Source organism: Daucus carota, chromosome 2 (assembly GCF_001625215.2).
Source record: "Daucus carota subsp. sativus chromosome 2, DH1 v3.0, whole genome shotgun sequence".
In the NCBI taxonomy this organism is placed as follows: Eukaryota; Viridiplantae; Streptophyta; class Magnoliopsida; order Apiales; family Apiaceae; genus Daucus; species Daucus carota.
In genome coordinates, this window is record NC_030382.2 from 11,006,729 (window position 1) to 11,078,817 (window position 72,089).

Sequence of the window (72,089 nt, forward strand, 5' to 3'; positions counted from 1 at the left end):
CCTCTTCATCATGCTCCGATGCAGTTATCGACCAAAATTGCGTTTCCTTAAAAAAATTCACCACTAAATCAAGACCGCACTTACAATCCAAAAGCAAAAACAAACCTCTCATTGAGGAGAGATACAAGTCGAAAATGGAAATAAAAGCAAACTGAAAACAAATGAAAATCAAAAAAACTTATATTTGAAAGTCGAAACCACAAGATAGACGATTAACTTTCGAATCCGATAAGCTTGCTTAAATCGAAAAAAAAGAGAAGCAAACCTGGAAATTCCAATATAAATCTTGAAAAATAAAACAAACATAATCAAATGGATAGAAATCCTTCCTCCGAAGAGAAAGATTATTGAAGTAAAAAAATCTAATAAAATAAATAAAAGAGTTTGCGACTTTCCACCGGATAAATCTGATGGAAGCCTCATCAACTATGGAGTTTAAGACAGAGGCGGCTCTTAGAGAAAAAGGCCCTATCATATTCAGAAAAAATGGCCCTGAGTATTACTATAATGCGCTGCATCATATAGCGTTAGGTTACAAGGATAAAACGCTACACGATATAGCGTTCTGACAGTGATTTTACATGGGTTTGGATTAGAAACGCTAGATAAAATAACATTATAGCCTAACCTTACATTAAGGGATAAACGCTACAACGTGTAGCATTTTTAAAAAATATATATAAACATTACACGATGTAATGTTATAAAGTAAAATTTGAGACCATATTTTTTGGATCTGATATCTGTAGCTATTATTTTTTCAACTTTGATACATGTAGCTCTATAAATTTATGTGTTATTTTGAGGTCTTATTTGACACAAGTTTACATATTTTAGAACACACGTATATTTTTAATCGAGGGATCACTGACGCTGTTACAAGCACGAGCGGATCTAGTAAGAGACACGGAGGACACGTGCCCCTCCTAAAATTATTTTTTACATTTTTGACCATTCTAAATTTTTAAAAATTACAGAAGTGTCCCTCAAAAATTAAAAATATATAGGTGTTTTCTGAAAATTTGCTTGATGCCCCTCCAAGATTTCGTTTCTAGATTTGCCCCTCGCTACAAGTCAACTCCCTATATAAGAAATACCTGTATATTTTTTCTGAGGTAGCACTCAAGATATGGTGAAACATTTCAGTTATGCCTCCCCTACTTCACCTCTCTTCAAGTTCCGAATAACCTGTCGTGTCTTCCAAACCATTTCCACCATGCCCAAGCCTGTTCTGAGCAAGCCTACTCATTACAGCAAGACCTGAACAGAATGCCACAATCCAGTCATTACGAAGAAATTACGACATCTATTTTATTCCTTGACAGAACATTGTGATTACTCCATTCTGTTAGTACTTTTATTAGCATAAGTTTGCGCTAACACAAACCTCCATCCGAGTATTGTTTTACCAAAAATAAGATTTATCCATTTATAATATCAAAGAAAGCTCAAATAAGTCACATAATTTTCGGCTCAGTTGCTTAGTTTATTGTCTTTTCCTAGTTTGTCATGTCCTAAGAGTAATACCAAGGTTGTTAGTTGCTTTTATTTGTTCTGAGGTTGTTAAACAGTATTGTCTCAGTCATGTTTATGTACTAGCACTTTTGAGTTGTTATAATGTTAGTATGGAACCCAGTATGGGGAGGACAAGAGTAATACAATTTCATGTTCCTCAGTTTCATTCTCTAATCTCTCAAGCTCTCTTCCTTTTTTTTTCTAGAATATTGTGTTAAACAGAATGAATAATAGTTGTCAACATATAACTGTGCTGTTAATAAAGTTGATGTCAGCGAGGGTACTACGACGAAAAAATTAAAACCTCGAGCTCGAGAGCGTAGTTTTACGTTAAAAAGACCTCCTTGCCATACAGCTATTGTAGTGAAAGATACTCTCTCCGTCCCATCCATTATTTTATAGTTTTTTCACTTCACTTTAAAGTGTATATAAAATATAGTTGTATAACTTATTTTTAAAATTTTCTATTTTGGTATATAAATTTAAATATTAATCTTTTATTCAACAAAAAATAAAGTTTAAAATAATTTATGAAACTATATTTTATGAGAGCCTTAAAATGTGTGCCAAACTCTTTCCCCAAAAATCACAATATAAACAAACAACTGGAGAGGACGGAGGGAGTATATCATTATGAATATCAATATCTAGAAGTAGACGAGATAGACAAAACATAGATGATGATGTTCAATGGAAGCGAAGTCAAATTATGTGGAAACTCGGAATGTGAGAATTGCATATACTCAATGAGATGAATATTTTTTAAGAAAAATAAAACAACTTATGCATATGCGCATCCAAAAAAGAAGAATAAAACAATTTATACATATACGCATCCTTATTCACAATGATATTTTAAGCCAAAAGTTTGAATTATAATATTTGGTCACAAACATTTTCTGATAAAAATTCTTCATGGGAACAAATAGTAGATGTATTACTCAAATTTACTATTCTAAAATTGTTAAATGTTCACAGCTTACAGGATTGCCAAAATGAAAAGAAGAAAATTAGGTCATAATATAGTGGATAATTTAAGATTGTTACATATGAAATACTATCTGATTTCTTCATATAGCGACTAAATATAAAAATATACTGTACTCCCTCCGTCCCTTTTTAGTTGTCACATTTCTATTTTTATTGGTCAAATCGACTAATTTTTTACCAAAGATTATAAGTCACTCTTTCATTATTTTAAAAAACTGAAAATTACATCTTAAAGTAGATTAAAAGTTATTTCCGGTGACATATTTTTTTTATTTTTTCAACTGATAAAACATTAATAAATTTCAGTCAAACTTTGGTCAATTTGACCGGCACAAAACCAAATGTGACAACTAAAAAGGGACGGCGGGAGTACTGCTTTTTCCTGAATCAAGTAGCAAATAGAAAGTTCCTCGTATAAAGGATATGAGCCTTAGTGGACACATGTGTACGTGAGTATCTCGGTTTTCGTGTGACAGATTTGATGATAGCTATTATGTGGGAGATGTGTGCAATATGAAACAAATTTGGAAGTACCTTCAACTGCTCCGTAAAGTGCTGACCACCAGTTATCTGCAGGTACCTGGTATCTACTAAGTGCCTCATCAATGAGCTTGTCATGCGTTCCCTCCAAAATCACCTTTAAAGTTTCAACAGAATCCTTTGCTTTGTTCAGAATATTCTTCTCATCTTTAGATTCCAGTGGTTCAAGGTTGCTCTGCAGAGAACCGACATTATTAAGGACAGTGAACTGTGCCACAGCAGCCCAGTGAGAGAAGGCCAAAGTACGCTGCCTATCCAGGTGCTCAGTCTGCTTCCTCTTTGAATTCTCCACTCCGTCACTTCCAATTACTAAGCTGTATAAGTATTCAGCATTTGCGACTCCTGTACTCTGGATCATCTTAGAAAATGCACCAGTTTCACTTAATAAAAGTTTCTCTGGGGAATCATATTCTAGAACCTGAAAATTACCATTGATCAAATCATGTTATTAAGCCCTTTAAAACTTAATGCAGTTGAATTTATCCTTGAAACTTGAAGGCTTTGCATTGCATCTACTATTCTTGCTATCAAACATCAACTTACAGAGGACAAGTATGCAGTATCTAATATTGCATCAATAATCGTTACAATCTATAAGATTTTTAGGTTCACTTGGAGGCACCAGGGTCAGCAAGGATATCTAGTATTAATAAGTTACCTGACCAGCCTCAAGCACAAGAATTTTGTCACTGTCGATTATAGTGTTCAACCGATGGGCAACAGTGAGCATAGTGCATGATTTGAATTCTTCCCGAATGGTATTCTGTATAAGAGCATCAGTTGCAACATCAACAGCTGCTGTCGCTTCATCAAGAACCAGAATCTTTGATCTCCTTAGCAATGCTCGAGCAAGACTCAAAAGTTGCCTCTGTCCAACACTAAAATTCTCCCCTCCCTCTGTAACCTTAACCATAAACGCTAATATTCAGTAAAGATGTATTAAAATTATATTCTTCCTATTTAGATCAGAAACATAACTTGTAATTAGGAAGTGCTGCATCTTTTAGCTGAGTATTACAGTATATATCTTGAATTTCAATAATGTACATTTACATTATAATAAATTCGTATCACAGTTAAAAACAGTTCCTATAGGTGATTGGGAAAGAAGAAAGCGAATTTCATAACCAACAGATGAACAGTAATACAGTGTGTTGTAAAAGTATATTTAAATATGACATGGTTACAAGCTACAACGATATAAAACAGCTAAGGAGGTTAAGTTTGCAAAGACGAATTTAAACACAAGCCGAAGCTAAGATTTCGAATGACTTCTCTAACTCCCTATAAAAATGCACCTTTTCTTCTCTCCAATTTACTTTTTGCCTCGCATAATATCCTATATATGATAAGCTTATGAGGAATATCTAATCTAAACTTAAGAAAACCATGAAAATTCATAATGTAGGCATTGACATTGATACTTGGAAACTAAAATTAAACAAATCACATAAATGCTTTAGTTCAGGAGAAAGCTAAAATATAAACTGTGATAACCAAAGGTTGTGCTTAACAAAATTTGCAGAATCGTAATAGAAAAAAATATTGAACTGTGATCAAACCATTATAGTGATACCCATTAGGAAAACGCCTAAAACTATTAAAACTTCACCTAAAAAGAAGGTTTACACATGTAGCAAAATGCTTACTGTCATATTATATAATCTACTTTGAAATCAATTAAATTTTTCAAAAGAAGCATTTTAACTGTTGCCACGGATTTTTGAAGAGAGGGGGAAGGGATCACTGAAAGGTATTAAAAACATTTAATTTATATATTTTAATAATATATTTAAAAAATAATAATATGTTTATCAAAAAATATTTATGATCTGTGTGATCACGGGTTCAGGCTATCGTAAGAATGACTATAGAATTGGATTTATTATCTTTGCGTGAGTAGTTTTATTAGAAAATTTGATACAATAAGTGTTGGCTTGTCCAAGTTAGCGGTTATTTGAGATTAATTGATGTTTAACATTGGAACCAATAAAATTAAAATTCATAATATTAGGTAGCCTGAGGAATCCCAATATTCTTTAATTGTAACGGTGCAAATACTGTTCTTACCACTGAAGAAGGAAAAGACAAATGCAACAAGTCGAATCCTTTGAGAATACAGCTTAACTATGCACCAGCATTATACCTTTTTTCTTCTTATTACAAAAATTAAAATGAAAAAGTAAACGCAAATCATCAAAGTTGTTATTATACCTTGGCCTCTAACCCATGTGTATATGTTCTGACAACATCTTTCAAATGTGCCCGATCTAAAGCCTCCCAGATGTTAGCATCATTGTGTTCATTGAATGGATCAAGATTAAAACGAACAGTTCCTAGGACATTCATTCAAGACAACAGTAAGGTCATCAACGTACACCAAAAAATAGAATACATCTTCCTGTGCAAAAGTACCACACGAGGACTATTATTTTTCATTTTATCTGTAAAGCAGTAAGCCAATGTCTGAACTGTATAAAGAGATTACTTGATGTATCTAAAATATTGATTAGTAATTGTTCCTGTGCAAGATGGATCGACACTCGGTGCATTTTTCTCTCAAATCACCTAACTAGAAAATGTTTCATGTTGACTTTTGGTATAAGTACAACTTAATCTAATTTAAAGAAGGTAATTATGAGAGTAGCACGTTTTGAAAAGTTTTCATTTACCCTCCACCGCCCTGGCCAAGTATAGAAACAGCTTGAAGAGGAGGACAACACCCTACAAAGAGCCTTAACACTTTGACCGACAGACACCAACTCCCGTTTTCTCATAACATACCACTAATAGGCTAAAATAGCTGAAACGGAAAGAATTTATCAGAATACGCAAAAGTTACATTGCGGAAATTACTAAACGATTGCTACATACCTGAGAAAAGAACTGGTATCTGTGGTATGATACTCAGGACCTTGCGTAAATCTGCCAATCCAAACTTGGCAACATCACAATAATCGATTATGATTTTTCCTTGTTCCACTTCTACAATCCGAAATAAAGCATTGAGCATACTTGATTTCCCTGCACCAGTTCTTCCAACTATACCAACCTTTTCTTTGGGAGATACTGTAAAAGACAATCCATGCAGAACAGGAGGAAGTTCAGGCCTGTAGCGCAAAACAACATCCTCGAATCTGATTGACCCATGAGATGGCCATCCAGGTGGAGGGCGATTGGTCTCAATTACAGCAGAAGCCTCGGAGGGCAGATCTATATATGTGCACACTCTTTCAACAGAGTTTAAACTATTTTCAGCAGTACTAGCTAGTGTTAAAACATTACTTAACAAATTTGTGATATTTAGAGAGTAGCTAAGGAGCAGTCCCATAGCAGATGCGAATGCGACCTGGTTTCCTGCTCTTCCATATTGCATTACAGCAGATGTTGCTGTCAGCCAAATCATGAGTCCTCCTAAAGTTTGCAATTTTATGGCGAGCCAGCGTCTTGAACTTATGTTAACCAGGGTGAATCTAACATTGTTGTCCATAGATTTTCCATTCATGTTCACCATTCTTTCATAAGCTTTATATGCACGAATTGTGGACAAACCATTCAGAGCTTCTCCGAACTGTGCATAAACAGGTGACCTTGTAATCGAATCCAAACGTTTTATTTCACGAGCTGTGCTCTGAGGAAAAAAAACGGTTAATTGGAATCTCACTATTAATAGTGTATAAGATATTTTTATATCAGAAGTACCCAATTTTGTAACTGCACGAGAACAACTTTTTTGGCTAAATCAACTGTACGAGTACATTTACATGCAAGAAATATTGTAAGGATGAAAAACTATTGAATCTTGATTCAGCTTAGAGAATTTTGCTGTGACTGTGAAGAGCATCAGATGTCCCTACTCACTGGTTGAAGGTTATTTTCATTTTTACAAAAATGACTGATCACCTGGGAAAAGCAATGGAGCACAGAGAACAGTAAAGGGATAACTATGGACTGGACCTTACAATAACAAATCCAATAGACTATAGGATACAACCATTTCCCGGAGGAATTAGTATGTAGAAACCTGAAGTTTATTATCGTCTACGAGGTGCACATGCTAGCAGTTTAGAAAATACACATGTTAGAAGTTTAGAATCCAAAACTGTGTCTTCAAATGTAAAACATTGGATACACAAAATTTTAGTTTCTTGAGGAATAAGCCAAAGCCAAATACTTTGCACATTGGTTTCCCTAATTCCCTGGTATTATTACAGAATGTCATAAACAGGGTTCAATTTTCATTTCTACTCAAACTTCCAAGTTTTTAAATCAACCACTTCCTGATTTCGATCTATCTTTTAGAAACCTGCTAAGAATCCATGGGTTAAAAAGAGGAAATCACCTATTTAAGATTACTCCAAGAACAGTTCAAACCAACAAGGCATGACTACTTCTATATATATCTGTTGAAGTTCAGTGTCTTTTTATCACTATATCAAAACTTAAAAGAAAAAGTCAATGCAAATGTTGGATTAGTAAGAAGCATTGCAGGTGAAAGAAACATTTGAGGATGAGAGAACCTCCAAAGGTCATGAATTCAAATCCTCACTCACCACGTCCCTTGAAATATTTTCCGTATATAACTCATCAAAAATAAAATTAAAAATATCAATCATGATGCCAAGTGAGTGTAGAATTAACTAACCTGATAGTAGATGTAAGCTGCATAGAACAGTATCAGAAGTGGCATTAATGCCCACAGGGCAATTGTACTCACAATACCTATAAGCACAAATGTTGAAAGGAGCTGGCACACTTGGCTCAGAAACATATTACCATACGTAACAACTTCACGGTCTATATCACCCAGATCTTTTGAAAATCGATTAATCATCCTCCCAATTGGATTTGTGTGGAAGAATACCATAGGAGCTCTGAGTATGGAATACAGCATTGAATTATGAAGACATTTAGCCGCATAAAGACCCGATGTTATCAACCAAAAAGAGTTCGCTAGTGTCACCAACACCTACATATCAATAAACAGATTATGTTTAAATCTTGTTACTCTGAACCCACTCAAAAATGAGATAAAAATAATGCAACAATATATATCAACAGAAGACAATCAGAAATATATTAGGCTTTTATTCAGCATGTATTGGTATAACTATTACAGCATAGTTATATAAACAATCAACTTTAGCATACAGATAGAAAGCCATATATAGAACTTTTACAGAAGAGTATAGATAGATAAACTGACAAAAATATGTGAAACTTGGTGCAATCTGGTTAACAATTAATGTCTAACATACCTGACCAGATGATAATACCGCATATACAAAAATATAGAAACCAGGAGTGTAACTCGTTGAACTACTTTGTTCTGTCCAAATACTTAACCATGTACTACTCAAAATTCGAAGAACTTCAGTTGAGATGTAGCAGGAGAACAGTATCAAGACAACCCATAGGCCTCCCAAAGAATTTTTATACCTGACAAAAAGAACAGAATAAACACACCAAATCATTATTCATCGTAACAGGCCTGACCAGGGGTTTCTCAGGAACACTCTAATACAGTAACAAATAACCCAAAGAAGAGACCTACTCAAGGCAGAATTTGCCTGGAAGCATATTGACTATATCTCTAAACATATTTCAGTTTTACGCATTAAATAGAGGAATTAGCAAGTTATATTCTTCTAGAATCTGATTTTTTTCGCAGATATGTTTGGTTCTCTTAAAATGTTACACCTCCTGTCCAGCCACTTATGTTTTTAAACCTCATTGATTTGCTTTCCGTTTTACCTCCAATTGTCTGTTACAAACCTTCTAAATTCATGGCAAGTAGCAATTAAAGATCAAATCAAATAAACTGAATAGAGAATTAGAGTGTAACGTTACCTGATTAAAACATTCCAACTGACAACACCTGTCTCCCGCTCTTCCTTCTTGATAAGGACGGATTTGCCTTCTTTCTTTTCTTTTGCAGAGCTTGCACCATTCTGAAACTCAACATCTTCCCCACTTGTAGTCAGGATTGAGGTATTACAGACAACAGTTGGGCTCATTTCATTTTCATCTACATGATCTACCATCTTCCCAGCATTTACCATTAGTTTTTGGAAGAGAGGCCCACTTTTAGAAAGCTCTACAAAGGTACCCTCCTCTTTCACCATACCATCCGAAACTAATAAAATTTTATCAACTTGTGGAAGAAGATGTAGCTGATTGGTAACAAGCACTCTAGTCTTTCCTTGTAGCTCCTCCTTGATACAGTTGTTGAAAACCTAACAACAGTTGATTCTTAACACTTGAAGAAAATTAAAAGTAACTTGTGACATTTGATGTTGTATTAGTATTTTGAAAGAAGTAATGTGGAATTCACTGTGCTTAGTGTGATGATGACATTACCTCTTGACCAACATGAGCATCTAGAGCACTTAAAGGGTCATCAAATATATAAATATCAGAGTTGGAATACACAGCCCTGGCCATAGAGACTCTTTGCTTTTGTCCCCCACTAATATTCACCCCTCTTTCACCAATTTCCGTCAAATCATGCCCCTAAAAGTTGATATAGTTTTATTATATAATTTTAACTAACTCTTGGCATATGAATACTTGTATCAGCGAAACTGAGTACGCAATAATAAAACTGGCAGACTTAACCTGAAGCAAGTCAAGGTCATGCCGTAGTGCTGTTACATCTATTGCCCGCCAATATCGCGTGGATTCGAAGCTTGATCCGAATAATATGTTCTCACGTACCTAGGAATTCAGGATTCTGAGTTAGATAACCAGGCATTGTAGCCATTACTTGTAATTTAGAGCCATTAATGTAACAAATGCTGAAGAATATAACAGAAAGCTCACAGTAGCATTGAAAATCCAGGAGATTTGAGGAACATAGGAGACAGTTCCTCTGATGACAACACTTCCATCAACCATAGGTGGAAGCTTTCGAAGCATAGCTGCTAGAAGTGATGTCTTTCCTTCTCCAGTACCACCAACAATTGCTACTAGGCTTCCAACTTGTATATCCACATTTATATCTGACAATGTTTGCTTGCCAGCCTAAAAAGCATAGCAAGCAAATGTGGTTTTCAAAAAAACTTGTCTGTTTGAATAAACTGAATAACCAAAACTTACAAAATCAACATCAAGCACAGGTTTTAATAAGTAAAAGAAAAACTTGAAATGAGAATTACATGAGCATAGGCCGAATGGGAAAGCCTCGATAACAACTGTACTCATAATTAAATACTATAAAATTTACAAGTACATATATACAATGAAAGAATGTTGAATAGAAAGTTCTTGAAAGTTTCAAAGCCCGAAAGCCAAATATATATACCAGCTTATAAAAAATGCCCCATGAATCTATCATGAGTTTGTATAATAGGCTTTAAAAACTCATCCCACATCAATTACATGCATATCGGACCCAACAACCCACCACATGTTAGTGTAAAAGAGCTAGCAATTTGATATACATTAGTTGTTTTCTGATGCTTATAAAGGTATCAAATATTCTTTATCTAATCTAGTCAAAGTGGGATATTACAAACACTCCACCTTAGTCGAGCCTACGAACAAAGTTATTAAATTTGGGCAGTGCCGTGGCCAAAACCACTTCCGGCCGAGAGGTCAAGCTCTAGACCATTTTTATTATTGGGTTAATTATCGGATAGATTACTTTTTTCGTTCGAATATATCAAGTGGGTCATCGACAAATTTTTGATCCCATTGGCATCATTTGCATAAAATATAGTTATTTTATATAAATTTAAAATTTTCACAAATGAAAAAGTTGACTATTAAAGTTTTTCTATAAAAGCATATACCCATCATTCTGACTACTTCAGTTTTCTAACTAAACATGTAATTACCTTACTTTATAATTGAATTCAACCTCTTTTTTTCTCTAATATGCTCTTTGATTTTTTTAATTATTTTATCATCATGTTGCCTTGTGTACAAGTTCGCATCAAGTCCCAATCAAATTTATTTCATATAATTTAGGGGTTATTATCAAGCGAGCCACTTAAGTGGGCTTAATACATTAAGTTGGGCACTAATCTCAAAACAGTATCAAAGAGGTCATTAATGTCAATTAGAGTACACACCGTTAATTATTCTCAATATTTAACTGAGAAAAAAGCTAATGTGTTAAAAAATGTCTTCCTTTGATGATTGTTTCGGCTTTTTAGTTATATATATAAGCGTAAGACTAAATTTTGGGGCTGAATAATACCACATTCGTGCATGATTCAAGACAACATGACAAGGATAATTAACGGTCTGTATGTGTAATTGACTTTAATGACCATTTTGATACTTTTTTCAAATTAGTGACCAACTTGATACATTAAGCCCAGTTAAGTGACTTGTTTGATAATTAACCTTATATTTTTAATAATAAACGCTGATTTTAACCAAATTTTGCAAAAAAAATAATTCAAGATGCAACTTAATTTAAAATGAGTGGTGCAAGTGAGACCAAAAATTTGTCGGTTATACACTTAATACATTGAAACCAAGAAAGTGACCATATTGATAATTAATAATTAACCCTTATAGCATTTATCTAATCTAATCAAAGTGGGAGTCGAGCCCACCAAAAAACTTACAGAATGGGCAGTGCGTTTTGCATTTCCGGTAGGGTCAGGCTCTGATACCATTTATAACATTTATCTAAAATCGGTCCAAGATTCCAGCCCATAGACAAACTTGCTGAACCCGCCTCTACATTTTTGGTTGTCAGTCTTTGATGCCATTTATAACATTTATCTAATCAAATTGATATAAAAAAATTCAAATCTAATCAATGTCGGATGTTACAAACACCCCACCCTAGTCAAGCACGGAAACACATTTGGCCGTCAAGCTTTGATGCCATTTATAACATTTATCTGATCAGATCGATATCAAAATTTATCTAATCTAATCGATCGATGTGAGGTATTGCAAACACCACACCTTAGTCAAGTAAAGAAACAAACTTACCTTAATCAAGCACACAAACAAACTTATGTGGGGTGTTACAAACTATTTAACATAACATTTATAACATTTATCTAATTTAATCAATTCCAACATTTATCTAATCCAATGTCATTTATAACATTTATCTAATCTTATTGATTCCAACATTTATCTTATCCAATGTAGGGTGTTTTGGGGTTACAAACTGAGCCTGCAAACAAACTTACTGAATCGGATATCTACAAACAAACTTACTGAATCTGATACCAGTTATAACATTTATCTAAACTAATCGACTGAATTTGTTACCATTTATAACATTTCTCTAATCTAATCTAACTGACTGAATCTGGTACCATTTATAACATTTATCTAATCTATATTTGTAACATTATTTATTTCTCTAATCTAATCGGCTGAATCTAATACCATTTATAACATTAATCTAATCTAAATTTATAAAATTTATCTAATCTAATTGATGTGCGAGGTGTTAAACTATGCAGTATACCATTTATAACCTCTAATCTAATCAACTGAATTTATAAATATTTCCATTTATTCCATCTAATCTAATCAACTGAATTTATAAACATTTATTTAATTGATCGATGTGGAGTGTTATAAACTCTACATTTAATCGACCATTTATTTTTCTAATCTAACCTAATTGATTGAATCTAATGGCATTTATAACATTATCCAATCTAACCGATGCGGGGCGCTATAAACTATACATTATTTATTTCTCTAATCTAATCGGCTGAATCTAATACCATTTATAACATTAATCTAATCTAAATTTATAAAATTTATCTAATCTAATTGATGTGGGGTGTTATAAACTATACCTTTAATCAATGCGAGGTGTTAAACTATGCAGTATACCATTTATAACCTTTAACTAATCTAATCTAATCAACTGAATTTACAAATTTTTATTCCATTTATTCCATCTAATCTAATAAACTGAATTTATAAACATTTATTTAATTAATCGATGTGGAGTGTTATAAACTCTACATTTAATCGACCATTTATTTTTCTAACAAACTAACCTAATTGATTGAATCTTAAAAGGCACATGTTTAGCCTATTTGTATTTAAGAGTATTAACTCAACTCTGATAAGAAAGCAAGTAAATAGCAAGTACTGTTATCCGGAATCCGTACGAAGAACGTCAAATGATTTATTGAAGATTTTATGTCAGAAGAATTTCAAGATGCTGCTGCAAACCACTGGAAGAAGTTCATTAATATGATCAAGCCTCAATGTACAAATAATCTTTTGTAGCACGTCCAGAAGATCAGAAGGTATAAAGTTTAAATACTTTATTTATTCAGAAGATTCCATATTGTGTCAACAAATGAAGAAGAACTTAAAGAAGACGAAGAATCGACGAACAAGCCACCGCCTAATTGTTTAATTGACAAGAAATATTTGATTCAGCTAGTTACAGATGATCCAGACAGTACATTTGTTTATCAGCTCATTAGATTAAATATTCTAAGTCAAAAGAAGGTGGTCGTTCAATCAAGTCGAAGATCGTAATTGTTTAAAGAAGACTGAAGACTCTGCTGAAGAGGAAAAAGGATAACTGATTATCTAATTAATTATTTCACTTCTCAAAATAATTATATTGGATGTGTAATTTATTTATTAAATTAATTCTATCTCGAATTAATTTAATTTATGAATTTATGCATTTAAAATAATTAAGTGAATATTAATTGGTTAATTAATTAAAGGGAAATTGGATTGTCTACTTGAAAAACACAAGGAAAGACAATCTATTTGATTGTCTACTTGAAAAACCACAAGGAAAGACAATCTAGTTGATTGTCTAAGTGTTTAATCAAAAGGAAAGACAATCCAAGGCTTTGTCTTGTTGAAATCAACAAGGAAAGACAATCTAATTGATTGTCTTGTTGATTTAAGCAAGGTTCAGATTGTCTTACCGCTTCCTTCCCTTCCTTTCAAACGGCAAGACAATCTTCCAGATTGTCTTACCGCCTGTAGCAATTGTCTTGCCTTGGTAGCTTGCAAGACAATCCTTGTGATTGTCTTGCCGATTGTAGAACAGCAAGACAATCTCCCAGATTGTCTTACCGCACTTCTCAATTGTCTTACCGACCTCTAGATTGTCTTGCCCATCGATTTGATTGTCTTATTAGTTGTAGACAATCTATTTTATTGTCTTACAAGGCCTAAATCAGCAAGACAAAGTGCCAGATTGTCTTAGCAAGCTAGTGATTGTCTTTGCCACCATTGTCTTACTAGTTCAAGGGTTTTGCCTATAAATATGGCTCTCCCTCATTCATTTTCAAGTGTTCAAAGTATTGTAAAGCTTTCAAGTTGTGCTAAACTTGCTATTCGTTAAATCCACAGTTTACTGTGCTTTGATCATTCGGTTGTTTTGTTCCGCTAAGTTGGAATACTTTCTGTCAAATTTATTCTACGAACTAGTGGACATTAAAACGAACCATATTAATTATATAATGACTTACACATTGTTATATTAATTAATTAAAATCTGATTAACAAATTTATATTCAATCAGATTATTCCGCCGCGATTATTTTGTGACGATTATATTCAACCCTCCTTCTACAATCGTTCCAGGACCTAACAAATCTAATGCCATCTATAACATTATCCAATCTAACCGATGCGGGGTGTTATAAACTATACATTTAATCAATGCTAACATATGAATTTGATACTCTTATACCATTTATAATATTTATCAAATCTAGACTTATAACTTTTTTTCTAATCTAATCGATGTGGGGTGTTATAAACTATGCATTTAATCGATGCGAGGTGTTAAACTATGTAGTATTATATTTAAACGGTTTTTCTATGGTGTGCCCATGGGCACACACTAAGTACTAAAATTTATGAATTGGGATGGTTTTTATTGGCTTACCTTCTTTAATAATGGTGGACCCCCCTCCAGTTGCAACAACCACACCAATCAAAACCCTCCAATTTTCTAAATATTAGTGCTTAGCATGTGCCCATGGGCACACACTAGACAAACCCATATTTAAAACATTTATTTGTGAGGTGTTAAACTATGCAGTATATCATTTATAACATTTTTCTAATCTAATTGATTAGAATTTATAACGTTTATTTAATTAATCGAGGTGGGGTGTTATAAACTATTATAACCTTTATCTAATCTAATTGACTCAATTTATAACATTTATTTATTAATCAATTTAGGGTGTTATAAACTATACATTTAATCAGTGTGAGGTGTTAAACAATGCATTTATAACGTTTATCTAATTAATTGATGTGGGGTTTTATTTATACATTTAATCAATGTGAGGTGTTAAACTGTGCATTTATAGCGTTTGTTTAATTAATCGATGTGGGGGTGTTATAAACTATTTATTTAATTAATTTATAACATTTATGTGAGGTGTTAAACTATGCATTTATATAGTTTATTTAATTAATCGATGCGGGGTGTTATAAGATATTATGTTATAAACTATTATAACATTGGCGGTTTTAAACTATGCCTATACACCGGACTAGTTTGGACTCTGCTATTAGTCCAAAGGAGCTAGCAATTTGATATACACTAGTTGTTTTTTCGGCTTATAAAAGCCTCAAATATTCTTTCTCTAATCGATTTGGGATGTTACATTAGTGATTATTAAAAAAGATGCTTGTGGAATCCTATATCCCTTAAATACAAGAAAATTGCAACGACCTAACTATAACAAACCAAGAAAACAGAAAATCTCAACTAACATTGGTCCCTATATTCTACTATATTTTAATTAAAAGTGGTTGCCTGGACTAACACACGTGCATAGATGTGTGCGTGTGTATATGTATATATATAGATACATACATACATACATACATATATATATATATAGAGTTAAGTTCTATGGAGTACAAAAAAAATTGGAGTACAAAGTTTGATAAAATGTAATCTAGTCATCTAAATTTCAATTTTTTTTGTTCAATAATATTTGTAAATATTTGACAACCTGCCCATTATGTTCTGCAACATAAACATCGTGATCAAATGGTAGAATAATTACTTTTATAAATCATAGGACTTTATGTTCTGCAATATAACTAATAAGCAGGACAATAATCTTAATACTTGTTAAAGTTGAAAGATATTAATGATTAATTGACAATTATGTGCAAGACAACTTATAAATGATAGATTATATCAAAATTTGGATAATCAAAGATATTATATAGGATCAAACTAATAAATTATGATTTGTACTCCAATACTCCAATGTTTTTATGTACTCCATAGAACTTAACACATATTATATATATATATATATATGTATATATATATATAGAGAGAGAGAGAGTAGACCTTCGGCTCCCAGGAAAACGTTCCTTTTTTTATCGAAATAGCTGGAAGCCCTGGTTCAAGTGGCGGATTAGGTAAGAGAATCATCTCATCACTTAAAAACAGTTTCTCTAGCCTTTGTAGGGAGACATTGGCATTGACAGCCTGCAACATATAGCACCATTAAGACCAAAAACAACTTCAAGAATGGCTGCACAAAATTTGAAAAACAGTGAATGGTGATATCATGTGCATAATTGCTTATATTAATTAGCTAGAAATAATAATACTACAAGTGGCAGAAAGCATATTTCAAATTGAAAAATCTATATCCCATAGAAAAAGCTTAGGACTAAAGGTGGAAAATGGAAAACTTGCAATAACAAGATAAGGGTGTTGGCCCCATATGTCACTTTCTAGGGGGAAAGGACCTGAATGTCATGATTTTGAAATATGGCCCCAAATGTCATTTCAAAACATGACTTCATATGACGTTTACCGAAACGCAACTTCGTTTTGCGTTTATATTTTTTTAAAAAAATAATCAAAACGCAACTTCAAGTTGTGTTTTAAGATGCCAAAAGGCAACTTCAAGTTGGGTTTGTGTTTTAAGATGTTAAAACCCAACTTCGTCTTGTGTTTTACCTAATAGGATATTTTTTTATTTTTTCAAATTTCTTGTAAACGCAACTTGAAGCTGTGTTTTGGAGGAAAACGTAAAAGGAAAATGTAACTTCGTTTTACGTTTTGATGAAAAATGAAAACACAACTTTAAGTTGTGTTTTGAAGTGACAGTGTGGGCTTTATTTTATATAGTGACATTTGGCGAATTATGTATTAAAATAGTGACATCGGGGCCTTTTCTCGCAAGATAACACATCTCATTTTAGGTACTCGCACTCCGAGATAAAATTAAGTTTAGGTTTGTTTCAAGTTGAGTCATACATTTCAAATTAAAAATTAGAAACGAGCATGAAATTACAAAAATGCCAATACTTGGTTCCAAGTAATTTGCGAGATGCCATCATACCATTTAAAAGTATAATAGTTCCCTGCTAACATATCAACCATTTCAAATTTAAAGGCCAATTTGCCTCATTATTTAGAACTGGATTCACAAATTTTGGGTATTATATCAAAGCGCCCATCATTCTCATCAAAAACTATCAAGTGACTACCCAATCTCCACGGGGACTCATAATCACTATATATATATATATATATATATATATATATATATATATATATATATATATATATATATATATATATATATATATATATATATATATATATAGAGTTTTACTCCAATAGAAACCTCCTTATTCTAGAAACTAGAAACTATCACTAAATTTTTAAGAGAATATCACTAAATTCTCAAACAACCCCACTTTCTCCTTCTTCTTCTCCAACCCACCAACCCTCCACCCCACTTCCGGCAGCTTCCCCTCGCCACCCCCGCCAAGTCTCTGCTACTCTCTCCACCTCCATGCCGCCCGACCCTCCATAGCCACCACCTCCATGTCGTCCTCCATTATTTATATCACCACCAAATCCAACCCCCCTCCGGCCTCCACCGCCCCTTCCATTCCACCCCCACCTCCACCTGCACCTTCGTCCTCACCTCCACCTCGGTCTTCCTCACCTACAATACCGTATATCTAGCTTAATGCCGATTTAAATTCCAGATCTTTGCCAAAAATCTGCCGGACAAAGCTAAAGGCTCCTTCCATGTCCACCACCTCCATCTCCACCTTCACCTCCATTATCTCCACCACCGCAACCACCACCTGAATCGGCAACTAGAACAGATTCAGAAATTCTGGACAGTTTCCGCAAGTTTTCACTAATTCGTGCAACACATATCACTAAATCCTAAAGAGAATATCACTAAATTGTATTGAGGATATCACTAACTTGTATTGGTTTCTAGTTTTTATTTTAAGAGTGGTTTCTATTTGATCATGAGCCTATATATATATATATATAGATATATATATATATATTACTTTTAAATCTTGAAAAAATATTAATGAAAAAGTTAACAAATAGATGACGTTTTTGCTACAATCTTTTTATATTTATTTGTAATCTTCGGTTCTAGTTTTTTTTTTGTAATCCATGTGGCTCAGACATCATCTACTAATTAGGATTCCATTAAAAATTTTATTAATTATTTTCCAAAATTTAACATAGTGAGATATATAGTGATTCTAGTGGCTAAAATGAGTCCCTGTATAGACTCTGCAAGATAACTCAAATTTTAAAATCATCAATATACTTATATAAAGTAGAAGCGAGGGGCGTGTAGGTGGCGTCTCTCACATCGCTCCGTTCTATTATTCTAATTTTCTGGAATTTTTGGATGAAAAATATCAAAAATTAGAACTACCTTTTTTATTTTCAGGTCTATTAAAAGCAAGTTTCAGAATCTGATTTTGTTTCAAATTATTTATGGAATATAGTAGTTTGATAGTTTTAATCTGATTTTGTTTCAGATTATTTAATTATGGGAAAGACAGATTATTTATGAAATATAATAGCATTATTTATGGAATATAGTATCTTGAAAGTTTTAATCTGATTTTGTTTCATATTATTTAATTATGGGAAAGAGTAGCACACAAGTCTCTCTGCACCTATAAATACCCCTACAGATTGTAGGGTTTTGGATCATCTAAACACAACCTTCTCTCAATACCACAAACCTACCTCTCTCTGGTGATAGTTCTTATGCAACGATAAGTGAATATTGACCTTTATATTAGAGTCGACAAATCCAAACACGGGAAAAAAATAGTCTTGACATGATATTGATGATTGATATTAATAAATTAACTATTAGTGATGTATGTTTGTTGGTTATTCTTTTATAATATTTGTTTTGTTCATCGAACATGTTTGTTGTTGTTAATTTTTATATGATTTATTTTGTATACAGGAAAAAATTATTCATGCAATATCTGTTTGCTCCGTTCAAGAAACTTTTAAGAGGGTAATTATGGAAAGGGCACAAGCAAGGACCAAATAAGATTTCAATAGCTGCCCTTTCTCTGAAACTTATAAGATCCTTAAAAAATTGCACACATGATATTTGCTAATTGAGAATTTGCTGAAGTAGAATTGGCATTTGTTTAAAGTAGCATAATAGATATAACATTTTTTAAACTTCTGAAAGACTTTCAAGTATATATATATATGTTTAATTGTTTACTAGATTGGCACACAATAAAGTCATATATTTTATATCAGTACACCTAAAGTAGGTTACGAACCATGAAGGCTATGGTTTATTTCAATGTTTCCCTCTCATAAATCCCATACACCTGTAAGAATGCAGAATGCGTTACTACTTCCTGGTATAGCCCCAGACCCAATTTTACTATATCGTCCAATAAACTACAAGAGAAAACAAAGCCATATCCAACACTTATTTCTTCACACGATCATTTTGAGTATTGAGTCCAATTAAATTTTTTAGGTATACTAGTTTTCTGAGCCATATTTATGAAACATCAGAGTATCTCCTTTCAGGATTGTACAACCAGTACAGAGAGCAAGTGGGTCTCTGCAAAACTGTTAAGTATTAATGGAAAAGAAAATATGCACTAGGAGTACCCAAGGCTTGGTGAATAGACCCAATCAAAAAGATATGTAGCAAGTCTTTCGATTTGTATAGAAAGTTTTTTGGCCAGTTAGCAAATAAACTTTTCTTTCATTTGCATGGTCATTTATTTTAAAATGCCTACCTCTTCTCAGAATTTATTATATAACTTAGATCTCATTAATATTTTGAAGTCAAGTGAACTACCCTGCTGTAAGATCGTTGGTTTCGTAAGATCTCCTCAGCTAGTCACTTATTTTATCGAATGTGCCCTTTAAAAGGAGATGAAATTGTTTGTTCCCCACAATTTTCCCTACCATAGGGCCAAAAGAGGGTGAAAATACAAGATAACGCTTACTATTTTTTTGGCAATTGATAATTCTTATTACTTAACGCTTACTGTATGTCTGTTAACACTCAATTAACATTGTTGCGCCATCATTGTCTTTTGGTTTAGACAAGAAATCTTTCTTACATCATCATTCAGTTTTTAACATTGTTGTATCTAATTTCAATAAAATAAATATTAGATGGCAAGAAAGTATAGCCTTATAGAAGAACAAAGAGTCCACCCTTTCCACAAAAAGGGTAACTCCAGACAATTAAAGAGAAGCAGTTGTTTATAGTGGACATATTAAACTTGGCAATGATCTGAATTCCTATATTTATACTATACTATTAAAGCCGAGAGAAAGGCCAAAAACATTGAAAGTTTGGTCGGTCACTCAGTCGGTATCTGGGCCAAAATACGGGCCTATCTATATAACCAATTATTCCTTTTAACTAAAATATATTATCTTTTTTATATTTCTAGCTAAAAAAACTCGATCTTCAAAAATGACATTGAGCAACATAGCAATTACCTTTTTTTAACTAAAACACGTTATCTTTTTTAGATTTTGTAACTAAAAAACCCGATCTTTTACAATTAACATGGGCGACATATATATAAAAATATAATAATAATATATATAATTATTAATTAGTAAACCAAAATACATTATTTTTAAATACTCTAATTGTCTCACTTTAAATGTAATATTATAAATTCATACTATACTATATATCATTATACTATTAAAGCCGAAACATGAAAAGTTCAATTGGTCGATCGGTCGGTCGATCGAGTTTGGTGAGCCGGTTGGTATTCGACCTATGGACCTCCTTAATTTATAACATATTATAATATATTTTTTATTATCTATTAAACAAAAACATTACAAATTAGGTTAATATGATGGGTTGGTAATTGGGTTTACGCATCTTTTAAACTTTTAATATGTTCTTTACTATATTATGAATTATTAATAACAAAATATTAGAAGGTTAATTGGTTGGTTAATATATGGGTTTATAGGTCTTCTTAAATTATAACATGTAAAAAAAACGTATTTTAACATCCTTATTAAAATATATATATATGTTCGACCTAACTTTTAATTAGATATATGACGGACTTAACCATTAAGAATTTATTTAGCTGTTACCAAAAAATTTATTTAACCACATTATTTTATCAAAAAAAATTTTCACATTAAAATTAATTAGATTTAAAATATATACGATAAAATAACAAATATAATAACCGCCCGTGCATTGCACGGCTTATAAGCTAGTATGTAATTACAATCAGATGGATACATCATCTATAATATCATTACCATATATGCCAAAAGACAAAAATGGCATTAAGAGCATGCTAGAGAAGCACACAAATAAGAAAGGTGAGGAAGGGGAAACCTGAGTTATCAAATTTGGGAGCATGTTTAGAGGAAAACGCAGTACTGCAAACAGAGAAAGTGATGTAAAAGCCCTTGCAGGGGTCAATTCTCCACCAAGAAGAGTAAAACATCCGAATGAGATCACCGTCACAAGAACTGGGATGCTGTTTAGAATAAAAGTGTTGCACTGCAAAGTAGGCAAGAGAAAAATAAGTAAAGAATGACTTTAATTCATTCTCACAAAAATAATCAACTTATATGCATTGAAGATATGCTACATTTTTGTATATAAAAGAGAATTTATCTCTGTAGTGTTCTTTTATATTTAAGAGGGGGAAGGGGGAATTATGGTGACAATGTAATGTCAAAAAACATTGAGAATAAAGAATGATGCCATAATTTTAATGTGGCATGATGTCACAGCTCACTATCATTATGTAAAGGATACCATTAGAAGTATAGCCAACAAGTTTTATCATCACTGAAGTAATATAGTAGGCAGTAAATTTATTAGTTACTATATAGAGGCTTAGCCTACTTGTAATACTTGCAGTAGATATTTATAACGTACACATCAGTTCTCTTCCCTCTCTTCCTCTCCTTATTTCATTGATCACAAATATTTTAATTATGTTTTGTCATATCCTGTGAGACGTAATTACATTTTTATGAATAAAATTTTTCCCAAGCGTTACACTAATTCATTTACAATATCAAAGAACAACATAATACACCACTTAATCTCACACAGAACAGTGGAATGAAGTAAGCAGGCATGTGGTATGCATAACCAGTATGCAGACACAATACACCCGGAAACAGATACATGGGACTGATAGTAAGATGCTTTTGCAAGGGAATTTTTTTGTCATACCGCTCCTAGCAGCTGCGATTTGCGGAACCACGAGAGTTCATCATTTCGCATGCTTTGAACTTTTGTTTGAAAGCTCTCCTCCCATGCGTAACATCTGACATATGTCAAGTGCAATATATTGAATGCTAGAAACTTGTAAAGTCAATAACATCATGCCAAAAAGAAAAAATTGAATTAAATAGGATAACACATACTTCACAGTTTCCATGGCGGCAAGAATTTCATTCATTAAGCCTACTCTCTTGTCAGTACATTCCAACCCTTCTCTGGAAAACTTTCGCGCTTTGCTCACAATAAATGTCTGCTTCCATAAGACAATGATGCACACAAGCCTTGATACTGGTTAATATAAGTGTGCGTGTGTGTGTGTGTCTTAAATAACCAATTACAGCATAAAAAATAGTCTAACAATTAAGAAAAAAAAACAATCTAGATTCAATATAAATAACCAAAACCCCTTTTCAGTGGTCTCTACTAAAGTGTGGGACAAGATCCAAGGATCTAGTTCACAGATCCATGAGCCGTACCATGAACATGGTATCACTGACCTAATATAAGTCCAACGGGAAAACCATGAAAATATATAAATATAAAAACTGAAGACTTGTAGGCCACAAAGACTAATGTTAATATTCTCTACCTTTGACCTATGCATGATGTTAGCAGATACAAATTAGATGAAAGCTTGTTTGGTTGACACATGAATACCTTGGAAGTTTAGGAAGTGTGCAAAACTTAAGTTGTTTGTTTGACAAGAAGTGTAAGTTCCTTGAAAGTGTGAATTACCATAAAACAAGGGGATCTGCTTACCCACCTTTCTCTTGGTTACTTGCAGTTCCCATTAAATTCACTTCCAACATGCCAAACAACAAAACATTTCCTACTGCTAAGGAATTTTATGTAGTAATTATATAACAAGGAATTACAAATTTCCATAGTAAGTTAATACCTATATGTACCCAAACAAGCACTCAGACTCTGATTATGGAAACTACTTGGCTTCTGTAAAGTGCTCAGTCACTTCTATAATTCAATGCAGCAATAAAGGGTCACTGAAATGTCATTTATCACTTTACCTGTAAAGGAATCATGAGAAGTAACACAAGAGAACCAAGTATTGAAGCAACACCCAATTGCTGGTAGAGAAGAACCAAAGCCATGATTATACGAAATGGTGAAGACCACAAATTATGAAGCTGTTGGCATATTCTCTGCACATATTAAGAATATGATGACATTACAGAACCTGATTCATGCTAGATCAAATTACATTGAAGTTATTGAGAGTAAAATTTTGGAAGTACTAATCAGTGTTATTAAGCTGAACAGACTATCTTCATGAAAATTTGTAAATTGGTACTCACTTTCAGAAATGATGAATTTTTGGAAATCGTGAACCAAAATTTATATCAATTTTTTTTTTCTATTCTTCTGATTAGTGCACAGTATTTTCTCAGAAATTTAACACATATATAGCTACACAAATTGACTAGAAGCAGAGGCAAAAAAGAATACTTCTGTAGCATGTAGTATTTATAGATAACTCTAGACAGAGATGACACATATGGAGTACCTTTCACCCATACAGCCACACCATTTGAGTACAATAAAAACAAAGAACAGGGAATTCTACAGTATATAGACAACAATTTCATTTTTAAGCCCGTGGAGCATCAATAGAGTTTGTGCTCTGGTGTACTACTTCCTAGCTGGTTCAGGCTTCAAACGTGGATCCAAATGTTTCTAGATGGTAGTATGTATAAAGATAAGGGTGAAATATATGGGCTGGATGAAAGTTGCTGGGTATAGATATATCACACTCAGCCTCATCTCGAGCATTAAAAGCGTGACACTCATCCATAGGAGCTACTTTACCTGCTCAAACTCAGCTACTCATGCTTATCTAACAACGATCAATCTATACAAGAGAGGCTTGTTAAAATCTAAGCATGCAGATAGATGCCCCGCTATCTACATTCTACGAGGCCAGGTGTAAAACTCAACTTTTTTTCACAATGAATCGATCACTGGTATCTTTTATCTCAATGCAAGATACACCATAAAATATACAAAATACAAAGCTGACACACACACAAACACTAGAACAAAGGTGCCATAAACATCTTAATTTTCCTTGTATTATCTGATTATGACAGCGGAGTCACATTGGTATACCTGAAGTGCGTTAGCATCCGTTGTCATCATATTTGTTATCCTTCCAGGAGGAAATTTTTCTCTCCCCTCACTTGTCAGCCTCAGAGACTTGCGAAATACAGCAGCCACCTACATATTAAGAAGTAACTTAATCGGTTACTACACTCTGGAACCTTGAGAAGAATTAAATTTATGAAGCAAATTCCAAATGGATTTGACACACACACACACACACACACACATATATTAGATTGAGATTTAAATATCATGAAACAGAAAAACGAGAATTTCTGGTCCTAGATATTCAGTCTACATATATTTCTTATTGGTTTTGTTTTAATAGAATAAAGTTTTAGTGGAAGTGTTGCAGCAAATCAACAAACATGAACATATTAAGGCAATATATTACCAAAGTTGATCTTAGTCTGAACCCAACACGCATCACATTCTGAAAATACTGAGCTTCGCACAGCACGCCTAATGACTGGACCAGATAAATTCAACTAGTCAAGACAAATTGAATAATATAACATGTTTAGATACTAGATCTGTATTCACCTTGACTTGTTCAAGATATAAAAACATAATATAGCAGGCGTTGACAAAAAAAGGGAGAATACTTGCTTGATTACCGGCCAATTACCAGGCAAATACTCAGGAATTTGGAAAACGATGCGACTCTGGTCAAACCATTATACTTGAGACCAAGTGCAAATAGAACTGAGAATACAATGAGGCACTATGGAAATACTGCACATCATTTGAGAGCAAAAAAAAAAAGATCCCAACTTGTTTATTGGCAAGCAAAACACAGAACGACATGCTTTTAAAAGTTATGTGGAACGGAATACAAATTAAAAGAGAGAGAGAGAGAGAGAGAGAACATTGAGGTATATTTAAGCACTGCACATCGTTCCAAAGTTCATAACATATGCATCATAAAAGGAAAAAAAAAACTATATACAAAATACAGCTTTCACTAAGTGAATGATAAAATCAAAGAACATATACTGAGGTTGTTGACAACAAAATGGACATAGAGATTATGCAATCAATAGAAAGGAAATAGTACATATAAACCTATAAGAAAAGGGGTGGGTGAGTATTATACATGGTTGACATGGAACTATAATAGACAAAGATCTGTATACCAAAAAAATTAAGAATCATACCACCCCTACAAAAATTAGGAAGGCATACAAATAACCAATCCAAGCTGGATCACCTCGCTCTAGTGACTGCAATTTTAATAGCACTAGGATCAGTCTAGTTGCAAGCTACAGGCTTAATATGCTGGGTAATAATAGTAACACTTTCAGATGTTACTGTGAGTAATTTGTCAAAAAATTTCTGATGAGAGAAAATACAAAATATCCGTATCAGAGCGAACCTGCAAGAGACGGTTTAATATAACAGGTCCTACAAACTGTGAGAGATCATTTCCAATCTACAAGTTGAACACAGAAGAGTTAAAAACCTAAGACCATAGATTTATCATTCTTAGTTTGATATAAATATCAAATTTATTTGCTCAAAAGCCACATTTTCTGGTGTGATCATTCACGACTTTATCTTGTTTACCAAACATTAGCCTGATCTGGATCATCCAAGTTTAGTATGCTATCAAAATTCACTTGAAAGTTCAGTTTTTAGGATTCTCTTCCCAATATCCGTGCCTTAAAGTTAACTCAAAGGAGTCGTCAATCAGCCAAGCAATCAAATTCAATAATCCTGGAGCCTACATTATACCACGGCAACCCGTTTTTGACAAAAGATATGACATAATTTAATCTATGGCACTTGAATTATCGTGAGTACTAAGTTGTCGTAAAGGGATATAGAAGACTTTTTATGATGCAAGTAAATGAAAGTACCTGGTAATGTGTGGTATGCTTTTAGAAGTTCAGGTTGGAGACAGTGAGAGCAGATGAATTTCACTTAAATGGATTTGAAGTTCTAAATTGACACTAGACAACTTAGCCTTACATCATGCAAGTGAGTATCATATACATAAAAGTATGTACTATGTCTCAAGACTGCATACCAATAGACTCTTAATTCTTGTGAAGAGACTCTAATGCAATCACAATAGCATAATGAAGTGCATACTCTTGGATCCGTTGTTGCTAGCTATATAAAATTAGCATGCTAGAAAAGAAAAGGACTTCAACAATACAGATATTATAGAGAAATGAATCGATTACTTTGAAAAATCCACCCAACCAAAACCTGCAGAGAACAATTAAATATGATTCAGTACAAAATAGAAACCTATATGTCAGAACAGAGGTACAAGTCACAAACCACAAGTGGTATTATTCAGTGTATACCTTCTTCCAAGACTACTATTTAAAGCACGTAATAGCCATGGCTTCTCCTTTTGAGATTCTTCCATCCAGCATTGCAGAAACCTAAAACAATTTGAGAGTTAAAACCTGTACATTGCAACTAGTTCTTATTTATTACTAATTCACTTATCAGTATGGGACCCAAAAGAAAGGGAAGTATCAGAAGGCCAAGATCATATGTACTTTATCCTTAATGTTTCACTCTGATCCCATGTATCTGATAAGTGGTATTTATACGCACTTATAGGCCTTCATTTCCACTTAAATTGATTGGTTGTACTTAAGTGTTTAGTGTCTTTTGATGTGTTTTTATTGTTTTTCTGTGCAGGTCACGAGTTGAGGTGATGAAGTGATTTTCTATCATTTTAGGTTGGTTTTGGTGCATTATTTGCAAGAATAAAGAATTGTGGATTCATCGCGACTTGGGATTTTGTGGGTATATCTTCTACAAACCCTCACGAGAGCACACTCGTCCACTAGAGCTATCTAGGGGTTTAAAGGGCTTGTTGCATATGCTAAATGCAACCGTGATCACCTACGGAAGTGGTACTAGAGCGAGGAAGGACATGCACGCGAGAACGAGCGAGAAACGAAGAAACAGGGCCACCATGACAGACAGTAGCGCGCCCGCGCTACTTGTTAGCGCGCCCGCGCTACCTTCTGCTGTCACTAGCTCGCCTGCGCTAGTTTAGCGCGGCCGCGCCCAGCAGAAGTACCCCGGGCCGATTTTTACAGCTATTTTGACGGATTTTCGCAGCGGTCGAGGCCCGGTTGACTTGGTCAATGTAATTTAATTTCTCGTGTGTAAAACCCTAGCCTCGCACAAGTAGTTTTAGAATAGTAGAATATCGTATTATTCAATTTTTCTCTTATAATCAAGCACATTATCAGTTTGTATTGGATCGTTCTTCGCGAGGAAGTGACAGTTTCGAGCGAGATCGTGAACAGCAATTCTGTAACGTGTGATCTTTATTATTAATTCAAGCATTTTTATTCCAATTAATTCTTGTCTTGTATTTATCATGTTTTCACTAGAACCCATGATGTCGATTAGTTCGATTAGGAACTAACCGCCTTCATGGGATTCTAATGGATTTATCGATGTAGTCTAGTAACGAATATTAATTACTTGATCTTGCGACGTACGTTGATTTCTTTGCATGAGCCGTGCTTATTCTTCTTAGGAGCGTAGCTAACTTCTAAGTTGTTTGTTAATTCTTTCTGAAGCGAGAGTGGATGATTGAATTTAGAACTATGCCATGTAAACATAGGATTATGTGAATGAAACATAATTTGTGGTAGACTTGAACTATTTTTATCACCCTGTGTAATCACGATAGACGACTTGCTATTAAACCTCTCTGCTTACACTACCGCTATAGAGATATAGGGTCTGAGCTTTGTTGGTGTCCATGAGATTTCTATCTTAATTGTGGATTTCGATTGGTATGATATGTGTGCAACGAGAGTTGGCATGTATTACTTTCGTGTTGTCTGATTAGGATCAACAGTCGCATGTTAATCAGTAATTTCAATTCTAGATGAATTCGATAATGAAGTTAGAATCCCATGTGTTTTTCCTATTCTGAATTTGATTAGTAATTTTAGTTATTAGTATAAAAGAAACCATCCTTGTTAATTGTCTTGGCAGTGAAAATTGATCATACATTGTTGCATAGGTGCGTATTCTTAATTCACCAGTCTCTGTGGGATCGAACTTAATATATAACTTGTGATCACGTGCGCTTGCGTGTAGATTTTTGCGAACAAGTTTTTGGCGCCGCTGCCGGGGACTCGGTGTTAATTAATTAGTTTATGTACTTGTCATCAGTGTGCATTAAAATTCACTGACTCGGATTCTTTTCTCACTTTTCTTAGTTGTTGTTGTATCTATTGTTTTTGTTTAGTTATTTATAATGTTTCCTTTGCCTCCTTGGGACTTCAGTTCCAAGTGAGGTAGCTTTTACTGCGTTCTTGGCTGTGTTTGTGCTGTTACAGGGTTACAATGGAAGAAGTCGATACCTTTGCACTTCTATCTTCCATAGTTGAGGCATATTCGTCGAAAGCTACAGAGCCGACCTTGTATCCGATGAGTGTCGATGAGATGTCACAAGTTGCCCCTACAACATACAGCTTCTGTCAAGTTTGTGGTGTTCAGGGTCACTATAGTTATGAATGCTCTTATAACCACTTCAACTCTCAGAATACTCAGTCGGGACATGGATATAATTATCAAGAAGGATATGAGTACAATCAGTATTCTAATTCTTGTGATCAAGAATGGATGGATCAACCAGATTTCTCTTACATGGACAACAATTTTGGTGATTTCCCATATCATGGTCAACATCAATTTCAAGAACAAAAATTTCAGCAACAATGTTATGAAGAACCTCCAATGCAACAATATGATCAGTTTGAGCAACTGTATTATCAGCCTCAATATGAGCAACCACAATCTCAACAGTATCAATATCCTCAAGTACAAGAGCTACAGGTTCCTCAACCCACTGTAGAAGTGCTTTCTGATCAAACAAATGAGGTATATGATATGTTGGTGAACATAAACAAGACGCTTAAGGAACTCAAAGCTACAGAACTGATGATGGAGGCTCGACTTGAGCGATTAGCTAGTTCTTTTACTGTCGAACAACCCGATTCTTCTCCACTTATAGCCACCCAAGTTGAAGATGACATAAATGCTACCATTCTTACAAATGATGGAGATTGTGATAGTTTTTCGACCTGGGATGATGATGTGCCTATTAATAAAGAGGAAGATCGTGTCGCTGACGGCAAAATCGATGAAGTTGTTGTTGTGGACCGTGTGGGCGATGATGAGGTGCGTGAAAAAAGCAATATCGAGTTGATCGTAGTTTCTCCTACACCAGGTGTGCTTGAATTACATTTCCTGAAGGGGATTAGCTCAATCAAGGTTGCTCCATGTTCTGATATTGAAAATTTGGCTTTCAATCCAACCTCTACCCCTATACTTGAGAGTACATGTTTTAAAGCTGACATGATGATTGTCCAAGATGATCTTACACAAAATCTGGTGGGTTATCCAGTCCAAAAGGCTCTTACACTTCAACTCTTGGAAAAAGAGGATAGCAATTTCATCTCTTTATTCAGTGACATGAAAGGCCAAGAAGTTCTTATGACTCCTGTGAAAGTCTGAAAAACCACCACCCGAGCCTCCACCTTGTGTGAAAGTCGACGGAGTTCGGTCCTTTAATGGATGTGAATTTTTTCGTTGTTTTATCACAAAGTTCTCTGAAAGTATAAATGTCGATCAATGGTTACTTCTTGAAGTGACAATTAAGTTTACTAACGTTTGTTTGGAGACTTTCTGCAGGACAAAGACAATATTTGATGCTCTTGATTTTATTTGTGGTGGCGAGATTTTGTTTGAGAAAATGGATACCCCATTTCTTAAACCTAAGCAGTATCCTCCACCTGATTCACCTCCAGCAGAGGAGGGGGAGGACTCGGACTCCGAGTAGGTATGTGGGTGCTCTAGCCTTTTTATCACTTTCAATGGGGACATTGAAAATTTTAAGTTTGGGGGTGGTAATCTAAGGAAGAGCATATATTATATTTTATTGCATGTGTTAGTTAGTTCATGTAGTTCACGTTTATTTTATTTTTCTCATGTTTTCTATGTTTTCTCATGTTTTTTTTTTTTTTATTTTTAATTTTCTCATTTTTTTTATTCATTGTCGTAGTTAGTATCACGAGCATTTGCATGAATTATGAAGTTAAGCCAAGTTAATTGCCTATGATGAGTTATGTGCGTAGTTCTTGATTAGTAGTTTCAATTGCAATGCTAGGTTAGTACTTGAAAATTGCTTGTGTTGGAAATTGTAATTCACATATGTTCTTGAGATAGGATTTAGACGAAATTCCATGAATTCTAGGATTGAATTGAGCATCCTTCAGCTTAGGTCTGTAAATCTTAAGTTTGGGGGAACTGAGGGGTAGATATGCCTTTCTAAAAAAAAAAAGAGTAGTAAATAAATTCACTAAAAAAATAAGTGGTAGAATTAACTAGGTTGAGCTCATTAGTACTCGAGTAATTAAGTCTGAGGGGACTTTGTGCCTAACAACCTAAAGCCCTTCGTGGTTTGGGATTGTTGACCCAACACTCGCTACATGGGTACTAGTGCATAAATCTTTAGGGATCTCAACCATTGCACAGTTAAATAAACCACTAGAATAAAGTGAATAATTGGTGTGTGAAGTCTTGTGGTGTTCGTAACGCATTTACACTGCGAAGCGCTCTGACCTTAGACCAAGCAATTAATCACCAATAAAAGAAAAAATATATAGTGAATAAAATAGAAGGGTGTGGACATTCTTTGGGACCTTGGCTTTTAGTTGGACTTGAGTGACGGGGTGTTAGTTTTAAACTTTTACGATTCTTGATTGGGATTCTGTGGGAGTAGTAGTTTTTGTCTTGTCTCAATAAAAGAGCATGCTTGCACACACGGGCACTCCACACTTGTAAATAGAAGAGTAATTGACTTAGTAGCGAGAGAGATGAAATTCGAGAACATTAGCACAATCTGAGGTATTATAATTGGCAAGGCAATTACTTCATAGTTTACTCATTCATCACGTAGTTGCATTCATGCATTGCATTGTATTATTGTATAGTGTCGTTGACGCTTGAGGACAAGCATCAGTTTAAGTTTGAGGGTGTGATAAGTGGTATTTATACGCACTTATAGGCCTTCATTTCCACTTAAATTGATTGGTTGTACTTAAGTGTTTAGTGTCTTTTGATGTGTTTTTATTGTTTTTCTGTGCAGGTCACGAGTTGAGGTGATGAAGTGATTTTCTATCATTTTAGGTTGGTTTTGGTGCATTATTTGCAAGAATAGAGAATTGTGGATTCATCGCGACTTGGGATTTTGTGGGTATATCTTCTACAAACCCTCACGAGCACACTCGTCCACTAGAGCTATCTAGGGGTTTAAAGGGCTTGTTGCATATGCTAAATGCAACCGTGATCACCTACGGAAGTGGTACTAGAGCGAGGAAGGACATGCACGCGAGAACGAGCGAGAAACGAAGAAACAGGGCCACCATGACAGACAGTAGCGCGCCCGCGCTACTTGTTAGCGCGCCCGCGCTACCTTCTGCTGTCACTAGCGCGCCTGCGCTAGTTTAGCGCGGCCGCGCCCAGCAGAAGTACCCCGGGCCGATTTTTACAGCTATTTTGACGGATTTTCGCAGCGGTCGAGGCCCGGTTGACTTGGTCAATGTAATTTAATTTCTCGTGTGTAAAACCCTAGCCTCGCACAAGTAGTTTTAGAATAGTAGAATATCGTATTATTCAATTTTTCTCTTATAATCAAGCACATTATCAGTTTGTATTGGATCGTTCTTCGCGAGGAAGTGACAGTTTCGAGCGAGATCGTGAACAGCAATTCTGTAACGTGTGATCTTTATTATTAATTCAAGCATTTTTATTCCAATTAATTCTTGTCTTGTATTTATCATGTTTTCACTAGAACCCATGATGTCGATTAGTTCGATTAGGAACTAACCGCCTTCATGGGATTCTAATGGATTTATCGATGTAGTCTAGTAACGAATATTAATTACTTGATCTTGCGACGTACGTTGATTTCTTTGCATGAGCCGTGCTTATTCTTCTTAGGAGCGTAGCTAACTTCTAAGTTGTTTGTTAATTCTTTCTGAAGCGAGAGTGGATGATTGAATTTAGAACTATGCCATGTAAACATAGGATTATGTGAATGAAACATAATTTGTGGTAGACTTGAACTATTTTTATCACCCTGTGTAATCACGATAGACGACTTGCTATTAAACCTCTCTGCTTACACTACCGCTATAGAGATATAGGGTCTGAGCTTTGTTGGTGTCCATGAGATTTCTATCTTAATTGTGGATTTCGATTGGTATGATATGTGTGCAACGAGAGTTGGCATGTATTACTTTCGTGTTGTCTGATTAGGATCAACAGTCGCATGTTAATCAGTAATTTCAATTCTAGATGAATTCGATAATGAAGTTAGAATCCCATGTGTTTTTCCTATTCTGAATTTGATTAGTAATTTTAGTTATTAGTATAAAAGAAACCATCCTTGTTAATTGTCTTGGCAGTGAAAATTGATCATACATTGTTGCATAGGTGCGTATTCTTAATTCACCAGTCTCTGTGGGATCGAACTTAATATATTACTTGTGATCACGTGCGCTTGCGTGTAGATTTTTGCGAACAGTATCTAACTTCCAAACATCCTTTTCAGTAATAGGTCTTCTGTATCCTTGCTGCATAAGAGGAGTAATCCACCCAAAAAACATCCCTACCACAAGGATTAGGCACCAGACTGTTAGTTTCAATGCAACGAATTTATCATTAGATATATTACTAATAGGCTCAAACTAACAAATTTTAGTACTATATATTGTGTAGCAAATTTGGCAATAAGAAATGGAAAACTATCATAGTCCACAAAGTACCCTACTACCGGCTTCAAAGAAAGTGAGTCAAACTTACCACACTGCCTTGTAAATTATTTCTCTAATATGATATATATATACTTAAAGCTATGTTGAGTACGACAATCTGATAGGTACATATTGCAAGACATATGTTCCTGTTAAAATAACACCCTTATGTGTTCATCATATATACAGGTAAATCGCAAAGGGGGTTTAAGTATGTGGAGAGATATATAGTGAACCTTCACCACTGATAAGTTAAGGTAACCAGCAAAAATATATAGGGAGCTTATGCAGTACTACTATTCAAGGATATATGCTCACTGGAAAATATGTTGGCCTCTCTCTCTGGACAAACATGATCACCTCCAAGAAGTGCTTCATACTTTGTGTCATCAGAAGACCCCGTTGACAGTGGGATGTAATTCGGATAAGGGTCCAGATTCGGAATGTAAAAAAGGAGAAGCATTCCAAACATAATCTGCATCATAACATGTGTTACATTTATCGAAACAGAGATTAAAGGAACATAATCTGCATCATAACATGTGTCACCATACTTTTATCTTTATGCCTTCTAATTCGGAAATTATAATCACCATTTATTCTGAAACTGGAGAACCGAATTTTGTCTTTTAATCCTACATATTTAGTAAATTCTTCTAACAAAGTCTGGTCCTCCACCAAACCAAGTTCCTAATAATTTACTCATAGCAGAAGAACCTTCTTTATTCAGGAACCCAGAACAAAGCCAATAATAAAAATGGGAAAAATCTCAAATTGGTCACTGAAGTGAGCCTGTGGTATCAAAAGTTATATCAAATTTAACGGGGTCTCATTCGTAACACTTTAGTAAAACATAATGAAGCTGACGTGGCGACTTGTGACTCAGATTGCAACGGTCACAGGAGATAAAAGAAAACTAAGATAAAATAAGATAAACAATTAAAACAATACAAACTTACCTTCAACAGTAAGTTTTTACCTTACCTTCAAGAATAGGTGCTAAAGGTGATGATCGTGGCGTTATGTGGCTTGTGACTATCAAGTTTTTATTTTTATAATTGTTTATCTTATTTTATTTTCGTTTTCTTTTATCTCTTGTAACCGTTGCAATGTGAGTCACAAGCCACGTGACGCCACTCAAACACTCTGTCAGCAAACTAACGTCATGTCATTATCCGTTACTAGAGTGGTACGAGTGAGACCCCGTTAAGTTTGATAAAAACTTTTGATACTACAGGCTCACTTCAGTGACCAATTTGAGATTTTTCCCTAATAAAAATACCAGAGATAACATTCTTCAGGGACAAATGACAAACCTTGCAGAAGAATGTACACATGTACAAAAGCAATACAAACCTGCACAAAAAGTAGCTATTTTTAGTGAACTTCCCTGTCAAAGGTTCACAAACACCTACATGCCTACTGGCTACTTACATCAGTGATTAATTTTAGTGCACATCACACTTTAAAATTTAATTTGAAGACCCAGTAATTTCTCTATAACAAGTAATATAACTCAAAAAAAATTGTTAACTCTACACAATCAAACATTTCACATGTCAGTACAACCAACACAGATCTCAGCCAAATTTCAGAGGTCACCAGACGACAAGAAGAATTTCAAACAGAAATGAGAACTACAGTACAATCTCAGCCCTTAAACAGGTGAATCACATGCAACACCATGATGATGGGGATTTGGGATCTCTCGATGAAGGTGTAGGCTTAAGAGTTTCGCAATCCCACTTTTCAGGGACTAGGGTTTCAAGGGATTACCAGTCGGAACAATGATAAGGAATGGACAGTTGAAGACCCAGGAGTAGGAGGGGAACTTTCAGACCGGAGGAACCTAGAGATGTCAAAAAATAGATCTACCAAAGTTTGATGGTACCAACCCGGGTAGATGGATTTTGCCGCCAAAGAGAAATTTCACCTTTTATTGTTTCAGTGACGAGGAGAAATTAGAAGAAGCGTTACCAGTGGGAGCATAGAAACAGAATGATTATGCGTTGGGAGGATATGAGGAGTTTAATCTTGCAGCAGTTCTGATCGCTACACATGGGGACACTTTGTGACCAGTGGCTCACCATAAAACAAAGAGGAACGATATAAGAGTTTCAAAGGCATTTAATCAAGACGACAACGACACTATAGAAACTTCTCCAAATCATTTTAATAGTCATTTTGTAATGGATTGAAGGAAGACTTCAACGTGCGAATGAAGTATGCATACGTTGAAGCAAGCCATGAAATTAGCTCAAAGTGGAAGAGAAGTACATGGGAGTACAAAAGTCCAATAAAGGTAAAGCCAAACTCACTCTACCTATCAAATTTCATCTACAACAAATAGCCCTAGTCTAGACCTTTCTCATAGTTTCCACACCTCAGGGTTAATGGTTTTAACATGGGGGTATATGGGGAAATCGGGGGTTACAACACAACTAAGCTCTAATCAGTCCTCACAGAACAGTCCAAAGACAATGACTCATGCATCCCTAACGCCAAGCCCATTGGTAGTTAGGCTTCTATCAGCCAGCAAATTTCAACACAAAAGAGAAAAGGCGTTATTTTAGGTGCAATGGAAAGTGCATGGAGGAGCAGATATATAAATAAAAGAGTTAAGGATATTGCTTACAGAGGAACAGAGGAAGGGTGTTATAGAGGGATTGTGCACCTATCAACCCGAAGTTTCTTTAAATTCCATCATTGATTATCATCACCAAAGACGATAAAACTAAAGAGGAAATCAGAGGGAGAGTATGTGGTACTTATGATTGACCCTAGGGCGACTCATAATTGCAATCATAGAAAATTCAGGGTGCCTGTGGTTAAAACTAAAGAATTTAAGTGTATCCTTAGGAAATCGGGAGGCTGTAAGAGGTACGGGAAAGTGTAAGAATTGCTCCTACATTAGCTAGGGGAGATATTATCGAATATTTGTACCACTCGGGTTACAGGATTCAGATGCTATTTTGGGATGTTGTGGTTGGAGAAATTAGGAATTATTAAAACAAACTGGAAGAACTTTAAGGTTGAACAGCAAATCATGGTGTTACGAGAAGACCTGTCCTTAGTTCATTTATTGATTTTAATCAAGGCAATGTTAAAAACAGTTCGCAGCGAGGGAGGGGGGATTCTAGTGGAGCTCTATTAAGTAGATGGAAAAGGAGAGGTGCACAACAAACCAACAGCTCCTAAATTTCTATCAGCCAATACGAACAAGTTTTTCAAACATCTGACAGCCTTCCCGCTATAGTGATGAGTGACGATATAGGCAACAACCCAGTAAGTGTACAGCCCAATCTGTCGATTCCCACAATTCAAAAAGACGAGATTGAGAAAGTAGTGCATTAAGTGCTTGCATCAATGACCAAAAACTGACCTCGGGTAAAAATTCTTCAAGGAAATCAAAAAGGTCAGCATCACGGTATCTGCGACAAGGAGATATATAACTGCAAAGCGGATGTACCATCGAAATGCTCGAACATAAATTTTTGTTTCCAAGGCAATCATCAGCAACATAAATCCCCAAGAAAGAGCACTGATAATCAAGGAAACCACCTGTGATAACAATAATGTAGTCCTGATTATAAATGTTCTACTCTCTCATGGAGAAGAAACATAGGTGAATGTACTACAACAATAAAAGGACAGATTGTGCAACCTGCATAAAGATCTTCTATCCCATTCAGAATTCAGAGAGTGCAATTATATATATAATTGATTGAAAAACAAGAATAAACACATATAAAGTTGTGACGAACTGTAGTTGTATCATGCATGGAAAAACTCGAAATGGGGATTGTGTCATATGTTAAAGGGTGCAAAGTAAAAGCAGGGCTATTTTTTACTTTGTAAAGGATGTTTAAGTAGTGTCATATATTACAGTTCTTCAGAAATTGAATTAACTTGTAAATGTAACTGTTACTTTAAAGGAACTACTGATGCTGAAACCTGTAGATGGCATCTCCAAAGCCACCAATTATCCAATAAAAACAATTACTAATGACCAACTTATGGTACACCTTAGAAGAGCAATCATAGTAACTTAATAAAATTTGCAAGCTAGCCCTAATGATCATGATACATGTAACTAACTGATATGAGACAGAGAGGGAAAGAAAAAAAGCGCACCTCAAAAGGTGCAAACCCGGAGTCTTCATTCAAGTTAAATAGTGAAACCCCAAAACCCAATCTGAACAAAGGCTCAGCAGTACAGTAAGTGGTTATAACCCCCAATACATAGTTATAAACATTCGATCTCAGACAAAACCGCTGCACCATAACATCCCTTGTAATCAACCATATTCGGTACAAGCACAAAATCAAAAGCACCAAATGAGATACACTGATCACAAAAGAATCTATGCCACATGGTGTATAAGCACCAAATGCACTCTGCGTCTCGCTTGCCCAAATACCATACCTTATAGGCTGGCAATACCAATTAAGAACATTTAAACTCATTATTCTTTCACAACTGAACAAATTTACAACACTGACCACAAATTACATACTCAAACACCACTTCTTAGCAGTAAAACTGCGAAATTTTCATTCAGACCTTCCAATTTTCATCAAACACACTCCAAATTAATCACTTTCACAGCCATTGCAAAACCTGTAACAAACAGGTTGCAGATTATGTCAGTCACACTATTTAATTTCAAATATCAAACTACTCATAAAACAGTTAACATATATACTCCTTCCGTCCCACTCAAACTGATTTATTTCTCGACTAAAAATCATTGTTTTCCTATTTCTATCAAGTCAATCTATTAAATCTACTACTCAAATATATGACCTTAAATTAATTTACATTTTTGTGATTTACATATTTCGCAAAATCAACAATTTCCTATAAAAATCACTGTTTTACTAATTCTACCAAGTGAACAGATTAAATCATTTATCTACTACTCAAACATATATAATATTAAATTATTTTACTTTTTCGTAAAATACATATTTCACTGTTAGGGTATAATATGATCTTGGTTTGGTTACTTGACATGATATCAGAGTTCTGCCGCGCCCGAGACTCGGGTTTGACATGAAGGCAAAAATCAAAAAGTCATTTTAAGCGGGACTGAAATAGTTTGAAAAGTACTTTTTTCGATAAATCAGAAAAAACCCAGCTTTCACCAGAGAAATAACAAAATCGACGATAACAAAATCCATATCACACTCACATATACATATGCAGAGGCCAAGCGATCCGTGCACACCGATAACGAATGCAATCGAAGCACAAGTAAACTGAAGTAAACTACTGTGAAACTGGACGAAATATGTCTTAGCAGCTGTTAGCATGCTCGAAAGAATAAGAACATGGGACCCGAGAATCTTTAACTAGAAGTCAACCCAACCATTAATTGACAAAACTACAAACAGCCGACGACAAACAAATTTAGGAATCGTTTGGATATCTACCGGGTTTTATTCATTCTAAACTCATGCTTCCTCCGTCCCCCTTATTCTAAACTCATGCTTCCTCCGTCCCAGTTAATTTGTTTGATGAGAGCTGACACACATTTTAATGATCTTATAAAACATTGTTTGATAAATTATTTTGAATTTTTTTCCTCAATAAAAGTTTGTTGTTTATATTTTTCTAAAAAAAAGTTTTTTAAAAAAACAAGTTATACAACTATGTATTATATGTGTCTTAAAATGCGTGTCGAGCAGTATGAAAAACTGTAAATAAATTAGAGGGACGGGGAGTACATGATATTTGATCGGAAAAAAAAACTCAGACCTAATATCTTAAATCTCCGGATATGGGTTTTTGATAGTTGGGTATGAGATAGATGTATGAAACACATTCATATTTGATTTTTTTCTGTCTTTATTTAAGTAACAAAATATTAATGTTTGATATAAAATTAAATTAATGATGCAAAAATATGTAATAGTAATAATTGTATTAATATTTTTAATTAATATAAATTAATAAGTTATGTTTTACAAAAATTGTATATATTGATTCCAGCACTTAACCACACACATGATATCAAATATGATACCTCAAACTCATATCACATTTACACGATTTCTCAATATATTTGAATTTTTTGTCTCTATTTAAGTAATGAAATATTAATATTTGATACAAAATTAAATCAATATTGCAAAAATATATAATATCAATAATTTTATTAATATTTTTAATTAATATAAATTAATAAGTTAATTTTTACAAAAATTATATATATTGATTGTTTATAGCACTCAACCGCACACATGATGTCAGATATGATACCAAATGACCTCATAAGGTGTCGGCACTGTATGCATGCAGGGGGAGGACATAAATTTGACGATTCTGAAATATTGTCCTGAATGTATTGTTTTTATATTTTCTTTTAAAAAATATATTATTCTAATATGTTTCTCAGAAAAAAAATAATCAAAACACAACTTCGTCCTATATTTTGCTTCGCATAATATTTTTTAATTTTCAAATTTCTTGTAACGCAACTTGAAACCGTGTCTTTCTCCTCAAAAAGCAATTTCATCTTGATAATGTAATACTTGAAATGTCCGGTTCTTTTTGGTTGGATTTTATGTTATTTCTCAAATTACGCATTTCGTCACAAAATTTCTTATTATTTATTAATTTCAAAAATTATACATTTTAATTTTGACTTAATTTTATTTTTCCACGGGTGAAAAAGAAAGTGACTAAATTTTTCAGTTTCTATCTAGACATATATAATATAATAATCTTATTATATAATATCCTAACATTCGCTCAATAACAAGTTACTACGTCAAAATCATAATTACTTCTTTTGGTTTTCCATGACCTTTGTAGTTTAGGTCAGAACCCAAAGATAGATATTAAGGTTTTATTTGGTAATTAGGAGATTGAATCAGATATTTTGACTAATTATTGAAATAGTTGTTTTGACTAGCTGATTAAACTAATGATTTCTTGTAAAAGTGTTTGGTAAATAGCTGTTTGATTAGTTTTTTATGACACATACCAAAACCTCTAAACCAAAACGCTCAATAAAATAACTTTTTGAAAAAGGGAAAATAGATTTTTTCGTCACTCAACTTATTGTGTATTTAAAAACGTACCACTAAACTATATTTTTTTTTTCTTTTTGTCACTAATTTAAGGTTCGGATTTTTTTGTCACTAACGTTAGGTTCAGAATTAATTATTAACACTATTTTATTCTTTTTAGCATTATTATAATATAGTGGTAGTCTGCAATGTCATCATGATCTGATATGTGTCGATATCTTTATGTATAGTACTCCATATGTGCCCTAGGTAGTTAATCTTAGCGGACGAGTGTTTGACATGCTTCCAAGACTCCTAAAAGATTTAGTTTCATAAATTGTTTTATTTTTTCTGAATAAAAATTTAACTTTTGACTTTTTTACACAAAAAGAAAATATCAAAATCATGTTATGGAACTATGTTTTATAAGAAATGAGAACCTCAATACATGCCAAACATTGGGAAAGAAATATAAATAAATGAGATGGACGAAGGGAGTAATAGTAACATAAATGAGCGGTAAAATCGAGGAGAATTATATTTAGAATTCCGAAAATTCATTAAATCATCAATTTGAAATCAATATGACTTCAAACAATTTATCATCTACAATCAATTCTCAAGTAAAATTGAGTCAAGTGATACTATATTTTTGTGGAGTTAAACCACTATTAATTTAGATATCATATAAACCTCAAATCAAGTTTAAGAAATTCTATAATTGTCTATTATCTATTTTTGTTATAGTATTCGTCCTTATTTTTGTACAGTAGTATAAATAATTGCAGATGATCTAACCATGATTTTTATAAAAAAAAATATATAATATAGACACTAGATATTGCTCATGCAGTGCATATCGTAAGTCAGTTCATGGTAGCTCCTCGCACTCCTCACTTCACAACCGTCCTTGCCATACTTTGTTATGTTAAAGGCACCATATTCTATAGATTATATTATTCATTTGACTCTCCACTTGAGTTACATGCTTACTCGGATGCTGATTGGGGCGGTAATCCTACTACCAGATGTTTAACTACTGGATTTGTTTCTTTCTTGGAGACTCTCTTATTTCTTGGCGGAGTAAGAAACAATCTCTTGTTTCTCGATCAAGTGCCGAGTCTGAATATCGAGCTCTTGCTGACACCACACAGGAATTAATCCGGCTACGATGGTTACTCGAAGATATGAGTGTAACTCATTCTCTGGCCACTCCTATTTACTGTGACAGCAAAAGTGCTATAGACATTGCTCACAATGACGTCTTCCATGAGCGCACTAAACATATAGAGATCGATTGCCATTTCACTCGTCAACAAGTTTCCAAAGGCACAATTCATTTACATAGTATCACGAGTGCAGATAATACTGCAGATATCTTTACAAAAGCTCAACCTACTGGCAGTTTTGGCAATTACGTTTCCAAACTCAAGTTATCAATTCGAATGTTATCAATTTAATTCGAATGAAATATATATAGGTATAAAAAACATAATAAAGAACCCCGCTGAATCAAAATTATAATTAAGTACAGTTTATTTAGAAATCTATAGATTAAATTCACTTTCCTCCATTGTATTTCATACTCTATTTTATGATCATATTTCAAAATGATTATTATAGTTAATATTCTTACTATTTCTTTATTTTGTATATAATAATGAATTATATATTTTTATATAACTAAATGAAAATTAATTTTACAAATTTTCAAATTTCTAAAATATTATTTATAAAATAAAATTATTTTTAACTAATGTCACATATTTATAACATTGTGTTTTTTACAATTTATTAAATACGTGAAAAGTTTGGTATATTGGCAATTAATAGTTTGACAGTATGTAACAACTTATTAGGTAGGGAGGTAACCCCATAAAATAGGAACTCAAAATTAAATGGTTAAAAATCATTAAAAACTAAATTATAAACAAATAACTTGATGACTAAGGAACCCATGCAATAAAAAAGGCATTCAACTACAATAATAAAATCAAATATTTGTATTAATAGTAAATACAAAGTTAAATGACACATACTCACATGGAACAAAACCAAACTACAGTTTTTCCAGAGATGAAAGGGCTGAGAGCTGCAGGAGGCAAATTTATGTTAGAATATATTTGAAACCAAACAGGACGAAGCTACATAGGGGCCATGGCCCCCTAGGGTTTCCATAATGTTATTATTTGTGTTATATAATTTTGAAAAAATTATATTTTATCTACATATTTATATAAATATAAAAATTTGGCCCCCCTAAAAAAAATATCTGTTCGCTCCTAAAAAAAAATTTAACATTGTAAAATAACGTTTTAATTCTTAGATTTCTCTAATTCATGTATTAGACCAAATTTAAAAATAAAAACAAACAAAAATATGGATATACATACAATTATCCTATTTTAAAAAAAAATGTAGAATGTAATATGTGATAAAGTTAAACATCAATATGGTTCTTTTAAAAAAACAAGAATCTTTGGTGGAGGTCTCAGAAACTTATACCTCACTTCTCATTATCGTAAAATAGATTTAGTCCTCGTGTATTATCAGTTTTTTAATTAATATATATTAATATTGATTTTACTCATCGTCAATTCAAATTTCATCATCCAAATAACATTTTTATTTGTTTAAACTGTAACTTGTCATCTTCTAAATAATCGTATGTTGTTTTTGTAAGGTTAATAGGCATAATATGTAGTTTTTGAGGTATTGTTAAAATTTTACTTGCTTCTATTCATAATATAATTTCATTTAATGTGTATTAATTGCTAATTAAAGATTACAGTATAATTTAGAGTTATTATGATGAGTTTCCCGATCATTTTATACTTAAATATATTTGAAGATAAATAGCTAAATATTTTAGTTGACACAATTATATATTTGATATCTTGATTTAAAAGAACGCAAAGTTTTACTATAATTTTTTTACTAGTATTTTTGTATTTATTTTATATTGAATATTTTATTGTGTTAACAAAAAATTTTAGTGTGTCGAAGAAATTTTTTTGGCCCCCCTTGTGGATGTTTGCTGGCTTCGTCCCTGCTTTCAATGATAGAGTTTTGCTTGAACCACCATCGTTATTTGATTTGCTTGTTAGCCTCTATCCCAGAACTGCAAGTATATCACACAGATCAGCTCAAAAACATATAAACTGTTCGATATCAAAAAATCTATATTTTGGAGAAGAAACACAAACCCTACATCCTTGAATAAATTCTTTGTTTTAACGCTCTCAATGAAAGGAGGTTCTTTATGGATGATAACTATTCTGCTACACAGGAAAGTATTCTAATACATTATTTAATTATTTGATTGTCTTGAATTATGGAAATACCAAAAATAGAAGATATGTAGATATTCGCAAATAGATTTTTCCCGATTTTGCCCTCGTTAATAATAGATTTGGATATATTATGGTTGATTCTTAAAAAGGTAATATATATTCTAGCTAATTAATCATATATATATATATATACATATATATATATATATATATATATATATATATATATATATATATATATATATATATATATATATAGGGATAGGATCAAATAAAAACTTTTTAATTTGCAAACTTACAAAAAAAAATTAATTTCTTTTATCCTCCCAACATGTTAATCCTTAGTTATAAACTCCATCTATGCTGAAAATTATTGAAAAAACATCACAATTTAAAAAATAATGCACAGATAAATCGTGCATTTAACAAATTTGTAACTGGGGTTCAAGCGGTAGAACATTAATTATTATTGTGTTGAATATATTTATAGAGATGCTTAAACTATACCTCTGGGGTTTGGGTAGGGTCCAGGAAGATAAATATCGGTTATATACTACGTTTAACTTAGTTATGACATTGAAAAATTAGTTTTTGTACTTTTCCAACATAATTTTAATCGATGTTCAACAAAATATCTTAAAAAACTGTTGAACTCAAGTTATATATGTGTTGAACAAAAAAAGTTTGTAAGTTTGTACGAGAACCCTCCCTCCCCCTCTCTCTCTCTCTCTCTCTCTCTCTCTCTCTCTATATATATATATATATATATATATATATATTCATGTAAAATCATTTATTTTTCAATATAATAATCGTATGAGAAAATATATAAAGCATTTAACCACTGAAATTTTCATTTTGATATATTTTTTCACTAAGGTCAAATAAATTAAAAATATCCTTTTCATAATAAGTTGCAAGTGAAATTATTTTCTTTTATAATTTATTAATCGCTTATATAATTTAAAAATATAGAGAGTTTCTCATAAATACCCAAGTTCAAAACTTTTTTGAAAAGTTTCAAACTGAGTTATTAATTATAAGATTAAGCTACAATACAAGTTACTAACACTAATATTGTTACATATTTGATGATGTCACAGGTATCTAACTTGTTTAGTGTGCAGAAGCAAATATTAGAGTTTAGCTGAAATCAGAGTTTAACGACTGACAGCTGGATCAGAGTTTATCGATGATCAGAGTTTGCAGGCGGCTGATTTTCAGGAGCAGATCTGACTAAATAACGAAGATAAAGATCAAGGGAGATTGTGCAAATCAGGACAGCAGAAGGATAGCTACTGATTAGATTAGTTTAGGAAGCAGATAATTATAAATCAATCAGTAGATATCATGTAACTGTGTATATAAACACAGATTAGGGTTTACTCTATAAGAGTTAGAACATCAAGAATATTATTCTTGTAACCCTGCAGCTCTTAGTGATAAGATATAAATCACTAAGAGAGTTTTTGTAACCTACTGAGTTTTGTGAATAAGAGTTTACTTTGTTGATTCTCTTATTTGATTGTTTTATTATTGATTGTGTTCACTATACAGTTTTATATAGTGAGTTAATTCGGCCTAAAAAGTGGTATCAGAGCCAGCTCTGTTAATATACCTACAGTGAGATCTTAATCACACAATCATGTCTGAAAAATCACAAACTTCAAACAGTAGATATGAGTCACTTAGGGTTCCGGTCCTCAAGGCATCTGAATATCCTATCTGGAAGGTTAGAATGGCTATGTTTCTGGAATCTACAGATCCAGAGTACGTGGACAGGATTTATGATGGTCCACACATGCCAACAAAGCTCTCTGTTGCAGTTGGAGATGAACCCCAGAAGATGATCCCCAAAGAAAAGAAAGACTATACTCCTGAGGACATCTCATCAATCAGTAAAGATGCAAAAGTAAAACACTTGTTGCACAGTGCTCTTGACAATGCTATGTCAAATAGGGTGATTGGATGCAAAACTGCAAAAAAAATATGGGATGCTTTGGAAGTCAGATGTCAAGGAACCAAAGCCATCAAAAAGAACAGAAGAACCATACTTACTCAAGAGTATGAACACTTTGATTCAAAATCTGGTGAATCATTGACTGATCTTTATGACAGGTTTGTCAAGCTGCTGAATGACTTGTCTCTGGTGGATAAAGAATATGATTTAGAAGATTCAAATCTCAAATTTCTGCTTGCTCTTCCTGAAAAATGGGATTTGAAGGTAACCACTATAAGAGATAATCATAACCTTGAAGAGATGTCTCTGGTTGATATCTTTGGAAGATTGAAAACTTATGAACTTGAAATGGAGCAAAGGAGCAAACGACATGGTGGGATACCCAAACCAGTTGCTCTAAAAGTTCAAGAAGAAACAGCTGTGAAAAGCAAAGGAAAAGCACATGTCAAAAAGTCTGACACTGAGTCATCAAACTCTGATGATGACTCAGACACTGATATACTTTCAGACTCTGATGATAGTGATACTGAGATGATGCAGCTGGCAGCACTGATGGTGAAAAGCTTTAAGAAGATGGCTTACAAGAACTTTAACAAAGGGAAGAAGTTCTCAAGGAAAGACAGAAACTCTGATAAGAAGTCCTTCAAAAGGAATGAAGGCAAAGAAGAAAAATCTGGAAAAGTTGATAAGTCTAAATACACCTGCTTCAATTGTGGTGAGAAAGGTCACTTTGCAACTGAGTGTAAGAAAGCCAAGAAAGAAAAGGAACAAGCCTTTATCACAAAGAAAGGAAGCTGGGCAGACTCATCAGAATCAGAGGAAGAAGTCAACTATGCCTTGATGGCAAATATGGACAACAGCACTGAGACTGTTGAAACTAAGGTACCCCATTCCACTCTTGCTTTTGACACTGAAGATATAACTGAGTTAAGATTGTTTCTCAAAAATATGCATGTTAGTTATAGAGATCAGACTCTAGAAAATGAGAGACTAAAATCTGAAATCTTAGAAGTTAAGAAAAGGAATGATTATCTTGAGCAAGAACTAGTTCAGGTGCTAGAAGTTCAGAAGGAAAGAGATGACTCTGTTTTTGTTAAAAATGAACTCTTAAAGAAAAATGCTTCTCTTGAATCAGAACTTGTTAAGGAAAGAGAGATAATCAGAACTTGGACTAACTCAGGAAAGACTACTCAGAATATCCTAGAAAGTGGAAACTGGAAGAAAGGTTTAGGATACTCTGATAAATATGAAGCTGAGTCAGATAAACAAGAAACCATTAAAATTGAAAAACCTAAGGTAGTTCCAGTAAGATTTGTTGCAGAATCAAAGACTCAGGACAAATCAAAAACTGAAAAACCTAAACAGGTTAATATTGGTTTAATGACTCAGAAACAGCTTAAGCATAAGCTCAAGGAGGTTAAGAAAGAAAACAGGATTAAGGAACCTAGGAAAAATAGAAATGGGAAGGTAGAAATAAACAAAAGCAACAATTATATGTCTATTCCTAATGCTCCTAGGAAAACTTGTCATAACTGTGGTAATCCTAATCATCTTGCTTCTTTTTGTAGGAAGAATAAGGACATAAATGCTATGTCTTCCAAATCAGAAGTTAAGACTAGGAATACTAGATTTAGACCAGAAAATCCTTGTTTTCATTGTGGTAGTTTATGGCATTCCATTTACACTTGTAAGGAATACCATAGTTTATACTATGACTATTATGAATTAAAACCTTCTTTGAAGAAAAAGATTGATTCTCCTGGTTTAAACTCTGTTAAAAAGTCTGTTAGCACAAACTCTGATTTAATCTCTGATAAATCTTCCGCTGCTAGTGTTAACAAACTTAACAAGAACAAAGGATCCAAGCAAGTCTGGGTCCTTAAAACTAATCATTAGTTGTGTATGTGATTGCAGGGCAACAGGAAAAACATCCTAGTTCTGGACAGTGGATGCTCAGGACATATGACAGGAAATAAAGCCCTGCTATCAGACTTTGTGGAGAAGGCTGGCCCAAATGTTTCTTATGGAGATGGCAACATAGGGAAAACTTTGGGATATGGCAATATCAATCTTGGAAATGTCATCATTCAATCTGTAGCTCTGGTCTCAGGACTTAAGCACAATCTGCTGAGCATAAGTCAAATCTGTGACAGAGGATATCATGTTGATTTCCTAGAAGAACACTGTGAGGTCATTAGTAAAAGCACTGGAAAAGTTGTTCTGAAAGGATATAGACATGGGAACATCTATGAAGCCAAGCTCTCTTTAAACTCTGAAAGCTCTGCAATCTGTCTACTTGGCAGAGCCAGTATTGAAGAAAGCTGGAATTGGCACAAGAAATTATCTCACCTGAACTTCAACAATATAAATGAGCTAGTGAAGAAAGATCTTGTGAAAGGACTTCCCAAATCAGTTTTTACTCCAGATGGACTCTGTGACTCCTGTCAGAAAGCAAAACAGAGGAAGTCCTCATTCAAAAGTAAAACTGAGTCCTCAATTCTTGAGCCATATCATCTGCTTCATGTTGATCTGTTTGGACCAGTAAATATAATGTCCATTGCAAAGAAAAGATATACTCTGGTCATTGTTGATGAATTTACCAGATATACTTGGGTATATTTTCTACATAGCAAGGATGAGACATCATCTCTGTTAATTGAGCATGTCAGACAACTGGACAAAATTTCTAAAGATGCAGTAAAGATCATCAGAAGTGATAATGGCACTGAGTTCAAGAATTTTAAGATGGAAGAGTTCTGTAAAGCAAATGAAATTAAACAGGAATTTTCAGCACCTGGAACACCTCAGCAAAATGGTGTTGTAGAAAGAAAGACAGAACTCTGGTTGAAGCTGCTAGAACCATGTTGGAAGAAGCAAAGTTACCAACTTACTTCTGGGCTGAAGCTGTGCAATCTGCTTGTTTCACACAGAATGCAACTCTGATAAACAAGCATGGGAAACTCCATTTGAGATGGTCAAAGGCAGAAAACCAAATCTCAAATACTTCCACATATTTGGGTGTAAGTGTTTTGTTTTGAAAAATCATCCTGAACAGTTGACCAAATTCGATTTAAAAGCTGATGAAGGAATCTTTGTTGGCTATCCTCTGTCAACAAAAGCCTTCAAAGTTTACAATCTGAGAACAAGGGTAATCATGGAATCCATTCATGTATCCTTTGATGATAAGAAAATTACTGGAATGGAAGATTTTGCTGACCATGAGCAACTGAGATTTGAAGATGAAGATGCATTCTCTGACTCCATAAACTCTGACTCTGAGATCATATCAGAGTATGTCACTCCAACTCACCAACCTCAAGCACATGTTGAGGGGGAGCACTTTCAAAATGAAAATCTGGATGAAAATGTTGAAGACTCGGCAGAAAACTCAAACTCTGATTCTGACTCCTCAAACTCTGATCATTCTACATCAGAGAATCATGAGAACACATCTTCAGGGGGAGCATCAGAAACTCAGAATACTCATGGAGATAGCATGGATAATGGGGGAGGATCTAGTTCCAGAAGTCATCTGCCACATGAAAGGAAGTGGACAAAGTCTTACACACCAGATTTGATAATTGGAGATCCAGATGCTGGAGTACAAACCAGAACGGCAACAACAAATGAATGCTTATTTCACTCATTTTTATCTCAGACAGAACCAAAGAAAGTGGAAGAAGCCTTAAAGGATGCAGACTGGGTGACAACAATGCAGGAAGAGTTAAATGAATTTGAAAAGAAACATAGTCTGGACATTAGTACCAAGACCAAAGAACAGATCAATAGTTGGTACCAAATGGGTCTTCAGAAACAAGACAGACAGTGATGGAATAATCACCAGAAATCAAGGAATTGACTATGATGAGACTTTTGCTCCAGTTGCCAGATTGGAAGCAATCAGAATTTTCTTGGCTTATGCAGCACACAAGAAATTCAAAGTGTTTCAGACGGATGTAAAGAGTGCTTTTCTAAATGGAGAGCTGGAGGAAGAAGTATATGTTGAGCAACCTCCTGGATTTGTGGACACAAAATTTCCAGATCATGTCTACAGACTGGATAAAGCACTGTATGGACTAAAGCAAGCACCAAGAGCATGGTATGAAACTCTGGCTCAATTTCTTTTGGACAGTGGTTTCAACAGAGGTACAATTGACAAAACTTTAATCTATCTCAACCATGGTAATGATCTGCTTTTAGTTCAAGTTTATGTGGATGATATCATTTTTGGATCTACTATAATCCTAAACTCTGTGAGAGATTCTCAAAGCTTGTGCAGTCCAGATATCAAATGAGCATGATGGGAGAGTTGAGCTATTTTCTGGGACTTCAAGTCAAACAGACTGATGAGGGTATTTTCATTAATCAGTCTAAATATACTAGAAACTTGCTAAAGAAATTTGGCATGCAGGATAGCTCAGCTGCTACCACTCCAATGGCAACAGCCACTAAGTTAGATAAAGATACTGGATCACCAGTAGAAATTACTAACTACAGAGGTATGATAGGCTCACTTCTATATCTGACTGCTAGTAGACCTGATATCATGTTTGCTACCTGTCTCTGTGCAAGATTTCAAGCAGATCCAAGAGAACCACATCTTGTAGCAGTCAAAAGGATTTTCAAATATCTCAAGGGAACAGTTGAGATGGGACTCTGGTATCCCAGAGAATCAGACTTTACACTGATTGGTTACTCTGATGCAGATTTTGCAGGATGCAAAATAGACAGAAAAAGCACAAGTTGAAGTTGTCAATTTCTTGGAGGAAGACTGGTTTTCTGGTTCAGTAAGAAACAAAAATCAATTTCCACATCTACTGCAGAGGCAGAGTATATTGCTGCAGGAAGCTGCTGTGCTCAGATTTTATGGATGAAAAATCAACTGCTGGACTATGGGTTATCTCTTACACAAATCCCTATTTATTGTGATAACCAAAGTGCTATTGCCATAAAGGAAATCCAGTACAGCACTCCATGACTAAGCATATCAGCATAAGATATCATTTTATCAGAGAGCATGTGATGGAAGGGAGAGTAGAACTTCACTTTGTTCCAACAGATCAGCAGTTAGCAGATATCTTCACCAAACCACTGGCTGAAGCAACATTTACAAGACTTGTAAACGAATTAGGGATGATCTCTGGTCCTCTCTAAACTCTGATACATTGCATAATAATATATCTGTTAGTAATTGTTGTTATAAACTTGATCTACAAACTACATATGTTATTCTCTGATCTAAACTCTGATGATTATGCACTGATATGACAGACTCTGATATTTAAACTCTGACCCGACAAACTCTGATGACATGAATATTCACTGATAAGAGATATTCCTGTGAATTATGTGTTGCAAATACTTGAATTAGATCATGAAAAACTCTGGAGTCTGATTTTTGGGACATTACATATGTGGAAATCTATGTTACACAAAACATGATTTAAACTTGTTACTTAGACTGCCTTACTTCTTAAATATTAGATAAGTACTCAGTGAAGAACTTGCTTTACTCCCCTTATGAGCTAAGACTGATTAGATCTCAGATATGGATCACAAATTTGTTTCCACTCAGAAAAGAAAAGAAAAGACAAGAAAAGAAAAGAAAAGAAAAGAAAAGAAAGAAAAATCATTTCAGGTACTCCTTTGAGATCTTAGAAATTCTGTGAAAGGAAAGATCCATGTGCACTGCTGGTATTAAGCAAAATGCATCAGAAAATTGTATTTTCTTGGTGACCTTTCACATTTTCAGATTACTGGAGAAATACTCTGAAAAATAAAAATCTGATGAAGGTTATGACTCACTTACCCTGAGAAGTTTCCTTTCAAAAGATTAATGTCTTAAAAACGAGGAGAAACCTTATACTCTGATCCATTTTGTGAGAAACTCAGCTTATGAGATGGTTAAAGCATCTTCTGTATATCTGATTCTTTCTAATTTTATTTAAGAAATTTGTCAATCTCTGTTGCAATTAGAATAATCATGTCAACACACACCTCTCACTCCACATCTGTGATTAACAAAAATTTATGACAACGAGTGATTTTTGATTAAATTCAAATAATCGTTTGCAAACTCTGAGGAAAAATTGGTTGTCAGATTTTCCTTATTTATCTCTCATCAGTGCAAAATTTTATGACTAATCGTTGTTTTGTCTCATAATCTGCCATTTATTTAAACTCTGGTGAATAGTCAAACTTTTGATTCAAGTCGGAGTTTAAAATAAATGATATTTTTGGTCAGGAAAATATTAGATTTAATTGTTAAACGCTACAAAATCTATTTGAATTCCTGAGTGGAGAAAAACACGGTGCATGTTGTGTTTTCTCGGAAATTGTTACTCACTTGCAGATACGCACGCAAGTAATAATTACCGACCCACTATTTTTTTGTTACCGTTAGTCATATGCCACGTGTCCCATTATCTCCTTAAGTCAGTAAATCGTGTCTATACAGATATATATATCCGTTTCAAAAAGTTTTTCACTTTTTACACACGATTTTTACTGTTCTCTCTCACTCGTTCTCCATTCTCTACTTTCACTTGTGAATTTCATCAAACATCTCATCTACACTACACATTTCTTGCATTTTTCACAGAAATGTCTACAAAAGCTTTCGAGTATGATGGTGCCAAGTTCGTCACCAACAACTATGCTGCCCTTCTATCCAATGATGATGCTCCACGTGAGTTTCATCTCATTCAGGATTATCTTGCACACAGTGATCTCATGTATGCTCTGACCCAGCCTGAAGTTTATCACATGTACAAATTCTCACATTCTGGTGCTCGGCAAGATATAATGATGGAGGTGAACATGGATCTCCCTCGCTAACCTGTACCTATGAGGGTCAGGAGTATTTGGTAACGCCTGAAAACGTTAGAAAGGCGCTTCATCTTCCAGAGCATTCCAAGTTCTCCAGCTCTGTCTCCACTCAAACCCTCAAAGATATGATGCAATTCTTTGGCTATTCTGGTAACACTGACAAAATGGGGGAGCTCAGGCGTCCACATCTCTGCAAGGAGTGGAGCTTTTTCTACGATTGCATCACCAGGGCATTCGGCAACAAATGTAGCAACTTTGATGCCATCCCTATTTTCAGTCAACAAATTGGGTACTCTCTTCTTCATAATCTCAAGTTTGATATGGCTCCTTCTATTTTGAGATTATTGGAGATAGAAAATCAGAAGATGAGAATATTGTTTATTTTGCTCGTTTCTGTCAATTAATATTCTCTTATTGCTTTCCTAATGTACCCTTGCCTGACTCTGGTACTGAGTTACCGTTTAAGATCACTAAGCGTGCTTTTACTGATCTTATCAAAAAGGATAGTAAGAAACCCAATCCTCCAGTTTTTGCTATTCCTGTTACAGTTCAGGACAAGTTGAGGGTTGCCATGCCAGACAAATATGGAACCCTATTCTCTGATGAGAACTTACCACATCCTTCCTCCTCTACTGCTCACACAGACATTGTTCCAACCTCTGGTCCTTCCCAACAAGGGCCAGTTGTAAAATCTGACCAAACCTTACCCTCTGGTTCTTCCCAAAAAGGGCCATTTGAAATATCTTCACCAAAGAGAGTTCTCAGGTCCTCCAAATCCCCAACAAAACCCTCTCCTCCTCCCAGAAAACGGAGATTTTGCAGAAAATATCAGACTCTGACTCTGATGAAGCACCTGAAACCTCCACCACCAGCAAAGAAACAGAGAAAAAAAATCAAGCCAACCACAATCACTGATCTGACTGTTGAGCCACCTCAGTCAGAGGATCCAACCCAGGCCTTGATCCCATTCTCTGATCAACCCTCTGTTGCAGAGCCTGTCATGATTGAACCTATCTCTGCAATTCCAATTGACCACAATGGCAGCTGACACACAAATGTCAGAATCATTCTCTGCACACAATGATCAACCAACAGTGACAAAATCTGATGAAGGGTTGAAGTTGAATCAGGAATCTCTGATTCAACATGAAGATAACATTGCAGCTGACACTCTTGTATCAGAAAAAGCTTCTGATGTCCCCAGTCAATCAGAAGATGCACAGATAGAGCTGGTCTTGCAAATGATTCAAGATTCTCATTCAACCTGAAGCTATTGTTGCAGCTCCTGCTCAGGAGATCCCTATAGCTGCTAACTCTGATGCAGCTACTGAAGCTCTGGCATCTCATACTCTGAGCATTTTTGTTGATGAGACTGCAGAAGATGATGGCAACAGAGGTCACATCCACTCCTATCCAGATTTCTGGTCTTCACCTCTCTATCTCTGAGTCAGTCAGAGATACTATACCTGAAAGGGCTGATTCTCCTATACCAGCACTGTCACCAGTCAGAGAATCTTCTCCTATCAGAGCTCCTACAGTTCCAAGCTCTCCACTTCCATCCTCTGTGCCTGTCAGAAGAAAAGTCTGCAATGTCACCTATTTCAAAGGATGTGCACAGCTACACCTCCTTCCATTGAAGACAGACTCACTTCCATTGAGCTACTCAAGTGTCTATGCAGTATACTCTGACTGATCTGAGCTCCTCTGTAGCTTTTTAAAAAAACAAGTTTACAACTATTATTATATGTGTCTTAAAATGCGTGTCGAGCAGTATGAAAAACTGTAAATAATTAGAAGGGACGGGGAGCACATTGGATATTTGATCGGAAAAAAAAACTCAGACCTAATATCTTTAAATCTTCCGGATAATGGGTTTTTGATAGTTGGGGTATTGAGATAAGATGTATGAAAACACATTCATATTTGAGTTTTTTCGGTCTTTATTTAAGTACAAAATTATTAATGTTTTTGATATAAAATTAAATTAATGATGCAAAAATATGTAATAGTAATAATTGTATTAATTTTTTTACTTAATATAAATTAAAAGTTATGTTTTAAAAAAATTGTATATATTGAGTCCAGCACTTAACCACAACAATGATATCAAATATGATACCGTCAACTCATATCAAATTTACAACGATTTCGCAATATATTTGAAATTTTTTGTCTCTATTTAAGTAATGAAAATATTAAGTATTTGATACAAATTAACTCAATTTGCAAAAATATATAATAATCAATAATTTTAGTATATTTTAATTAAGATAAATTAATAAGTGTAATTTTTATACAAATTTTATATATAGTTTGATTGTTTATAACACTCAACACCGCACACATATGTCAGATAGGATAACCAATGACCTCATAAGTGTCGGCACTGTATGCAATGCAGGGGGAGGACAGAATTTGACGATTCTGAAAAGTGTCCTGAATGTATTGTTTTTTAATATTTCTTTTAAAAATATAATTATTCTATATGTGGTTCTCAGAAAAAAAAATAAAAAAAAAAAAAATTAATCAAAAGCAAAACTCGTCCTATATTTTGCTTCGAATAATATTTTTAATTTCAAATTCTTGTAACGCAACTTGGAACCGTGTCTTTCTCCTCAAAAAAAATTTTTCAGTTTGAATAGGTAATACTTGAATGTTCCGGTTCTTTTTTGGTTGGGATTATATGTTATTTTCAAATTACGCATTTCGTCACAAAATTTTCTATTATTTTTAATTCCAAACTTAGACATTTTAAGTTTGACTTAATTTATTATTTTTTCCACGGGTGAAAAAGAAAAGTGACTAAATTTTTTTCAGTTTCTATCTAGACATATATAATATAATAATCTTAATTATAAAAGCCTAACATTCGCTCAATAACAGTTAACTACGACTACGGTCAAAATCATAATTACTAAGTACTTCAACTTCTTTTTGGTTTGTTTTTCCATGACCCTGTGTAGTTTAGGTCAGCACCAAAGTAGATTATTAAGGTTTTATTTGGTAATTAGGAGATTGAATCAGATATTTGACTAATTAATTGAATAGTTGTTTGAACTAGCTGATTTAAACTATGATTTTCTTGTAAAAGTGTTTGGTAAATAGCTGTTTGAGGTGGTTAGTTTTTTTATGACACATACCAAAACCTCAAACCAAAACGCTCAATAAAATACCTTTTTGAAAAGGGAAAATAATTTTTTCGGCACTCAACTTATTGGGTTATTTTAAAAAGTACCACTAAACTATATTTTGTTTTTTCTTGTTGTCACTAATTTAAAAGTTCGGATTTTGTTTTTGTCACTAACGTTAGGTTCAGAATTATTATTAACACTATTTTTTATTCTTTTTAGCATTAGTATAATATAGTGGTAGTCTGCAATGTCATCATGATCGGATAGTGTCGATATCTTTATGTATAGGAACTCCATATGTGCCCTAGGTAGTTAATCTTAGCGACGAGTGTTTTGACATGCTTCCAAGCTCCTAAAAGATTTAGTTTCATAAATTGGTTTTTTATTTTTTCCTGATAAATGTTTAACTTTTGACTTTTTTACACAAAAAGAAAATATCAAAAATCAGGTTATGGAACTAGGTTTTAAATAAGAAAATGGGAACCTCAATACAAATGCCAAACATTGGGAAGAAAATATAAATAAATGAGAATGGAACGAGGGAGTAATAGTAACATAAATGACGGTAAAATCGGGAGAAGTATATTTAGAATTCCCGAAAATTCATTAAATCATCATTTAAATCAATATGACGTTCCAACAATTTATCATCTACATCAATTCTCAAGTAAATTGAGTCAAGTGATACAGAATTTTTGTGGAGGTTAAACACCATTAATTTAGATATCATAGAACCTCCAAATCAAGTTTAGAATTCTGTAATTGTCTATTAGCTATTTTGGTTATAAAGTATTCGTCCTCCTTATTTTTGTACAGTAGTAAAAGAATTGGCAGATGATCTAACCATGATTTGTATAAAAAATATAATATAATATAGACACTAGATATTGCTCATGCAGTGCAATATCGTAAGTCAGTTCATGGCAGCCTCCTCGCACTCCTCACTTCACACCGTCCTTGACATACTTGTTATTTAAAGGCACCATATTCGATGGAGTATATTAGTCATTTGACTCCACTTAGTTACATGCCTTACTCGGGATCTGATTGGTGGGGCGTGATCCGAACTACCAATGTTTAACGACTGGATTGTTTTCTTTTCTTGGAGACTCTTCTATTTCTTGGCGTGAGTAAGAAACAATCTCTTTGTTTCTCGAGACAAGTGCCGATCCTGAATATCGGCTCCTTGCTGACGCCACACAGGAATTAATCCGGCTACGATGTTACTCGAAGATTTGAGTGTAACTCTTCTCGGGCCAACTCCATATTTACTACTGTGACAGCAAAAGTGCTATAGACAGTGCTCAAATGACGTCTTCCATGAGCGCACTAAACATTAGAGATCGATTGGCCTTTTCACTCGTCAACAGTTTCAAAGGCGACAATTCATTACATGTATCACTAGGTGCAGATAATACTGCAGATCATCTTACGAAAGCTCAACCTACTGGCAGTTTTGGCAATTTACATTTCCAACGTCAAGTTTCATTCCGAATGTTATCATGTAAATTCGAATAAATATATATAGGTATAAAAAACATAATAAAGAACCCCGCTGAATCAAAAGATATTAAGTACAGTTTATTTAGAAAGCTATAGATTAAATTTCATCACTTTCCTCCATTGTAGTTTCATACTCCTATTTTATGATCATATTTCAAAATGACTATATAAGTTAATATTCTTACTATTTCTTTAGTTGTGTATATAATAATGAATTATATATTTTTATATAACTAAATGAAAAGTGTTAATTTCAAATTTTCAAATTTCTAAAAGATATTTAAATAAAATAAAATCATTTTTAACTAATGTCACATATTTATAATTGTGTTTTTTACAATTTATTAAATACGTGAAAGTTTGGTATATTGCATTAATAGTTGGACAGTATGTAAACGATCTTATGAGGTAGGGAAGGTAACCCCATAAATAGGAAACTCAAAATTAAATGGTTTAAAAATAATTAAAAACTAAATTATAAACAAATAACTTGATGACTAAGGAACCCATTGCAATAAAAAGGGCAGTCAACTACAATAATAAAATCAATATTTGTATAAGAGTAAAATACAAAGTTAAATTGACACATACTCACATGGGAACAAAACCAAACTACAGTGTTCCGAGAGATGAAAGGGGTGAGAGCTGCAGGAGGCAAAATTTAAGGTTAGATAGATTTGAAACCAAACAGGACGAGCTACATAAGGGCACAAGGGGCCATGGCCCCCCTAAGGGTTTCATAATGTTTTTATTTGTGTTATATAATTTTGGGAAAAAATTTATTTTATCTACATATTTATTAATATAAAAATTTGGGCCCCCTAAAAAAAATAGCTGTTCGCGTCCTAAAAAAAATATATAATTTAACAGTGTAAAATAACGTTGTTATTCTAGATTTTCCTAATTCATGTAATTAGACCAAATTTAAAATAAAAAACAAACAAAATATGGATATAACATACAATTACCTAGTTTAAAAAAAATGTAGAAATGTGAATATGTGATAAAGTTAAACATAAATATGGACTGTTAAAAAAACAAGAATCTTGGTGGAGGTCTCAGAAACTTATACCTCAACTTCTCATTATCGGAAAATAGATTTAGAGTCCCTCGTGTATTAAGCAGTTTGTTTAATTAATATTTATTAATATTGAGTTTACTCATCGTCAATTCAAATTTCATCATCCAATAACGTTTTTATTTATTTAAACTGTAACTTGTCATCTTCTATAATCGTATGTTGTTTTTGTAAAGGTTATAGGCATATAATGTAAGTTTTTGAGGTATTGTTAAATGTTACTTGCTTCTATTCATAAGATAATTCATTTAATGTGTATTAATTGCTAATTAAAGATTACAGTATAATTTTAGAGTTATTATGATGAGTTTCCCGATCATTTTAGACTTAAATATAGTTGAAGAGAAATAGCTAAATATTTTAGTTGACACATTATATATTTTTGATATCTTGATTTAAAAGAACGCAAAGTTTTACTTATAATTTTTTTTACTAGTATTTTTGTATTTATTTTATTTGATAGTTTATTGTGTTTAACAAAAAATTTTAGTGTGTCGAAGAAATTTTTTTGGCCCCCTGTGGATGTTTGCTGCTTTCGTCCTGCTTTCAATGATAAGTTTTCTTGACCCACCACCTCGTTAGTTGATTGGCTTGTTAGCCTCTATCCCGAACTGCAAGGATATCACACAGATCAGCTCAAAAACATATAAACTGTCGATATCAAAAAATCTATATTTTGGATAAGAAAACCAAACCCTACATCCTGAATAAAGGCTTTGTTTTAAACGCTCTCAATGAAAGGAGGGTTTCTTTATGGATGATACTATTCTGCTACACAGGAAAGTATTCTAATAATTATTTAATGAGTTGATGTCTATGAATTATGAAAGACCAAAAATAGAAGATATGTAGATATTTCGGCAATAGAATTTTTCCCGATTTTTGCCTCGTTAATAATAGATTGTGGATATATTTAATGGTTGATTTCTTAAAAAAAGGTAATATATATTTAGCTAATTAATCATATAGATATAGGGATAGGATCAAATAAAAACTTTTTAATTTCAAAACTTACAAAAAAATTAATTTTCTTTTATCCTCCCAACGGTTAAGCCGTAGTTATAACTCCATCTATGCTGAAAATTATTGAAAAAACAATCACATTTAAAAATAATCACACAGATAAATCGTGCATTTTTAAACAAATTTGTAAATTAACTGGGGTGCAAGCGGTAGAACAGTAATGAATCATTTGTGTGAATATTGTATAGAGATGCTTAAACTATACATCTGGGGTTTGGGTAGGGTTCCAGGAAGATAAATACGGTTATATACTACGTTTACTTAGTTAATGACATTTAAAAATTAGTTTTTTACTTTTTCCAACATAATTTTTAATCGATGTTTCAACAAAATAGCTAAAAAAATGTGAACTCAAGTTATAGATGGGTTGAAACAAAAAAAGTTTGTAAGTTGGTACAGAACCCTCCCCCCCCCCCTCTCTTCCGTCACTCGATATATAGATATATATATATAGATTATAATATAATATATATCTATATATTCATGTAAATCATTTATTGTTCCCAATATAATAAGAGTATGAGAAAATATAGAAAGCAGTTAACCACTGAATTTTCATTTTGAGTATATTTTTCGCTAAGGTCAAATAAATTAAAAATAAGCCTTGTTCATAATAAGGTGTGCAAGTGGAATTATGGTTCTTTTTATGATTTTTAATCGCTTATATAATTTAAAATAGAGAGAGGTTTCCTCATAAATACCCAAGTTCAAAACTTTTTGTTGAAAGTTTCAAACACGTTATTAATTATAAGATTAGCTACATACAAGTTACGAAACTAAGATTGCGTTTACATATTTGATGATGTCCAAAGGTATCTAACTTGTTTAGGGGCAGAAGCAATATCAGAGTTTTAGCTGAAATCAGAGTGTTAACGACGGACAGCGGATCAGATTTATCGATGACAGGAAGTTTGCAGGCGGCGGATTTTCGGAGCAGATCTGACTAATAAGGAAGATAAAGAGCAGGGAGAGTGTGCAAATCAGACAGCAGAAGGATAGCGTACGGATAGAATTATTTTAGGAAGCAGATAATGATAAATCAATCAGTAGATACATGTAACTGAATATAATAAACACAGATTATAGGGTTCTCTAGAAGAGTTAGAACATCAAGAAATAGTATTCTTGTAACCTGCAAGCTCTTAGTGAGAGATAGAATCACTAAGAGAGTTTTGTAACCTACTGAGTTTTGTGAATAAGAGTTTACTTTTTTGATTCTCTTAGTTGATTGTTTTTTTTATGGATTGTGGTTCACTAGAAACAGTGTTTATATAGTGAGTTAATTTCGGGCCGAAAAAGTGGTATCAGAGGCCAAGCTCTGTTAATATACCTACAGTGAGATCTTAATCACACATCATGGTCATAAAAATCACAAACTTCAAACAGTAGATATGATCACTTAGGGTTCCGGTCCTCAGGGCGATCTGAATATACTATCTGGAAGGTTATAATGCTATTTTCTGGAATCTACAGATCCAGAGTACCGGGCAGGATTTTATATGGTCCACACATGCAACAAAGTCTCTGTTGCAGTTGGAGATGAACCCCAGAAGAGGATCCCAAAGAAAAGAAAGACTAGACTCTGAGGACATCTCATCAATCAGTAAAGATGCAAAAGTAAAATACTTGTTTGCACAATACATACTTGACAATGCGATGTCAAATAGGGTGATTGGATGAAACTGCAAAAGAAATATGTGATGCGTGGAAGTCGATGTCAAGGAAACCAAAGCAAGCAAAAGAACAGAAGAACTATCTTACATCAAGAGTATGAACCACATTTGATTCAAATCTGGTGAATCATTGACTGATCTTTATGAACGGTTTTGTCAGCCTGCTGAATGAACTTGTCTCTGGTGATAAAGAATATGAGGTAGAAAGATTCAAATCCTCAAATTTCTGCTTGCCTTCCGAAAATGGGATTTGAAGGTAACCACTATAAGAGATAATAGAACCTTGAAGAGATGTCTCTGGTTGATATCTTTGGAATTGAAACGTATGAACTTGAATGGAGCAAAGGACAACAACAGGGTGGGATACCCAACCAGTTGCTCTAAAAGTTCAAGAAGAACAGCTGTGAAAAGCGAAAGGAAAAGCACATGTCAAAAAGTCTGACACTTGAGTCAATCAAACTCTGATGATGACTCGACACTGATATACTTATCAGCATCGGAATGATAGTGATACTGAGATGAGGCAGCTGCAGCACTGATGGGGAAAAGCTTTAAGAAGATGGCTTACAAGAACGTCAACAAAGGGAAGAAGTTCTCAAGGAAAGACAGAACTCTGATTAAGAAGTCCGTCAAAAAGGAATGAAGCAAAAGAAAGAAAAATCTGGAAAAGTTGATTAAAGTCTAAAATACACCTGCTTCAATTGTGGGAGAAAGGTCACTTTGCACTGAGTGTAAGAAAGCCAAGAAAGAAAAAGGAACAAGCCGTTATCACAAAGAAGGAAGCTGGGCAACCATCAGAATCAGAGGAAGAAGTCACTGAGGCCTGATGGCAAATATGGACAACAACACTGAGACTGGTAGAAACTAGGTACCCCATTCCACTCTTGCGTTTGACACTGAAGATATAACTGAGTTAAGATTGTTTCGCAAAAATATGCAGGTTAGAGTTATAGAGATCAGACTCTAGAAAATGAGAGACTAAAATCGGAAATCTTAGAAGGTTAAGAAAAGGATATTAGCTTGAGGCAAGAACTAGTTCAGATGCGAGAAGTTCACACACACACATGACTCTGTTTGTGGTAAAAATGAACTCTTAAAGAAAAATGCTATTCTCTGAATCAGAATTGTTAAGGAAAGAGAGAATAATCAGAACTGGACTAACTCAGGAAAGACCACTCAGAATATCTTAGAAAAGTGGGAAACTGGGAAGAAAGTTTAGGATACTCTGATAAATATGAAGCTGAGTCAGATAACAAGAAACCATTAAATTGAAAACCTAAGGTAGTCCAGTTAAGATTTTGTTGGCTGAATCAAAGACTCAGGACAAATCAAAAACGGAAAAACCGAAACAGGTTAATATTGGTTAATGACTCAGAAACAGCTTAAGACATAAGCGCAAGGAGGTTAAGAAAGAAACAAGGATTAAGGGAACCTAGGAAAAATAGAAATGGGAAGGTATGGAATAAACAAAAGCAAACAATTATATGTCTATTCCAATGCTCCTGGAAAACTTGTCATAAACTGTTGTAATCTAATCATCTGCTCTTTTTATAGGAAGAATAAGGACATAATGCTATGTCTTCCAAATCAGAATTAAGACTAGAATACGAGTTTAGACAGAAAATCCTTGTTTTCATTGTGTAGTTTATGGCATTCCATTTACTTGTAAGAATACCATAGTTTATAACTATGACTGTATGAATTGAAACCTTCTTTAAGAAAAAGATTGATTCCCTGGTTTAAACTCTGTTAAAAGTCTGTTAGCACAAACTCTGATTTAAAAATCTCTGATAATCTTCCGCTGCTAGGGTTAAACAAACTTAACAAGAACAAAGGATCAGCAATCTGGGTCGCTTAAAACTAAATCATTAGTTGTGTATGTGATTGCAGGCAAACAGGAAGAAACATCCTTTCTGGACGGTGGATGCTCAGACATATGACAGAATAAAGCTTTGTTATTAGAACTTTGTAGAGAAGGCTTTGGCCCAAATGTTTCTTATTGGAGATGGCAACAGAGGGAAAACTTTGGGATATGGCAATATCATATTGAAATGTCATCATTCAATCTGTAGCTATGCTGGTCTCAGGACTTAAGCACCATCTGCTAAGCATAAGTCAACTCTGTGACAGAGGATATCATTTGATTTCCTAGAAAGAACACTGTGAGGTCAAGTAGTAAAAGCAACTGGAAAAGGGTGTTGCTGAAAGGATATGAAGACATGGGAACATCTATGAAGCCAAGCTCTCTTTAAATCTGAAAGCTCTCTGCAATCTGTCTACGTGGCAGAGCCAGTATTGAAGAAGCTGGAACTGGCACAAAGAAATTATCTCACTCACCTGAATTCAACAATATAAATGAGCTAGTGAAGAAAGATCTTGTGCAAGGACTTCCCATCAGTTTGTAACTCCAGATGGACCGGTGACTCATGTCAGAAAGCAAAACAGAGGAAGGCCCTCATTCAAAAGTAAACGAGTCCTCAATTCTTGAGGCCTATCATCTGGCTTCATGTTGATCTTTTGGACCAGTTAAATATAATGTGTCCATTGGCAAAGAAAGATGATACTTTGGTCATTGTTGATGAATTTACCAGATATAGCTTGGGTATATTTCTACACAGCAAGGGATGAGACATCATCTCTGTTAATTGAGGCATTGTCAGACAACTGGACAAAATTTCGAAAGATGCAGTTAAAGATCATCGAAGTGATAATGGCACTGAGTTCAAGAATTTTAAGATGGAAGAGTTCTTAATGCAAATGAATTAAACAGGATTTTTCAGCACCGGGAACACCGCAGCAAAAGGGTGGGTTGTACGAAAGAAGAACGAACTCTGTTGAAAGCTGCTGAACCATTGGAAAAGCAAAGTTACCACTTACTTCTGGGCTGAAGCCTGTGCAATCGCTTGTTTCACCACAATTCAACTCTGATAAACAAGCTGGGAAAACTCCATTTGAGATGGGTCAAAGGCAAGAAAACAATCTCAAATACTTCGCAATATTGGGTGTAGTGTTTTTGTTTTGAAAAATCATCCTGAACAGTTGACGCAAATTTGATTAAAAGCTGATGAAGGAAGCTTTGTTGGCTATCCTCTGTCAACAAAAGCCTTCAAGTTTACAAGCTGAGAACAAGGGTAATCATGGAATCCATTCATGTATCCTTTGATGATGAAGAAAATTACACTGGAATGGAAGATTTTGCTACCATGAGAAACTGAGATTTGAAGATGAAGATGCATTCTCTGACTCCATAAACGCTGACCTGAGATCATATCAGAGTAATTCAGCTAGCAACTCACCAACCGCAGCATATGTTGAGGGGGAGCACTTTCATCAAAATGAAAAATCATGGATGAAAATGTTGAAGCCGCGGCAGAAAACTCAAACTCTGATTCTGACTCATCAAACTCGATCATCTACATCAAAGAATCAATGAGACACATCTTCAGGGGGAGGCATCAGAACTCAGAATACTCATGGAGATAGCATGGATAATGGGGGATGATCCTGTTCCAGAAGTCATCTGGTCCAATAAGGAAGTGGACAAAGTCTCACACACCAGATTTGATAATTGGAGATCCGTGCCTGGAGTACAACCAGAATCTGGGCAACAAAAATGATGCTTATTTTCAACTCATTTTTATCGCAGACAGAACCTAAGGAAAGTGGAAGAAGCCTAAAGGATGCAGACTGGGTGACAACAAGCGGAAGAGTTAAATAATTTGAGAGAACAAAGTCTGGAATTAGTACCAGACCGAAAGAACAGATCATATTGGTACAAATGGTCTTCTAAACAAGACAGACAGTGATGGATAATCACCAGAATAAACCAGACGGGTAGCCAAGGGATATTCTCAACAATAAGGAAATTGACTATGAGGAACTTTTTGCTCCAGGTGCCGATGGGGAAGGCATCAGAATTTTCTTGGCTTATGCAGCACACAAGAAATTCAAGTGTTTCATGATGGATGGAAAGAGTGCTTTTGCTAAATGGAGAGCGGGAGGAAGAAGTATATGTTGAGGCAAACTCAGGATTGGACAAAAAAATTTCCAGATCATGTCACAGACTAGGATTAAGCCACTGTATGGACTAAAGCAATCACCAAGAGCATGGTATGAAGACTCTGCTTCAATTTCTTTTGACAGTGGTTTCAACAGGGTAAATTGACAAAACTTTATTCGATTCTCACCATGTAATGAATTCTGCTTTTTAGTTCAAGTTTATGTGGATGATATCAATTTTTGGATCTACTAATCCTAAAACTCTGTGAGAGATTCTCAAAGCTTGTGCAGTCCAGATATCAAATGAGCATGATGGGAGAGTTGGCTATTTTCTGGGACTTCAATCAAACAGATGATGAGGGTATTTTCATTAATCAGTCTAATTATACTAGAAACGTGCTAAAAGAATTTTGGGCATGCAGGATAGCTCAGCTGCTACCACTCAATGGCAACAGCCACTAAGTTAGATAAAGATCGGTCACCACTAGAAAATTACTAACTACAGAGGTATGAAGGCTCACTCGATATCTGACTGCTATAGACCTGATATCATGTGTGGCTACCGTGTCTCTGTGTCAACAAACAAGATTTTCAAGCAAGATCCAAGAAACCACATCTTGTAGCAGTCAAAAGGATTTTCAATATCTCAAGGGAACAGTTAGATGGACTCTGTGTATCCAGAGAATCAGACTTACACTGATTGGTACTCCTGATGGCATAATTAAAAAGATTTTGGCAGGATGCAAATAGACAGAAAAAGCACAAGTGGAAGTTTGTTCAATTTTCGTGGAGGAAGACGGTTTCCTGGTTCATGTAGAAACAAAAACAATTTCCACTCGACTGGGGCAGAGGCAGAGTATATTGCTGCAGGAAGCGGCTGTGGGGCTCAGATTTTATGGATGAAAAATCAACTCTGGACTAATGGGTTATCTCTTACAACAAATCCCTATTTATTGTGAATAACCAAAGTGCTATTGCCATAAAGGAAAGCCAGAAGCACTCATGCTAAGCATATCAGGCATAAGTAGCATTGTATCAGAGAGCATGTGGATGGAAGGACGTAGAACTTCACTTTGGTTTCCAACAGATCAGCATTGAGCAGATATCTTCACCAAAACCCACGGGGCTGAAGCAACATGACAAGAAGACTGTAAATGAATTAAGGGATGATCGCTGGCCTCGCTAACTCTAATACAGTGGCATAATAATATAGCGGTTAGTATTGTTGTTATAAACTTGATCTAGCAACGGCAGCGTATTCTCCTGATCTAAACTCGGATGATTATGCACTGATATGACGACTCTGATATTTAAACTCTGACCCGACAAACTCTGATGACATGAAATATGCACTGATAAGAGATATTCCTGTGAATAATGTGTTGGCAAATAACTTGAATTAAGATCATGAAACACTATGGAGTCTGATTTTTGGGACATTACATAGTGGAAACTCTATGTTACAGAAAACATGATTTTAAACTTTTACTTAGACCTGCCTTACTCTTAAATATTAGATAAGTACTCAGTGAAGAACTTGCTTTACGCCCCTATGAGCTAGAGTGATAGATTCAGATAGGGATCACAAATGTTGTTTGCTCTCAGAAAAGAAAAGAAAAGACAAGAAAAGAAAAGAAAAGAAAGAAAAATCATTTCAGGTACTCCGTTGAGATCTTAGAAATTCTGGGAAAGGAAAGATCCATGGTGCACTGCTGGTAGTAAGCAAAATGCCATCAGAAAAATTGTATTTTCTTGGTGACCGTTCACATTTTCCAGATTACTGGAGAAATACTCTGAAAAATAAAAATCGATAAGGGTATGAACTCACTTACCCTGAGAAGTTGCCTTTCAAAGATTAATGTTTACAAAGAGGAGAAACATTAGACTCTGATCCAGATTGTGAGAAACTACTCAGCGTATGAGATGGTTAAAGCATCTTCTCTCTCTTTATATGCTGATTCTTTTCTATTTTATTTAAGAAATTTGTCAATCTCTGTTGGCAATTATGAATAATCATGGTCAACACAACACCTCTCACTCCACATCTGTGATTAACAAAATGTTATGACATCGAGTGATTTTTTGATTAAATTCAAATAAATCGGTCTAGTGGAGCTCTATTAAGTAGATGGAAAAGGAGAGGTGCACAACAAACCAACAGCTCCTAAATTTCTATCAGCCAATACGAACAAGTTTTTCAAACATCTGACAGCCTTCCCGCTATAGTGATGAGTGACGATATAGGCAACAACCCAGTAAGTGTACAGCCCAATCTGTCGATTCCCACAATTCAAAAAGACGAGATTGAGAAAGTAGTGCATTAAGTGCTTGCATCAATGACCAAAAACTGACCTCGGGTAAAAATTCTTCAAGGAAATCAAAAGGTCAGCATCACGGTATCTGCGACAAGGAGATATATAACTGCAAAGCGGATGTACCATCGAAATGCTCGAACATAAATTTTTGTTTCCAAGGCAATCATCAGCAACATAAATCCCCAAGAAAGAGCACTGATAATCAAGGAAACCACCTGTGATAACAATAATGTAGTCCTGATTATAAATGTTCTACTCTCTCATGGAGAAGAAACATAGGTGAATGTACTACAACAATAAAAGGACAGATTGTGCAACCTGCATAAAGATCTTCTATCCCATTCAGAATTCAGAGAGTGCAATTATATATATAATTGATTGAAAAACAAGAATAAACACATATAAAGTTGTGACGAACTGTAGTTGTATCATGCATGGAAAAACTCGAAATGGGGATTGTGTCATATGTTAAGGGTGCAAAGTAAAAGCAGGGCTATTTTTTACTTTGTAAAGGATGTTTAAGTAGTGTCATATATTACAGTTCTTCAGAAATTGAATTAACTTGTAAATGTAACTGTTACTTTAAAGGAACTACTACTGATGCTGAAACCTGTAGATGGCATCTCCAAAGCCACCAATTATCCAAAAAAACAATTACTAATGACCAACTTATGGTACACCTTAGAAGAGCAATCATAGTAACTTAATAAAATTTGCAAGCTAGCCCTAATGATCATGATACATGTAACTAACTGATATGAGACAGAGAGGGAAGAAAAAAAGCGCACCTCAAAAGGTGCAAACCCGGAGTCTTCATTCAAGTTAAATAGTGAAACCCCAAAACCCAATCTGAACAAAGGCTCAGCAGTACAGTAAGTGGTTATAACCCCCAATACATAGTTATAAACATTCGATCTCAGACAAAACCGCTGCACCATAACATCCCTTGTAATCAACCATATTCGGTACAAGCACAAAATCAAAAGCACCAAATGAGATACACTGATCACAAAAGAATCTATGCCACATGGTGTATAAGCACAAATGCACTCTGCGTCTCGCTTGCCCAAATACCATACCTTATAGGCTGGCAATACCAATTAAGAACATTTAAACTCATTATTCTTTCACAACTGAACAAATTTACAACACTGACCACAAATTACATACTCAAACACCACTTCTTAGCAGTAAAACTGCGAAATTTTCATTCAGACCTTCCAATTTTCATCAAACACACTCCAAATTAATCACTTTCACAGCCATTGCAAAACCTGTAACAAACAGGTTGCAGATTATGTCAGTCACACTATTTAATTTCAAATATCAAACTACTCATAAAACAGTTAACATATAACTACTACTCCTTCCGTCCCACTCAAACTGATTTATTTCTCGACTAAAAATCATTGTTTTCCTATTTCTATCAAGTCAATCTATTAAATCTACTACTCAAATATATGACCTTAAATTAATTTACATTTTTGTGATTTACATATTTCGCAAAATCAACAATTTCCTATAAAAATCACTGTTTTACTAATTCTACCAAGTGAACAGATTAAATCATTTATCTACTACTCAAACATATATAATATTAAATTATTTTACTTTTTCGTAAAATACATATTTCACTGTTAGGGTATAATATGATCTTGGTTTGGTTACTTGACATGATATCAGAGTTCTGCCGCGCCCGAGACTCGGGTTTGACATGAAGGCAAAAATCAAAAAGTCATTTTAAGCGGGACTGAAATAGTTTGAAAAGTACTTTTTTCGATAAATCAGAAAAAACAGCTTTCACCAGAGAAATAACAAAATCGACGATAACAAATCCATATCACACACTCACATATACATATGCAGAGGCCAAGCGATCCGTGCACACCGATAACGAATGCAATCGAAGCACAAGTAAACTGAAGTAAACTACTGTGAAACTGGACGAAATATGTCTTAGCAGCTGTTAGCATGCTCGAAAGAATAAGAACATGGGACCCGAGAATCTTTAACTAGAAGTCAACCCAACCATTAATTGACAAACACAAACTACAACACGCCGACAAACAAATTTAGGAATCGTTTGGATATCTACCGGGTTTTATTCATTCTAAACTCATGCTTCCTCCGTCCCCCTTATTCTAAACTCATGCTTCCTCCGTCCCAGTTAATTTGTTTGATGAGAGCTGACACACATTTTAATGATCTTATAAAACATTGTTTGATAAATTATTTTGAATTTTTTTCCTCAATAAATTTTGTTGTTTATATTTTTCTAAAAAAAAGTTTTTTTAAAAAAACAAGTTATACAACTATGTATTATATGTGTCTTAAAATGCGTGTCGAGCAGTATGAAAAACTGTAAATAAATTAGAGGGACGGGGAGTACATGATATTTGATCGGAAAAAAAAACTCAGACCTAATATCTTAAATCTCCGGATATGGGTTTTTGATAGTTGGGTATGAGATAGATGTATGAAACACATTCATATTTGATTTTTTTCTGTCTTTATTTAAGTAACAAAATATTAATGTTTGATATAAAATTAAATTAATGATGCAAAAATATGTAATAGTAATAATTGTATTAATATTTTTAATTAATATAAATTAATAAGTTATGTTTTACAAAAATTGTATATATTGATTCCAGCACTTAACCACACACATGATATCAAATATGATACCTCAAACTCATATCACATTTACACGATTTCTCAATATATTTGAATTTTTTGTCTCTATTTAAGTAATGAAATATTAATATTTGATACAAAATTAAATCAATATTGCAAAAATATATAATATCAATAATTTTATTAATATTTTTAATTAATATAAATTAATAAGTTAATTTTTACACAAATTATATATATTGATTGTTTATAGCACTCAACCGCACACATGATGTCAGATATGATACCAAATGACCTCATAAGGTGTCGGCACTGTATGCATGCAGGGGGAGGACATAAATTTGACGATTCTGAAATATTGTCCTGAATGTATTGTTTTTATATTTCTTTTAAAAATATATTATTCTAATATGTTTCTCAGAAAAAAAATAATCAAAACACAACTTCGTCCTATATTTTGCTCGCATAATATTTTTTAATTTTCACATTTCTTTGTAACGCAACTTGAAACCGTGTCTTTCTCCTCAAAAGCAAATTTCATTTTGATAATGTATACTTGAAATGTCGGTTCTTTTTGGTTGGATTTTATGTTATTTTCTCAATTACGCATTTCGTCACAAAATTTCTTATTATTTATTAATTTCAAAAATTATACATTTAATTTTGACTTAATTTTATTTTTCCACGGTGAAAAAGAAAGTGACTAAATTTTTTCAGTTTCTATCTAGACATATATAATATAATAATCTTATTATATAATATCCTAACATTCGCTCAATAAACAAGTTACTACGTCAAAATCATAATTACTTCTTTTGGTTTTCCATGACCTTTGTAGTTTAGGTCAGAACCCAAGATAGATATTAGGTTTTATTTGGTAATTAGGAGATTGAATCAGATATTTGACTAATTATTGAAATAGTTGTTTGACTAGCTGATTAAACTAATGATTTCTTGTAAAAGTGTTTGGTAAATAGCTGTTTGATTAGTTTTTTTTATGACACATACCAAAACCTCTAAACCAAAACGCTCAATAAAATAACTTTTTGAAAAAGGGAAAATAGATTTTTTCGTCACTCAACTTATTGTGTATTTAAAAACGTACCACTAAACTATATTTTTTTTTTCTTTTTGTCACTAATTTAAGGTTCGGATTTTTTTGTCACTACGTTAGGTTCAGAATTAATTATTAACACTATTTTATCTTTTTAGCATTATTATAATATAGTGGTAGTCTGCAATGTCATCATGATCTGATATGTGTCGATATCTTTATGTATAGTACTCCATATGTGCCCTAGGTAGTTAATCTTAGCGGACGAGTGTTTGACATGCTTCCAAGACTCCTAAAAGATTTAGTTTCATAAATTGTTTTATTTTTTCTGAATAAAAATTTAACTTTTGACTTTTTTACACAAAAGAAAATATCAAAATCATGTTATGGAACTATGTTTTATAAGAAATGGGAACCTCAATACATGCCAAACATTGGGAAGAAATATAAATAAATGAGATGGACGAAGGGAGTAATAGTAACATAAATGAGCGGTAAAATCGAGGAGAATTATATTTAGAATTCCGAAAATTCATTAAATCATCATTTGAAATCAATATGACTTCAAACAATTTATCATCTACAATCAATTCTCAAGTAAATTGAGTCAAGTGATACTATATTTTTGTGGAGTTAAACCACCATTAATTTAGATATCATATAACCTCAAATCAAGTTTAAGAATTCTGTAATTGTCTATTATCTATTTTTGTTATAGTATTCGTCCTTATTTTTGTACAGTAGTATAAATAATTGCAGATGATCTAACCATGATTTTTATAAAAAAAATATATAATATAGACACTAGATATTGCTCATGCAGTGCATATCGTAGTCAGTTCATGGCAGCTCCTCGCACTCCTCACTTCACAGCCGTCCTTGACATACTTTGTTATGTTAAAGGCACCATATTCTATGGATTATATTATTCATTTGACTCTCCACTTGAGTTACATGCTTACTCGGATGCTGATTGGGGCGGTGATCCTACTACCAGATGTTTAACTACTGGATTTGTTTCTTTCTTGGAGACTCTCTTATTTCTTGGCGGAGTAAGAAACAATCTCTTGTTTCTC

The 72,089-nt window shown here is 33.9% G+C and overlaps 1 protein-coding gene across 6 annotated transcripts; it reads right to left on the bottom strand.

Annotated features, from left to right (window-relative positions):
- Nucleotides 1–780: 780 nt before the first annotated feature.
- Nucleotides 781–38,907, bottom strand: LOC108207043 (ABC transporter C family member 12). Of its 6 annotated transcripts, XM_064086424.1 has the most exons (29): nucleotides 38,698–38,904; nucleotides 37,637–38,123; nucleotides 36,885–37,063; nucleotides 34,819–34,858; nucleotides 33,821–33,977; nucleotides 33,268–33,357; nucleotides 27,206–27,239; nucleotides 27,005–27,085; nucleotides 26,879–26,903; nucleotides 26,065–26,121; nucleotides 25,847–25,912; nucleotides 25,084–25,158; nucleotides 24,696–24,803; nucleotides 23,597–23,731; nucleotides 22,715–22,821; nucleotides 22,521–22,614; nucleotides 21,666–21,833; nucleotides 16,346–16,486; nucleotides 9,868–10,068; nucleotides 9,664–9,762; nucleotides 9,406–9,558; nucleotides 8,896–9,281; nucleotides 8,304–8,484; nucleotides 7,691–8,014; nucleotides 5,920–6,676; nucleotides 5,260–5,381; nucleotides 3,704–3,949; nucleotides 3,040–3,463; nucleotides 781–1,260 (listed from the first exon to the last, which is right to left on the bottom strand). In XM_064086424.1, exons 2-29 carry the CDS (start codon nucleotides 37,967–37,969, stop codon nucleotides 1,163–1,165), a joined length of 4,881 nt encoding a protein of 1,626 aa, XP_063942494.1. In that variant the 5' UTR covers nucleotides 37,970–38,123; nucleotides 38,698–38,904; the 3' UTR covers nucleotides 781–1,162. The 6 variants fall into 6 exon arrangements, with proteins under 6 accessions (XP_063942494.1, XP_063942489.1, XP_063942490.1 ...); XM_064086419.1 differs by lacking the exon at nucleotides 27,206–27,239 and having other exon boundaries at nucleotides 33,234–33,357; nucleotides 38,698–38,903; XM_064086420.1 differs by lacking the exons at nucleotides 25,084–25,158; nucleotides 27,206–27,239 and having other exon boundaries at nucleotides 33,234–33,357.
- Nucleotides 38,908–72,089: the final 33,182 nt, after the last annotated feature.

Coding starts and splice junctions, on each gene's coding strand:
- LOC108207043 (XM_064086424.1), bottom strand. CDS start 37,969: ATGAGTTTAAATGTTCTTAATTGGTATTGCCAGCCTATAAGGTATGGT. Junction 25,913..26,064: donor TATTAAACCGTCTCTTGCAG/GTTCGCTCTGAT, acceptor TTAAAATTGCAG/TCACTAGAGCGAGGTGATCC. Junction 8,485..8,895: donor AGTTGGAATGTTTTAATCAG/GTAACGTTACAC, acceptor TCTTTTTGTCAG/GTATAAAAATTCTTTGGGAG.